We start from the raw sequence: 60,948 nt of genomic DNA on the forward strand, positions 1-60,948 counted from the left end.
TCTGGACCTGGGGATTTGTTTGCCTTCAGTCCCATCAGTCTACTCATCACTGTTTCCTTCCTAATGTTAATCAGTTTCATTTCCTCTGTTACCCTATGTCCTTGGCCCATCCATACATCTGGGAGATTGCTTGTGTCTTCCATAGTGAAGACAGATCTAAAGTACTTATTAAATTCTTCTGCCATTTCTCTGTTTCCCATAACAATTTCACCCAATTCATTCAAGAGTCCAACATTGTTCTTAACTATCTTCTTTCTCTTCACATACCTAAAAAAGCTTTTGCTATCCTCCTTTATATTCCTGGCTAGCTTGTGTTCGTACCTCATTTTTTTCTCCCCGTATTGCCTTTTTAGTTAAGTTCTGTTGTTCCTTAAAAACTTCCCAATCATCTGTCCTCCCACTCACCTTAGCTCTATCATACTTTTTTTTAATGCTATGCAATCTCTGACTTCCTTTGTCAACCACTGTGGCCCCTTTCTCCCCTTTGAATCCTTCCTTATCCAGGGGATGAACTGATTTTGCACCTTGTGCATTATTCCCAAGAATACCTGCCATTGCTGTTCCACTGTCTTTTCTGCTAGGCTCTCTGTCCAGTCAACTTCGGCCAGCTCCTCCCTCATGGCTCTGCAGATTCCCCTGTTCAACTGCAACACTGACACCTCCGAGCTGCCCTTATCCTTCTCAAATTGCAGATAAACACTTATCATATTATGATCACTACCTCCTAATGGCTCCTTTACTTCAAGATCGCTTATCAAATCCTGTTCATTACATAACACTAAATCCAGAATAGCCTTGTCCCTGGTCAGCTCTCGTACAAGCTGTTCCAAGAATGCATCCCATAGGCACTCTACAAACTCCCTATCCTGGGGTCCAGCACCAACTTGATTCTCCCAGTTCACCTGCATGTTGAAATCCCCCATAACTACTGCGACATTAACTTTGCCACATGCCAATGTTAACTCCCTATTCAACTTGCACCCAATATCCATGCTACTGTTTGGTGGCCTGTAGTCAACACCCATTAGGGTCCTTTTGCCCGTACTGTTCCTCAGTTCTATCCACACAGACTCTCATGATCCTATGTCTCTCCTTGCAAAGGACTGAATCTCATTCCTCACCAACAGGGCCACCCCACCCCCTCTGCCCACATTTTTGTCCCTACGATAGCACGTATACCCTTGTACATTCATTTCCCAGGTCTGATCTCCCTGCAGCCATGTCTCCGTTATCCCAACAACATCATAGTTACCCATTCGCACCTGAGCTTCAAGCTCATCCGCCTTATTTCTGACACTTTGTGCATTCAGATATAGAATTTTTAGCCCATTTCTCCTCTCTGTTTGAATCGCTGCCTATTGTGCTTAACCCAGCTCCCCAAACTCCCATCGGGCTATACGCCCCTAGAATTTTGTTGTCCTTCCTAAATTTACTTATTCTTTCTGCACATTTAACTCCATGTTCCGTCAGACCATCCCTCTGTACATGTGTCCTCCTTATCACTTGTTCCGCCTCACCTTTCTCTACTACACACTTAATATTCCGGAACCGTGTAGTCCCCACCTGTCCTTTATTCTTCCTCTTACTATCCCCTCTCACATTCTGGATCCCCGCCCCCTGCAAATTTAGTTTAAACCCCCCCCCAAGCAGCACTAGCAAACTTCCCTGCAAGAATGTTAGTACCGCTCCAGTTCAGGTGTAAACCGTCCCTTCGGAACAGATCCCACCTTCCCTGGAACAAAGCCCAATTATCTAAAAACCTGAAGCCCTCCCTCCTGCACCATCCTCTCAGCCACGTATTAATCTGTATAATCTTTCTGTTCCTTGCCTCACTCGCACGTGGCACAGGTAGCAATCCTGAGATTGTTACCCTCGAGGTCCTGCTCTTCAGCTTCGCACCTAACTCCCTGAACTCCCTACGCAGGACCCCCTCACTCATTCTACTCATGTCATTGGTCCCTACATGGACCACAACATCTGAATTCTTGCCCTCCCTCTTGAGAATAACCTGCACCCGATCTGAGATGTCTCGGACCCCGGCACCAGGGAAGCAACATACCATCTGAGACTCCCAATCTTCGCCACAAAATCTCCTATCCGTATGGCGCATCATGAAGAGGAGAATCAGACAACGGAGACCATGGACTGTTGAGCAGCTGAAGTCTTATATCAAGCAAGAATGGACAAAATTTCCAATTGCAAATCTACTATAATTAGTATCCTCAGTTCCAAATCGATTAAAAAGTGTTATTAAAAGGAAAGGTGATGTAACACAATGGTAAACAAGCCTCTGTCCCAACTTTTGTTGCATGTGTTGCAGCCATCAAAATCTAAATTTGTGTATATTTACAAAATACAATTAAGTTGGTCAGTAAAACTATTGAATATCTTTTCTTTGTACTTTTGTCAGTTAAATAACGGTTCATGTGAATTAACATATCACAGATTTTTGTTTTTATTGCATTTTGGAAAACAGCCCAACTTTTCTGGAAATGGGGTTTGTATTATATTCACTAAGGAGCTGTGACAGAGTTTAAAATAGAACTGATTTATTTGTCACAGATTCAGAATATTAAGCACCATACCCATTACAGTTGAACATCAGCAGAAGAAACTCCTGCAGTGCCCAGTGATCGAGCTGCAGAACTGGGTGTGATAACCAGCAGCAATAATTGCTGAGTTCAACATCAAGTCACTTTTCAACTTGCCACTGGATTCAGCAACCGTCATGGTTAAATATCCAGCAGGCAAGTTACTTCATATTTTTCCCAGTGTGAACTCGGTAGTGCGTCACAAGGTTGGATGACTGACTGAATTCCTTCCCACATTCAGAGCAGATGAACGGTCGCTCCCCAGTGTGAACTCGCTGGTGTTGCTTCAGTTGAGTTGAGTGAGGGAATCCCTTCCCACAATCTGAGCAGGTAAATGGTTTCTCCCCAGTGTGAACTCGCTGGTGTTGCTTCAGTTGAGTTGAGTGAGGGAATCCCTTCCCACAATCTGAACAGGTAAATGGTTTCTCCCCAGTGTGAACTGACTGGTGTCTATGTAGGCTGGATGAGCTAGTGAATGCCTTCCCACATTCAGAGCAAGTGAATGGCCTCTCCCCAGTGTGAATTCGCCGGTGTAGTTTCAGCTCAGAGGAAACAGGGAATCCCTTACCACAGTCTGAGCAGGTGAATGGTTTCTCCCCAGTATGAATTGACTGGTGTCTTTGTTGGCCGTATAAGCTAGTGAATGCCTTCCCACATTCAGAGCAGGTGAATGGCTTCTCCCCAGTGTGAACTCGCTGGTGTCGCTTCAGTGGAGATGCTTCAGCGAATCCCTTCCCACAAAGTGAGCAGGTGAATGGTTTCTCCCCAGTGTGAACTCGCTGGTGTGTGTGCAGGTGGGAAGGCCGATTGAACCCCTTCCCACATTCAGAGCAAGTAAATAGCATCTCTCCAGTGTGGATTCGCAGATGATCCTTCAGTTGGCATGACTGAATGAATCCCTTCCCACAGTCTGAGCAGATGAATGGCCTCTCCCCCGTGTGAACTAACCGGTGTCTTTGTAGGTTGCATAACTGTGTGTATCCCTTCCCACAGTCGGAGCAGGTGTATAACCTGTCCCCAGTGTGAACTTGCTGGTGTTCCAATAGGGAAGATGACCGAGTGAATCCCTTCCCACAGTCTGAGCAGGTGAACGGCCTCTCCCCAGTGTGAACTCGCTGGTGTAAATGTAGGTAGGATGGCCGAGTGAATCCCTTCCCACATTCAGAGCAGGTGAAAGGCCTCACTCCTGTGTGAACGGACTGGTGGAGCTTCAGATGAAATGACCGAGTGAATCGCTTCCCACAGTCTGAACAGGTGAATGGTTTCTCTCCAGTGTGAACTAACTGGTGTTTCAGTAGATAAGATGACTGAGTGAATCCCTTCCCACAGTCTGAGCAGGTGAACGACATCTCCCCAGTGTGCACTGTTTGGTGTATCTGGAGGTTGGATGAGTGAGTGAATCCCTTCCCACAGTCTGGGCAGACGTATGTCCTCTGCCCAGTGTAAACCCACTCGTTTGTCAGTGGATCAGATGACTGAGTGAATCTCTTCCCACACACAGGAAATTTGAATGGTCCGTCTTCCTTGTGAATTCACTAGTGCGTCTGTGGGTGGGCTGAGTGAGTGAATGTCTTCCAAGACACTGAACTGATGAAAGGCCTCTCACCCGTGAGAATTTCCTGATGGAGCTTCAGCTTGGATGACAGAATGAATTGCTTCCTGGAGTCAGAACAGGTGAACCTCTCGGTATGGAGTCAACTACTGATGTATCTTCAGGCTGGATGACTGAACAGATCCCTCCCACACATGGCGAATGGCTTCTCCCCAGTGTAAATTCACCGGTAGACCTGCGGTTTGGCTGAGTGCGTGAATCCTGTTCCAGACACAGAGCAGATGAATCAGCTCTCCACAATGAGAACTAAGTGGTGTGTCTGCGGTTCGCTGAGTTGGTAAATCCCTTCTCTCACACAAAGCAGGTGTTAGGGCCTCCCTCCGCACTGAGGTGTCTGCAGATCTCACCAAGTGAATGAATCCCTTGTTGTTTTGTTTGAGATTCCAGGAGACCAATTCTTTGCTGTCTCCAACCTGTAAAAAGATTCACAAAATACATCAATTATTTCCAATTAGATCATTTTAGTCTCAATGGTGAGCTCTGATATCACATGGTTATACCAAGTGATCAACCCAAGCTGGAGAGACCACTCCTCGCCTTCTAACTGGGCACGGCCGAGGCCTCTGGACTGACCATCAAATTCTCTATTTTTCAGTCAGGATTAGAATGGGCCTCTTCTGCCTGTCTTCAGTCTGTGTCTTGGCTCAGTTTGAGGATACTCGTTAACGAAAGGACAGGCAGAAAGGCAAAGAGGGTAGTGTGGCTCTTTTAGTGGAAAGATAAAATCACATCATTAGAAAGACCATGATGCCCATTGAGTCTGCTCCGCCATGTCATCACGGCTGACTCATTTTTTTCTCTCAGCCCCAATCTCCTGCCTCCCCCACCCCATATTCCTTCATGCCCTGACCAATCCAGAATCACCTCTGCCTTATATACAGTCAGCCCTCCTTAACCGCAGGTTCCGCGTGCGCGGATTCAACCAACTGCGGATCAGGAAAACCCGGAATTTCTCTCCCCAGCACTTGTTGTTTGAGCATGTAGACTTTTTTCCTTGTCATATTACCTAAGCAATACAGTATAACAACTATTTACATAGCATTAGGTATTAATAAGTAATCTAGAGATGATTTAAAGGATGTGCATAGGTTACTGCGGATCGGGTATCGATAAAATATAATGGAGGTTCTCTAAGTCGGAACAGGTACATCCGGTATTATTTAGCGTCAGTTAGTCAAATATTTGTCTTAGTATATCGTATATATTTTACCCTTCTGTGCGTATAAAACACAAAGAAATGTACGTATCTCAATAATTAAACCACTGTGTTGCTCAGTGATAATTGTAGCTTTCATCAGGACAGGACCTTCACATGCTCCATTATTCTCACTTTACCCTTTAAAACTGTTCCGATTGTTGTCCGACTAGTCTAACGCTTTTCCAATGACCGATGGCGTATCACCTCTTTCCAATCGCTTTATTATTTCCACTTTATTTTCAATCGTGATCGTTTTCTGGAACAGAAACACTGCAGGCGGCTGGTCTCGAGCTCCACCGGGTCCTAAAGTCAACTACACTGAGACAGGTTAAATAAGCTCCAGAGCTCTGCCGGGTCCTAAAGTCGAGCATCCGCATCTTTTGGTATCTGCGGGGAGTCCTGGAACCAATCCCCCGCAGATAAGGAGAGCTGACTGTGTAAGGACTTGGCCTCCACAGCTGCCTGTGGTAACAAATTCCATAGATTCTCCACTCTCCTGGTAAAGACGTTCTTCCTGTTCTCTGTTTTAAAAAAGGAAGCTCCTCCATTCTGAAGCTGCGTCCTCTAGCCTTCGACTCTCCCACCATAGGAAAGATCCTCTCCACACTCTCTCAAGCCTTTTCACCATTCGATCGCTTTCAATGAGGTTATCCCTCATTCTTCTGAATTCTAGTAATTACAGGACCAGAGCCATCAAATGCTCTTTATATGATAAGCCATTCAATCCTGTAATCATTTTCGTGAAACTCCTTTGAACCCTGTCCAGTTCAGCACATCCTTTCTAAGGTAAGCTAGCGCCAGCCAGGAATATAAAGGAGGATAGCAAAAGCTTTTTTAGGTATGTGAAGAGAAAGAAGTTAAGAACAATGTTGGCCCCTTGAAGAATGAATTGGATGAAATTGTTATGGGAAACAGAGAAATGGCAGAAGAATTTAATAAGTACTTTAGATCTGTCTTCACTATGGAAGACACAAGCAATCTCCCAGATGTATGGATGGGCCAAGGACATAGGGTAACAGAGGAAATGAAACAGATTGACATTAGGAAGGAAACAGTGATGAGTAGACTGATGGGACTGAAGGCTAACAAATCCCCAGGTCCAGATAGTCTGCATCCTAGGGTACTAAAGGAGGTGGCTCTGGAAATTGCGATGCATTGATAATCATTTTCCAATGTTCCTTAGATTCAGGATCAGTTTCTGAGGATTGGAGAATGGCTAATGTTATCCCACTTTTTAAGAAAGGAGGCAGGGAGAAAACAGAGAACTATCATCCTGTCAGCCTAACATCAGTAGTGGGTAAGATGCTCGAGTCCATTATTAAAGATGAAATTGTGGCATATCTAGATAGCAGTGATAGGATTGGGCCGAGTCAGCATGGATTTACCAAGGGCAAATCATGCTTGACTAATCTATTGAAGTTTTTCAAGGATGTAACCAGGAAGTTAGACAAGGGAGATCCAGTGGATGTAGTGTACCTCGATTTTTAGAAGGCATTTGATAAGGTCCCACATAGGAGGTTGGTGGGTAAAATCAGAGCTCATGGCATTGGGGGGCAAGATATTGACATGGATAGAAAACTGGTTGGCAGATAGAAAGCGAAGGGTAACAGTGAATGGGTGTTTCTCGGAATGGCAGGTGGTGACTAGTGGGGTGCCACAGGGCTCGGTATTGGGACCACAGCTGTTTACGATTTACATCAACAATTTAGATGAAGGCATTGAGAATAACATCAGCAAGTTTGCTGATGATACTAAGCTGGGTGGCAGTGTGACATGTGATGAGGATGTTAGGAGAATTCAGGGTGACTTGGATAGGCTGGGTGAGTGGGCAGATACTTGGCAGATGATGTTTAATGTGAATAAGTGTGAGGTTATCCACTTTAGGAGTAAGAACAGGAAGGCAGATTATTATCTGAACGGTGTAGAAGTTAGGTAAGGGAGAAATACAAAGAGATCTAGGAGTCCTTGTTCATCAGTCACTGAAGGTGAATGAGCAAGTGCAGCAGGCAGTGAAGAAGGCTAATGGAATGTTGGCCTTTGTTACAAAGGAAATTGAATACAAGAGCAAGGAAATCCCCTTGCATTTGTACAGAGTCCTGGTGAGACCACATCTGGAGTATTGTGTACAGTTTTAGTCTCCAGGGTTAAGGAAGGACATCCTGGCTGTAGAGGAAGTGCAGCGTAGATTCACGAGGTTAATTCCTGGGATGTCTGGACTGTCTTATGCAGAGAGGTTAGAGAGACTGGGCTTGTACACGCTGGAATTAAGGAGATTGAGAGGGGATCTGATTGCAACATATAAGATTATTAAGGGATTGGACAAGATAGAGGCAGGAAATATGTTCCAGATGCTGGGAGTCCAGTACCAGTGGGCATGGTTTGAGAATAAGGGGTAGGTCATTTAGGACAGAGTTAAGGAAAAACTTCTTCTCCCAGAGAGTTGTGGGGGTCTGGAATGCAATGCCTCGGAAGGCAGTGGAGGCCAATTCTCTGGATGCTTTCAAGAAGGAGCTAGATAGGTATCTTATGGATAGGGGAATCAAGGGATATGGGGACAAGGCATTGATAGTAGATGGATCAGCCATGATCTCAGAATGGCGGTGCAGGATCGAAGGGCCGAATGGTCTACTTCTGCACTTATTGTCTATTGAAAGGAGCCCAATACTGCTCACAATACTCCAAGTGAGGCCTCATCAATGCTTTATAAAGTCTTAATCTTACATCCTTGCTGTTAATTTCTGATCCTCTTGACATGAATGCTAACCATTTGCCTTCCTCACCACAGACTAAACCTGCAAAATAACCTTCAGGAATACCTGCACAAGGAGTTTTTTTTTGTATTTTCTCTCCATTTAGAAAATAGGCAACCCTTTCATTCCTTCTACCAAAATGCATGACCATACACTTCCCAACACTGTATTCCATCTGTACTTCTTTGCCCATTCTCCTAATTGGTCTAAGTCCTTCTTCCTCAAAACTACCTGCCCTCCACCTTTGTATTGTCTGCAACAAAGCTTCAATTCTGTCATACAACATATATTGTAAAAAGATTTCTTGTATTCCCACTCTTTGCCCCTGGCAATGAGCCACTGCTTTATCCACGCTAGAATCTTTTGTGTAATACCATGAGCTCGTAACTTGTTAAGCACACTTGCATGTGGAACTTTGTGAAAATCCAAGTACACAGCATCAACCAATTCCCTTTTGTCTATTCTGCTTCTTATTTCTTCAAGGAAGTAGATTGGTGAGGCAAGACGTCCCCTTGAATTATTTTGGAATTTCCCATGTGGACTACAGCCTATTTATCATGTGCCTCCAAGTTCCCCAAAACCTCATCCTTAGCAATAGACTCTAACAGCTTCCCAACCATTTTGGTCAGATTGTCTTCTGCATCTCTCCATTCCTGAAGAGCGGAATGACATGTGAAAATTTTTCAGTCTTCTGGAACCATTCCGGAACCCAGTGATTCTTGAAAGATCATTACTAATGCCTCCACAATCTCTTCTTCAGCAACCACTTTCAGAACCCTGGGGTGTAGACCACCTGGTCCAGATGACTTAACTATCTTCAGACCTTTCAGTTTCCAAAGGAACTTATTCCTAGTAATGGTAACTTCACACAATCCATGACCCCTGACAAATGGAACTTCCCCAATACTGCTGGTGTCTTCCACAAAGACTGATACAAAATACTTATTCAGTTTGTCCGCCATTTCCTCGTTCCCCCATTACTACCTCTCCAGCATTGTTATGCAGCAGTCCAATATCCACTCTCACCTCTCTTTTATAGTTTATGTATTTGAGAAATCATTTGGTATCCTCTTCCCAATCCTCTAACTTCCCACTAATTTTTGCTCTATTAAATGCCCTCTGTTTGGTTTTTAAGTTGGCTTTGACTTCTCAACTTTCCTTTGGAAAGCTATACGTCCTCTTTGGGATGTATATATCCTATGCCTTCTGAATTGCTTCCAGAAATTGCAGCCATTGCTGCTCTGCCAGTGTTCATTTCCAATCAATTCTAGCCATGTCCTCTATCATGCCTCTGCAATGCCCTTTACTCCACTGCAATACTGATACATCTGACTTTAGTTTCCCGTTCTCAAATTTCAGGGTGAATTTAATTATGCTATGATCATTGGTCCCTTCAGATTCTTTTACCTTAAGCTAGCTAATCCATTCTGGTTCATTGTACAACACCCAATCCAGAATAGCTGATCCTCTCGTGGGCTCAACCATGAGCTGCTCTAAAAGCCATTGTATAGGCATTCTATAAATTCCCCCTCTTGGAATCCAGGAGCAACTTGATTTTCCCAATCTATAAGCATATTAAAATCCCCCGTGCCTATTGTAACATTGCCCAGTTGACGTGCCTTTTCTACTTGTAGACCCCATCCCTACTAATGTTTATGTGTCTGTGTACAACTGCCATCAGGGTCTTTTTACCCTTGCAGGTCCTTAGCTCTATCCACAGTGACAGCACCTATGTCACCAGGGGCAGCACCCAGATTGTATGTTGTCTCCCTGGTGCCACGATCAGGAATGTCTTGGAATGGGTCCGTGGCATTCTCAAGGGTGAGGGTGAGCAGACAGTAGTGTTGGTACTTAATGGAATCAGTGACACGGGGAGACAAGGTGAGGAGGTTTTGAAGAGATATCTTAGGGAGTTAGGTAGAAAGCTGAAAATCGGGTAGTAATCCATGAATTGATGTCTGTGCCATGTGCCATTGAGGTCAAGAATAGGATGGCAGGTGAATACAAGGCTGAGGAACTGGGGTAAGGGGCAGGGGTTCGGATTTACAGATCTTTGGAATCTCTTCTGGGGAAGATATGAGCTGTACAAGAAGGATGGGGTACACCTGGACATGAAGGGGTTAAATATCCTTGCGGGCAGGTTGGCTGGAGTTGTTTGGAAGGGTTTAAACTAATTTGGCGTTTGGAAGGGTTTAAACTAATTTGGCCATGGGGATGGGAGCTGGAGTGATAGTACTGAAGATGGTTTGCGAACAAAGGCAATGTGTAATGAAGCTCCTGGCAAGAGGAGGATAATGATAGGGCAAAATTGCAGTCAACAGAATGAGTTGCAGTGTAAAAGGTAGACAAAATTGATAAGGGTGAATACAGAGCTGAAGGTGCTATATTTGAATACGCGCAGTATGTGGAATAGGGTAGATGGACTTGTAGCACAGTTACAGATTGGCATGTATGATGCTGTAGGCATCACTGAATCATGGCTGAATGAAGATTATAGCTTAAAGTCCAGGGATAGACATTGTATCGAAAGGACTGGCAGGAAGGCAGACGGGGTGGCCTCTCTGTTGCTAGAAGATGAAATCAAATCATTAGATAGATGTGACATAGGATCAGAAGGTGTTGAATCATCAGCTAAGGAACTGCAAGGGCAAAAAGACCCTGATGGGAGTTATATACAAACCCCCCCCCCCCACCCCCGCCAAATTGTAGTAAAGATGTGGTCTAATTTCAATGGGATATAGAAAATACATGTCAGAGGGGCAATGTTACAAAGTCATGGAGGACTTCAACATGCGGGTAGATTGGGAAAATCCGGTTAGTGCTGGATCCCAATATCGGGAATTTCTCAAAAGCCTGTGAAATGGCTTTTTAGAGCAGCTCATGGTTCAGGCCACTGGGGAATCAGCTATTCTGGATTGGGTGTGTTATGTATAAAACAGATTTGATTAGGGAGGTTAATGTAGAGGAACCCTTAGGGGCCAGTGATAATAATATGATCAAATTCACCCTGTAATTTGAGAGGGAGAAGCTAAACTCAGATGTATCTGTTCATGGAGTAGAGGGAATACCAGAGGCATGAGATGAGCTGGCCAAAATTGATAGGAAAAGAACACTAGAAGTGATGGTACTGTGTATGTTAATCAAAACGGCTTCTTTGTTTGTTAACAGTAAAGATACTTCTTTGTTATGCTAAGTGGTGAGAGAGTGCTTTTCTTGCAGAGCACTTTCGAAGCTTGTTTGTGTTAAAGTTACCGATAACAGGGATGGTATTCATTTGTTAACCAATTGGGTTAGATGTTATTTTCTCTTGTGGGTCTGTGAGCTGTGACTGCGCGGACTTTTGGGAGTCGGGAAGGAGACTGCGAGGAAGGCAGACGGCTGGTCGGTCACCCAGGGTGGTCCCAGGTGCGCAGGTCGGAGAAGATCGGAGAGTGGTCGGAAGAATCGATGGTTCAGCTCCAACGATGTGCACTAATTGACTGAACTCTGATAAGTTCTGGTGCCTTTTCTGTATTTTCTTTCCTTTCATTTTTATTTTATCGTTATTAATCACTTAGTTTTAGTAAGATTTATAAAGTGTCTTCTGTAAATGTACCTGGTGTGCGAGTTTGTATTAGTGTGTATTTCACAGCATCCACGTATACTGGAGGCGCGGTTTGGCGGGTGGACGAATCTTCCCTTAGACATACACCAGCTGGTCGCGTAAGCGTTACGTGATTATGACAGAGCAGCAATGGCTGTAATTTCTGGAAGCAATTCAGAAGGCACAGGTTATATACATCCCAAAGAGGGAAACATATTCTAAAGGCAGGATGACACAACCGTGGCTAACATGCGAAGTCATAGCCATATACATGCCAGAGAGAGTTCATATAATAGTAAAAAGTGGGAAGTTGGAGAATTGAGAAGCTTTTAAAAACCTATGGAAGGCAACTAAAAAGTTCTAAAAAAAAAGGAAAATATGGAATACAAAGGTAAGATAGCCAATAACATTAATGATACAAAAATTATCTTCGGATATATAAAGAATAAAATGGAGGAGAGCGTAGATATTGGATCACTATAAAATTATGCAGGTGAGGTAGATAGGGTTGGTTGGAGGGTGTGAGATGGGATAAAGGAAATGGCAGGCAAACGGAAAAAGCATTTTGCATCAGTCGTCACCGTGGAAGACACCAACAGAGGGCCGGAAGTTCCAGAGTGTCTGGGGGCAGAAGTATACAAAGTTGCCACTACTAGGGAGAAGGTTCCTGGGGTTCCTGGTAGATAACTTCCCTGGATCAGATGGTGTACACCCCAGTTGAAAGAGGTGGCTGAAAAGATTGTGAGGCATTAGTAATGATCTTCCAACAATCGATTGATTCTGGTGTTATTCTGGAGGAATGGTAAATAGCAAATATCACTCCGCTCTTCATGAAGGGAAAGAGGCAGACCAGTGGCTGGGAAGGTGTTAGAGTCGATTGCAAAGGAGGTAACTGGAGGCACATAGGCCATATTCAGCAAATTTTCCTTTAGCGAAAATCTTGCCTAACAAATCTGTCGTAATTCTTTGATGAAATATACAAGGTAGTCAAAGGAGAATTAGTGGGTGTTGTGTACTTGGATTTTCAGAAGGCCTTTGACACGATGCCACACAAGTGGCTGCTTGACGTGTTAAGAGCCCATGGCATCACAGGAAAGATATTAGCATGCATATAGCTTTGGCTGATTGGCAGGATGCAAAGATTGAGAATAGAGGGAGCATTTTCTGGTTGTCTGCTGCTGACCATGGTATTGCAGAGGTCTGTGCTGTGACTACTGTTTACATTATATGCCAATGATTTGGATGAAGATTTGTTGGCTTTGTGGTCAAGTTTGCAGACAATATGAAGATAGGGTGAGGGGCAGGTAGTTTTGAGGAAGTAGAGAGGCTACAGAAGGATTTAAGGCAGATTAGGAGAATGGCAAAGTGGCAGATGGAATGCAGTGTTAGGAAGTGTCCAGTCATTCAGTTTGGTAAAAGAACTAAAAGTGTGCGCTATTTTTTTTGCAAATGGAGAGAAAATTCAAAACTCTGAGGTGCAAAGAGACTTGGGAGTCACCGTACAGGATTCCCTGAAGGTTAATTTGCAGGTTGAGTCAGTGGTGAGGTAAGCAAATGCAATGTTAGCATTCATTTCGAGAGGAGTAGAATATTAAAGCGAGGATGTAATCTTGAGACTTTGTAAAGCACTGGTGATGCCTCATTCTGAAAACTGTGAGCAGCTTTCAGCCTCTTAACTAAGAAAGGATGTGCTGACATTGCAGGGGGTTTAAAGGTGGTTTATGAAAGTGAATCCGGGACTGAAAGGAGGGTCATATAAGGAGGGTCCGGTGGGTCCGAGCCTCTAATCATTAGAATTCTGAAGAAGAGGGGCGCAGGAGATCAGGACTGAGAAGGAAAATGGTTCAGCCATGATGAAATGGCGGAATGAGAGTCAAGGGGCCGGATGGCCTAATTTTGCCCCATCTGTGGGCTCATGGCCACGGTCACAACCATGCGCATGCGCCGCAGAAAGGCGCCAGCAGCCGAAAGCTCCCCGGGATCCGAGTTCGGATCGTGGGGCTGACGGGGGGGAACTAGGACCGTTCAGGGATGCTTAGCCATGCCGTGTTCGGTTCTCACAGAAATCGTCCCCTCAGTCAGGGAATGCACACTTGTGGTAATAATTCCCGCCCAGAACCCCCCACGTACCTGCCGTCGATGCGCCACGGTCTTTTGTCCACCGAGCGCATGCGCGACATGCGGTGCCGGCTGCGCTGCCTGCGCCTGCGCATTTGATCGTTGCCTCTCCTGAGGCGAATTCTGATGCGCGGTGAACTCTGGGATTCTCGGTGCCATTAAAAGTGTCTGCAAGCGGCGGCTGAAAGCCACGTCCTTCAAAAACTGCGAATTTTTGTACATCGAAAATGCAGCAGCTACTTTAACGTAGCAAGTTCCCAGAAGCAACACTCTCAATATGAACAGTGTTTCAAACGGCAAACTCCAACCCAGTTACAAATGCAGAGATAAAACCCAAAAGATTTTTCAGTTGCTGGAAATGCCTATCGAACAACGCACACAAAGTGCAGGAGGAACTCAGCACAGTCTAGACATGGTGAAGTGTCAATGCCCGAAACGTCCACTGTCCCCCTCTACACGTAAAAATACAACTGCAGATGCTGTGGATCAAAGGGATAAAGTGCCCGGTGGGAGTAGCCTCCAGCCTGGCGGTATGAACGTTGAATTCTCCAATTTCCGGTAATTCCTCCCCTCCCCTCCCCCCCTCCCCTCCCCCCTCCCCTCCCCCCTCCCCTCCCCCCTCCCCCTCCCCTCCCCTCCCCCTCCCCCCTCCCCCCTCCCCTCCCCCTCCCCCCTCCCCTCCCCCTCCCCCCTCCCCCCTCCCCTCCCCCTCCCCCCTCCCCCCTCCCCCTCCCCTCCCCCTCCCCCCTCCCCCTCCCCCTCCCCCTCCCCCTCCCCTCCCCCTCCCCCTCCTCCTCCCCTCCCCTCCCCCTCCCCTCCCCTCCCCCCCTCCCCTCCCCCCCTCCCCCTCCCCTCCCCCCCTCCCCCTCCCCCCCTCCCCCTCCCCTCCTCCCCCTCCCCTCCTCCCCCTCCCCCTCCCCTCCCCCTCCCCCTCCCCTCCCCTCCTCCCCCTCCCCTCCCCTCCCCCTCCCCCCTCCCCCCTCCCCCTCCCCTCCCCCTCCCCCCTCCCCCTCCCCCCTCCCCTCCCCCTCCCCCTCCCCCTCCCCTCCCCCTCCCCCTCCTCCTCCCCTCCCCTCCCCCTCCCCTCCCCTCCCCTCCCCCTCCCCCTCCCCTCCCCCCCTCCCCCTCCCCTCCCCCCCTCCCCTCCCCCCCTCCCCCTCCCCTCCCCCCCTCCCCTCCCCCCCTCCCCCTCCTCCCCCTCCCCCTCCCCCTCCCCTCCCCCTCCCCTCCCCTCCTCCCCCTCCCCTCCCCTCCTCCCCCTCCCCTCCCCTCCTCCCCCTCCCCTCCCCTCCTCCCCTCCCCCTCCCCTCCCCCCTCCCCTCCTCCCCTCCCCCCTCCCCCCTCCCCTCCTCCCCTCCCCTCCCCCCCTCCCCTCCCCCCTCCCCTCCCCCCTCCCCTCCCCCCCTCCCCTCCCCCCTCCCCTCCTCCCCTTCCCCCTCCCCTCCTCCCCTTCCCCCTCCCCTCCTCCCCTTCCCCTCCCCCTCTGCCTCTCTCCCCTTTCAACTTTCTACTTCTTTATCTCTGCAGTTCTTTAATGCTTATCCCTTCCCCCTTTAGCTTTCCTCTGATTGGTTTTCCACCTGGCGCCTCTATCTCTATGACTGGGCTTCGGCCCTCTCTTCCCCCCCCCCCCCCATTCCTGATGAAGGGTCTCGGCCCGAAACGTTGGCTACTCTTTTCTCACGGATGCTGCCTGACCTACTGAGTTCTTCCAGCGTTGTGTACGTATTCCTCTACACAGATGCTCAGCGTTTTTCAGAAATAAACTTCATTATTTTTTCAGTAAACCACGGTTCCAAATTTTGCTGATCTTTCATTTGTAACCACATCCTTCTGGGCTGATGCCCTCCTCCTCTGAAGCTCGATAGCTCCGTCTTGTGGTGGTCCCTCTTTGGTTTCGACCATTCACCTGTACGCACTGCAGGGTGGTGTACTCCAGCAACCGTTTGAAATCAGTGAAAATGACCCAAAACCTTGAAAAGAAAAGGGAAACAGGAGTTTATGATATTGTGCCTTGGCACAAAGGAATGAGAAATATTTGGGACAAAGTGTAATTGTAATCAATTTTAATCGGGAAAGTGAAAGATGAACGGTAGAGGTGGATTTAAAAGGACTGTTGCGTAACGGAAACATTGGCAGGGACCAGCTGGGCTGAGTTCCCTCCCTATTGTACACTTTGCGTTGTAGATTCATCAAGCACCTGGGACAGAGTTTAAAATAGAACTGATGTATTTCTCACGAAGTATTAAACCCCAGTTCCATTGAAGGTGAACATCTCTCCGCCAGTGCTCAGTAATCACATTTGAGTTCGGGTTCACTTTTAAGAAGCTGGTCTGGCGTGATGACGCGGTGCGTAAAGCAGTTGAACCGCGTTTTGTGTCAGTGTTTGGAGTTCAAGAAATGAATTGTTACAGGTTCTTCATAAACATAAAGCGCCTCTGCAATTTTTATTTGCGAAAATCACTTGCTCCAAACTCAAGATGCAGTAGCCATGGCACCCGCATGGTCCCCAGCTATGCCTGCGTTTGTGCTGGCTCCGTGGAGCAGTCAATGCTCTCAGCTTTGACTGGAAACGCTCCCCAACTCTTTCCGCATTGGTGTTGCTTCGTGCGCCATGCTCAACCCATCAATTTCATCAACTTTGCCTCCAACTTCCATCCTGCCCTTAATTTCACTTGGTCCATTTCTGACCCCTCTCCCTGTTCTCGCTCTCATCGTGGACAAACTGTCCGCCGAAATCTTTTAAAAACCTAGCAATTCCCACAGTTATCTGGACTCTTCCCAACCCGTTTCATGTTCTACTGCATTCGCTGTAATCCACTGCATCTGTTCCCACGATAAGGCTTTCTTTACCGGGACATCCAAATATCTTCCTTCCCTTCCCCTTCACCATTGAGGCCGTCCTCACCGACATCCCCGCCGACCTTATCCCGCCGCCTTGACAGGGCTGGAGTCCCACTTGTCCTCACCTTCCGCATCATTCTGGGCAACTTCCGTCATTTTCAACGGGACGCTACCCCCACGCATATCTTTACCTCCCTCCAGCCCAAATCTCCGCTTTCTGCGGGGATATCCCCCTCCGTGATTTCCTCGTCCATTCAGCCTACCAAATCCCTGCAAGTGGCCGAAGTCCTACCTGCCCATTCACCACCTCCCTCACGTCCATTCAGGCCTCCAAACAGAGGCAACGCTTTGCCTGCGAAACTGTTAGGGTCGTCTGGCCTCCTCAACGTTGGTGAGACCCGAAGTCAATCGGGGGACCTCTTTGCTGGCGTCTTTGCTCCATTCGCAAAAAAAGCGGAACTTCCCGGAGGCCAACCATTTTGGAATTCCCATTCCGGTTGTGTGACATGTCGGCCCACGGACTCCTCTTCTGCCTGAATAAGGAGCGTTATCTCTTGGTCTGCATCACGCTGCATGTTAGGACCCAAGCGCAGAATCACACACAGACTCAGAAGGATTAAACAAGCTGGAACTTTATTAACAAAAGAGTCGAAACAAAACAATAGAAACGACAAGTTATTGGATATTTGGCAGCAACCCTGCCGGAACTTCGCCAGGCCAGGATCAGGACGACCGAGAGCCTGAAGATATTAGCTCTTCCCCATTCGATACACTCCGGGCGTGAAGAATTAAGTGCACAACTGCACACTCTTGACAAGCTTTCATGTGAACATTCTGGTGAGGGACAAAAGTCCAAGGATAGGTAACTGGACACCTGCGAGGTCTCGAGGAGAATTAGTTGGAAATGTCCAAGGCCAATTGCAACTGAAGACCATAAGTCATAGGAGCAGAACCAGGCCATTCGGCCCATCAAGTCCGCTCCATCATTCCATCATGGCTGATTCCGGATCCCACTCAACCCCATACGCCTGTCTTCTCGACATATCCTTTGATGTTCTGACTGATCATGAAACGACCAACTTTTGCCTTAAATATACCCATGGACTTGGCCTCCACCGCAGCCTGTGGCAGAGCATTCCACAGATTCACTACTCCCTGGCTAAAAAAACCTCCTCTTTATTTCTGTTCTAAAAGGTCGCCCCTCAATTTTGAACCTCTAGTTCTGGATACCCCCACCATAGGAAACATCCTCTCCACATCTACCCTATCTAGTCCTTTCAGCATTCGGTAGGTTTCAATGAGAATCCCCCACTTTCTTCTAATTTACAGTGAGGACAGGCCCAAAAGCTCCCAAACGCTCTTCACGTGTTAACCCCTTCATTCCCAGGATCATCCTCGTGAACCTCCTTTGGGCTCTCTCCAATGACAACACATCCTTTCTGAAATATGGGGCCCAAAGATGTTAACAATATGAAAATGTGGCCTGACTGGTGTCTTGAAGGCCTCAGCATTAACTCCTTGCTTTTAAAGTCTACTCTCCTTAAAATAAGCGCCAACATTGCATTTACCTTCTTTACCACAGAGTCAAACTGTAAAGTAACGTTCTTGCAGTCCCCAGTCCCTCTGATGTTTGAACCTTCTCCCCATCTAGATCGTCGTCCACACTATTGTTCCTTTTAGCAAAATGCATTACCATCCATTTCCCAACACTGTATTCCATCTGCGACTTTTTTGGCCATTCTTCCAATTTGCCCAAGTCCTGCTGCAATCGCATTGCTTCCCCAGCACTACCAACCCCTCCGCCTACCTTCGTATCATCTGCAGACTTTGCCACAAAGCCATCAATTCCATTATCCAAATCGCTGACAAACAATGTGAGAAGTAGCGGTACCAATACTGACCCCTGAGGAAGACCACTAGTCGCCGGCATCCAATCAGAAAAGGCCTCCTTTATTCCCACTCGCTGTCTCCTGCCTGTCAGCCATTCCTCTATCCATGACGTATCTTTTCCATAATGCCATAGGCTTTTATCTTGTTAAGCATCTTCATGTTCCGCACCTTATCAAACGCCTTCAGAAGATCCAAGTAAATGACACCTACTGCCCTGCTTGTTACTTCCTTGAAGAATTCTAACAGATTTGTCAGGCAAGATTTCCCCTTACAGAAACCATGCTGACTTTGACTTCTTTTATCATTAGTCTCCAAGTACCCCGAAGTCTGATCCTTAATAATGGACTCTAACACTTGCCCAACCTCTGACATTAGGCTAGCTGGCCGATGCTTTCCTTTCTTTTGTCTTCCTCCCTTCTTGAAGAGCGAAGTGACATTTGCCATTTTCTAGTGCCCCGGGACCACGCCAGAATCAAGTGATTCTTGAAAGATCATGGCCAATGCATCCATTCTCTCTTCAGCAATCTGTTGAGACTCTGGATGTGGCCCATCTGGTCCAGGTGACTTATCCACCTTTGAGTTTGCCTGGCATGTTTTCCTTTGTGATAGCAATGGCACTCACAGACCTCTGACACTGCTAATGTGAAGACTGATGCAAAGTGCTCATTAAGTTCATCTGCCATTTCTTTGTCCCCCCATTACTACCTCACCAGCATCATTTCCCAGTAGTCCAATATCAACTCTCACTTCCCTTTTATCCTTCAAATAACTGAACAAAAATTCTGCTTTATATTATTGGCTAGTTTGCCCCATATTTATTTTTTTTTCCTGTCTGAGATTCATAATGCCTGATTTAACATTTAAAAACAGGTGAGAATAAAGGATGATATTTCGGTGCATACAGGTGAAATGACAGCTGTACTATTCGCTTTGCCGTGGGTGACTGATAAGAGTTGTAATATTCTCTTATTGAAGCACAGAAATCACTAAAAGACTTACATTCAGCGGCTAGAGCACTTGTTAGTGTGAGGCTTACTGCATCCCCCACTGCTGGAGTTTAGGGGAGACAAACGAATGCCCTCCAATAGGGGGCAGTGTTCGAGGTTTCCTTCATCATGTCAGCAGCTTCCTCTCAGTGCTCACTACTGCCAGTTTTGCAAGTCCCCGGCGGAGACGCGGGAATACTGTCGCACTCAGATGTAGAAGGATTCTTCATTTCTTGTTTTGGTAACAATCTTGGTTTTAGTACTCAGTGAGCTGAACCCCTGAACCCAGAGGGCCAGCCTATCCTGTACCCTTCGACCCGTCTGACTTGGGTGACCCTACCAAGAGTCAAAGGACAAAGCCCTGACTCCAGCCAACTTGGCTCTCTGGGTCATTGAGGCATGCAAGTCTCCAAACCAGAACAAGGTTGTGGTCCTTTCAGAGGATGCGTGAGATGATACAAACCTTATTTAGACGGGAAATGTTGGGGTTCCACCTGTGTTTTATGTGGATTCCAGGGAATGAAGTAGTGAAGGAGAAAACCAGACTAGCGAATAGGACAATCATATAAATTACAGGAAAGAAGAAATGAAAAACATTATTCACGTGAAATCAGTAAAAGTGAAGAAAACAATGGGATGAAGAGACAACAGGAGGACATCTTTATAATATCCAGAAAGAAGTGGGATGGTAAAGGAATGCAGGAAAGAAGAGGAGGGAGGAGGTGATAATATTGAGATTGAGCTTTGGGCACAGGGTTAAATTGTACATTTGTTTTAAATGAAAAAAAAAACACAATTATGGGAGCTAAAGTTTTGAGTAAACTTGCAAAAGTTTACAAACCATAAAAACCTTTGAGGTTGTTTAACAGAAGTAGCTGGAGGCAAGTTTCACACTGCATGTTTTTTTTTCAGGGTCCATTGGAAGATTTCCTTGGGAGATGACAAATCCTCAAGAAGAAACCATGGGGATGTGGAGCTCACTCACTCTTCTCTTCTTTCACTAACAGGTGATTCTTTAACAGACCCTGAAGAACCTGCCTTACATGTTCCTCATAGGAGTTCAGAAGACCAAAATATCTTTGGGGTACACAAACATGAACTTGTTAAGCATTTCCCTCAGAACGTAATTAATAAATGTCTGAATGACAGCTGGAGAGGTGATCACTAAGTATTCATAATAACCTGACGAAGGGTCTCAGCCCGAAACGTCGACAGTGCTTCTCTCTATAGATGCTGCCTGGCCTGCTGTGTTCCACCAGCACTTTGTGTGTGTTGCTTGAATTTCCAGCATTTGCAGATTTCATCGTGTTTGCGTTCATAATAACCTGTTGGATGTCTTCCCACTTGCTTCCTTCATGAATACGAGATAAACTCAAAGCGTTCCTCAGGTACAGTTTTGTGAAAATAGTTGCCTCACGCAACAATTCAAATGCTGTTAACTAGAGACAAGGAGTTGCGATTGTTAACCGTTATTTTGTTTAAGCCCCTGTAATCTAGGTAAAGTCTCAGGTCCCGTGTTTTTGGTTTCAAAAATTAACCCTGCTCTTGCTGGAGAAATGGAGGGTCCCAAAAACCCCCCCAAAAAGTGAATTCCTCTTGAATATATTGCTCCATGGACAGTCTTTCAAGTCCTGATGGGGAAAAGAGTCTCCCTTGTAGTGGACATGTCCCTGGCAATATCTCTATGGCACATCATGGACCCAATGGGTTGGTAGTATGCTTGTCATCTGTTTACTAAAAACCCCAGGAGGTTGGAAAACTTGGGAGGTGGTGGGAAGGGGAAGGGAGGGGATTTCTGAGATCATTATAGCTCACAAACTTGGGAATATCAGTGTCGAATCTTCCCTGATTTACTTCTAATTACTTGATCGTACTGCGGACAGCCGTTATTCACGGTTCATTGACTCTTGGCTTGCATCACCAGGTCGGCCATTTTATATTGGAATACTGGTGGGGGGGAGGGGGGGTACTTTTCTGAGATGATCATGGGTCGCACACTTGGGTATGTCGGAAGTCGACTAGGAAACACGGGTGACAGACTCCCGGGAACTCGGGAAGGTTCTGGGAGTCATCTTATTACAGCTGGAAGCCCAGCCCTGGATACCGCCATAAGACCAGTCTATCACAGGGCTATGCGGCGACAACCACGGATACCCTAGGGGGGGGGGGGTTCCAGGGGAATAGATGAGGTGAAATCAGAGCACTTCAGAATTCTCCCCTATCCCGAAACACAGGGGCTCAGAAACCTGATCCGACTTCCGTGGCTCAGGTGGCCAGAGCTGGCTGAAAATCGAATCCTGCTGCATCGCAGTCACTTCGCATCTTCAGACCCACGCGCAGGATCACAGGAAGGCTTGGAAGGGTTAAACAAAACTTCCTATTTTATTAACAAAGGATACAAAACAAAACAGTAGAACTTACGAGGATGGATACTTGGACGGCACTTCACCAGGCAAGGGTCAGGGCGACCGAGACCTAAAGGTCAAAACAAATGGTGAAAGCTCAGCTAATAACACCCCAGACTCTTGACAAACTCACAAATAAACATTCTGACAAGAGACAGAAGTCCAAAGAAACTTAGTTGTACACCTCCAAAGCCCCGAGGAGAATTAATCTTAAATATATCCGTTCTTCACTAAATATATTTAAGAAACAGTTATGTAGGTTTTTACGTAGTAAGGGAGTTAAGGGTTGTGGGGAAAAGGCAGGTAGATGGAGCTGAGTTTAGGGACAGATCAGCCATGTTCTTACTGAATGGCAGGGCAAGCTCGATGGCCTAATCCTGCTCCTATTTCTTATGTAAGTATCCAAGGACAATTGCAACTTACATGTAAATTAGACAAAACCAAACTATAACACTGAAAATCATGAATTGTATCAATACATAAAAAAACCCCCAAAAGGCTTAGAGCCCTCAGAATATTTTACTGATGAGCCAAGGTTGTCATGTTCCATCTTGGTTGCCTCCAACCTGATGGCATCAACATCGATTTCTCTAACTTCTGGTTTACCCTCTCCCTTCCCTCTTCTTCAATGCCCCACTCTTCCCCTCACCTATCACCTGGTGACCCTCCTCCTTCCCTTTCTCCCATAATCCACCCTCCTCTCTTACCACATTCCTTCTCTTCCAGCCCTTTGCCTTTTCCACCCGTCACCTCCCAGCTTCTTACATTATCCCTCCCTCCCCCCCATCCTTGTCTTCACCTGTGTCCTCCTTCCCCTCCAGCCATCATCTTCATCATCCGTTCCACTTCTGATGAAGTGACACAGCCACTGTTTATTAATTACCAAAGGTGCCAACTGCCCTGCTGAGTTCCTCCAACATTTTGTTTGCATTGCTCTGGATTTCCTGCATCTGCAGAATCTCCTATAGTGACATATATGTACTTGGATAATATAATAAATTTAGACCATGAGATATAGGAAAACAACTGAGTCAACTTCGCCTTTTCATCATGGCTGATCCACTTCATTCTCAGCCCCAATTTCATTTCTCCTCATACCCGTTCAAACTCCAGCTTATGTGGGGATAAATGCCAGGTGGGAGATCAGTGAGGAGGATCGAATAGACAGGGAAATGGCGCAGAGTGAGATCCCTGCAGAAAGCGGAGAGTGGGGTGGAGAGGGAAGGTGCGTTTTGTGGTAGGATCCCTTTGAAGAGGGCAGAATGGTGTGTTGGATTCAGCTAATCGTGAAATGGAACAATGGAAACTATTGCTGTTACAGCAGCAGGAAGATGGAACGAAGTCGATGTTTGGGGAATGGAGGAGATGCATCTGAGGGCAGCATCAATGGCAGAGAATAGGAAACTCCATTCTTTGAAGACATTTTAGATGTTCTGGAAAGCCTCCTCCTGAGAACAGGTCAGGTGGAGACAGGTACTGAGAAATGGGAATGGCATTTTTACAAGTGACAGGGTGGGCAGAGGTATGGGAAAGACAGCTGAGAGATTCCGTAGGCTTATAAAAGATATCACTACTAGGCAGTCCGCCTCCCAAATGGAAACAGAGAGATTTAGAAAGGGGAGAGAGGAGTCAGAGATGGACCAAGTGAATATAAGGGCAGGGTGGAACATGGATGCAAAGTTGACAAAATTGATGAGCTCAGCACGAGTGCATGAAGCAGCACCAAACCAGACATCAGTGTTGCACAGAGAGAGCTGGGAGGCGTTACCAGTGAAGGCCTGAAAGAAGGACTGATCCATGTAGCCAACAAGAAGGCAGGCGTAGCTGGGAACCCTTTTCATCTTCAGCCCTTTCCCACGCGTGACCTTAGAGCTTCTCACACCCTCATCCACCTTCCCAATCACCTGGCTTCACCCATCACTGGACTGGCCAGCTTGTCTCCTTCCCAATCCCCCCACCATCCGAATGTGGCTTCTCCGTTCTGTTCCAGTCCGGGTGAAGAGTCAAAATGTCAACTGAATTTTCCCTCTCCATTGATGTTGGCTGATCTGCTAGATTCCTCCAACATTTTGTAGTGTGTGTTGTTCCTGGAATTCCAGCATCTGCAGAATTTCTTGTGTTTATGTATAGTTTTGTTCACCCTGTTGTAATAAAATAGAAAGATTACAGAAGAGGCTTGCCAGGATTTTGGCTGGATTTATGGTATTGGCAACACTTTAAAACCAGCCAAGCACATGGAGAGGAGAGCTTTAGAGGATTACGGATCAAATGCAGACAATTGGAACTAGCCCACTGGGCAACACAATAGCGTGGATAGTAGGCCAAAAGTCTTGTTTCCACAAGACCATAAGTTATAACTGAAACATAACTTCCCACTATAATCAGTGTTGAGACTGATAAAGGCTGGCATGCCAAATGCCTTCTTCCCTTCTCTACACATAGTGTCACTTACAGCAAAATCTGCACTTGGATTCCTAGGTTCCACAACTCCCCAGGGCCCCAACATTCACTGTACAACCCCCAACCTCCCATTAACCGGGACCTGCCAAGTATGGGTGGGGAAACGGTACCTGCAGGTAAATCTACATTTGGGAGGCAGTAGGTGTTTAAGGGCGAAGTAGCGAGAGTTCAGGGTCACTGTTTCTCTGTAAGGGGAAGGACAAGGGATGTCAGAGACATTGACTGAAAGACTAGGGAAAGTGTCAGAAACACTGAAGAATGGGGAGCATAGTAAGGGTGGATGTGGGCGAGTTGGGAAAGTATTAAAGTAATTAGAAGGGTAAAGTGGTGTCCCAATATACAGTGGTAGCATTGAAGATTAGTGAAAACCTCAAGAAATATTATATTAATAGTTGCCCAGGGTCTGATGAGATGACTCCCAGAGTGCCATGGGAAACAACAGAGGAGAGTGTTGGAGCCCTGATGAAGATGATAAATATTGACTGGCTACAACTGAGGTGCCAGGTGACTAGAAGACATCAAACGTGTGATCTGAGTTCTCCAGCTCCTTAACTTGGCCTGTTAGAAGCTGCAGGTGAATACCTCAGGGCCACCGGATGTCTCCCAGCCTTCAGTCACCTCGCAAGAGGAGCATTCCGCCATCTCATCTGGCATCCTCACTGTGGCCTCTCCTCACTGAAGCCTCAATTCCCTGTCCAATACCAGCCCACTCACTTAATTGCTGCTCCGCTTACACCCGAGTTCTTGTTTTTGGACCTTGCCAGATGCTTAATTATGCGCAATCCAAATGTCTCCTGGGGGGCTGTGGTGTGCAAAGTGCCAGCTACCCCACTCGCTGCTTTTAAACTCTCTCCCTCCACACAATCCAATATCTCCTTGGAAAATACGACACCCTAAAAGTGCTGACTGCCCCTGCTCATTTCATTTAAACTCTCTCCCCATCTACTCAATCCAACGCCTCGTCAGCCACAATGGCGTGCCAATGATACGTTGGCGTTACAATGGAAATGATCTCTTCACTCCTTTAGTAACATGAAGGCAATTGACAGAGTCTATCTCCAAATTGTTGCTTTCAAATGGCACCCCTACACTGAACACATGTCCAGATTATCACTCCTATGACTGGTGTGGTACCAGACTAGCTATAATCTCCAATGCCACGTTCAAAGATCAATGGTATTCAAGTGCTGGTGAGTTGACATTCACAGCAGCAGTGACGAGTGGCAGTGTTTGGGATTATCATACACAATTCTTGTGCCGTTTCTATCCTGCAAAAAGTTTACAAAAGGCATCAATGGGTGAAGGACAACATTTCAGATGAGACAGCTTTAGTGTCTGCTAGTTAACGGGGTGACCCGTTGGAGCACCCTTTGAGAGAAAGGTAGTGCAGTCTGATGGGCTGTGCTTTGGAAATTAAAGAAGAAAAACTCAGTTTATTAAAGAAGAGATGCATAGCACCTCCTTGTTTAACGAAGGACACTTTTGATGTCAACATTTCTGGTTGACCTGCTACCCTTAAAGAATACTGCATGCCCTCTCCTCTTGTGTCTCTTCTCTCATCTTTTTTTGTCCTGACTGTTTGATCCTGGAGTCATGCGGCCCTGGCCTCATCCAATTCTTGTTCTCTCCCTCTCTTGCCGTTTTCTGACGACGTTTGGCACCATCTCTTCACCATAATGCCCCCCTTCTCTTTCCACGTGGCATAATTAGGCTGTCCATATTTTTTTTAATCGTAATGCTGGATGGAAGATACGAAGCAGAAACAGCAAAGCTGTTTGCATGCTTCGTGGTCTCGTGTCGCGGGTTTCCATGAAAGCTGGAGCTGGCTCAGGTTGTGGAAAGCGGGGCCTGTTGATCGACAAGCGAGCAATTTTATACTAATATATAACCCTGAACTTTGCATGTACTCTGTAAGCTGGCGCATTTTAGGTCAACTTAGTCAAAAAAAAAAGTGCTGCTGTAATGCAATGTTTGGGCTAATTGGAGGTCACAGACAAACAGAGCATGAGAGTTTTAATAGTATATAGACCATGATCGCTGTCGTCACACTGTTACAGTGAGGCTCAACCCAAGCTAAGAGAGTAAATCCTCATCTTCTATCTGTTCACGGTTCAGGCATCTGGACCCAGCTTCAAATTGCCCGCCTGTCTACCTGTCAGTATCATTATTGGACAATACTGCCTGTCGTCAATCTATGATGTGACTCACTGTGTCTTTGTCCATTGCTATAGCTTAAAAACTCTGACCACGTCTCACAGTTGTCCGAGGAGCACGAGGTATTTTACAGGGCTGCTCCTGAAGACTTTCTGGTCACTGTGACCCTGAGCTGATTGAGGGTGGTGAACTCGGCAATGGCACTGAAGGTCAGTGGGAGATGTTTTTGACTTTCTCATTGGAGACGGTTAAAATTTGTGGAGTCAATGCTACGGGTCACTTGTTACCCAAGACAGAGGAGTTCATTATCATTGCACACCCAGACTGAGTAAAATAAAAAGTGTTCTCATTTAGCAGAGGACCCAAAAATCAGATGATGTTCAACGAAAGTGGTTTGCTAAAGAACCAAAATTGACGCAAGGATTTTGTTTATCCGGCGCAGCTCTAATTGGCATCTTAATTCACTGGAAATTGGATCCATTTAACGCCTCGATCTCAACCATTCCCGTTAGTGACCGAGGTATGGACATCAGTTAGTCCTGGACATTGGACTTGCGTCTCAATGTCCACCCAATGGGTAGAAAATCACATTACTTACTTATCTTAAAGATACATTATAAATTCTTAATTTGTGATAAAGGCAGAACTATTTTTTTTCCTGAGTCCCAAATCCTTAGATTTAGACATTAAGATCTCAGCTGTGCCTTGGATGTTCATCTCACCCATTTCTGGAGCCTGCCCACTGAACACATACTCACCTTTTGGCACAACTCTGGACCCTCAGCACCTGCACGCTTGATCCACTGTGACAGTAGATTCTGAAGCTCAGAGATCTTGGGGTAAGAACAGTGCCATTGACAGTGTGCACAAGCCTCTCTGTCAAATAGTCATAGTCCCCTCAGCTCAAATAGTCCATGCCAAGACCATCTGAGGGACCACAGCCCTCAATATCCCTACTATCCATGTACCTACCCAAACATCCCTTAACGTTGAAATCAAGCTCACATACACCACTTGTCTTGGTAGCTCGTTCCACATTCACACCACTCTGAGTAAAGAAGTTTCATCTCATGTTCCCCTTAAACTTCTCACCAGCCAATTTAACACAGCAAGCTCCCAGGAGTAATGGGCATTGTGCGTGTCAGCAGTCAAAGTCAATTTATTTTTTCTGTCCGAAGGTGGCTACTCCGTCATTCATATGCATGGCCCCCAGATTCCCTGCACATCATGTACTCTTATGGTTTAAAGGTTCACTTTATTGTCAAAGTATGCATGTACAATACCACTCTGACATTTGTCTTCTCCAGATAGCCACAAAAAATACAAAGACCAGACATCAACTCAGTTCAAAACCAGAAAATCCCCCACACCCCTTCCCTACAGAAAAAGATAGCAGCAACAACAACCCTCTCTCACAGAGAAGTAGAGAAACTCTCACAGAGTTAAGAGCACCAAATTTCTTGGTGTTCACCTGGCGGAGAATCTCACCTGGTCCCTCAACACCAGCTCCATAGCAAAGAAATCCCAGCAGCGTCTCTACCTTCTGCGAAGGCTGAGGAAGGTCCATCTCCCACCCCCCATCCTCATCACATTCTACAGGGGTTGTATTGAGAGCATCCTGAGCAGCTGCATCACTGCCTGGTTCGGAAATTGTACCATCTCGGATCGCAAGACCCTGCAGCGGATAGTGAGGTCAGCTGAGAAGATCATCGGGGTCTCTCTTCCAACCATCACAGATATTTACACTACACGCTGCATCCACAAAGCAAACAGAATTATGAAGGACCCCACACACCCCTCATATAAACTCTCCTGCCGTCTGGGAAAAGGCACTGACTCTCACGACCAGACTGTGTAACAGTTTCTTCCCCCCCAAGCTATCAGACTCCTCAATACCCGAAGCCTGGACTGACACCTTACTGCCCTATTGTCCTGTTTATTATTTATTGTAATGCCTGCACTGTTTTTGTGCACTTTATGCAGACCTGGGTGGGTCTGTAGTCTAGTGTAGTTGTTTTATCTTTCCTCTGTGTTGTTTTTTATGTAGTTCAGTCTAGTTTTTGTACTGTCATGTAACACCATGGTCCTGAAAAACATTGTCTCATTTTTACTGTGTACTGTACCAGCAGTTATAGTCGAAATGACAATAAAAGTGACTTGACTTGAAACCAGTGACGATAGCAACAAATCCCCAACCCCTCCCCACAGAAAAAGCAGTGACTAGAACAATCCCTGGTTTGCAAAAACAGCAACAGAAGCATCAAAACCCTCAGCCTCCCTCCCTCTCACACACAAAGACCACCCATCCACCAATGAGCCACAAGAAAGAAAATGCCAAAAACTCAAAGAAAACCAATTTTAATGACAGTCCAATCACTCAAATCTCAGAACCAATCACTGTCAAGAGCCCTGAACTCTGCCCTGTGCTGACCCGTCTCTGCTCTATCGAACACCCAACTCATGGTTCCATTATGACTTCAGAGTGCGAATGTGAAGAGGGTAAGGGGTACGTGTAGAGGGGGTGAGCGAGAGGTAAGTGTAGCAAAATATGTAGACAGGACCAGGGAGAGGTACGTCATTGGGGGAGTAATGAGAGGTAGCTAAAATAAGGTGCCAGCCAGACGTGGAGACCACAAGGAAAAGGGAACCTGCGGCCACAAGACAATATGCTTGGATATTTTGAGGATACCTATTTCAAGTGTTTTGAAGTGCGTCAGTATTAATTCTAGGTATTACGCTTTAACCTTTGCTGATTCTGAGTATTTCACATGCTTAGCTATGCCAATCAATTGATGAATTCGAATCGGTGACCATATTTGCGAATGTAGTACCCCGTTTTTGGGTATAAGTATGACTTTCGTAAACCGACAAATTGGGAGTTGGCTACCTTACGCCTGAAGTGCGTGGGGCTGCGAACTCCTCTCTGAATAAAAACCGTTTCAGAGGTAATTTTGTGTCTCTGGTGTTATTCCTCAACTGAGCAGGTAACAGTTACAGGTTGACAATTTGGCAAGCCAGCCAGGAGCCAAACGGTTGGTAGTTCGGGGATCCGGTGTAAGAGATCGGCGGGCAGGTACGAGCGGGTTGAGACGGAAGGGCCCTCTGAGAGATTTTTCTCGGTCTCTCTCTCTCTCTCTGACTCCTCGTTCCGACCCCTTCGGCTCCGGCTGACCATCCTACAGCCTCCATGGACCAAACGGAGAACCTCAGTTGGGAGACACGGATAACAGGTGAGAACTACATAATAGTTTGGGGTTCGAGTCCCCTGGTTAAAATAGTTTGGGGTTCGAGTCCCCTGGTTAAATAGTTTGGGGTTCGAGTCCCCTGGTTAAAATAGTTTGGGGTTTGAGTCCCCTGGTTAAATAGTTTGGGGTTCGAGTCCCCTGGTTAAAATAGTTTGGGGTTCGAGTCCCCTGGTTAAAATAGTTTGGGGTTCGAGTCCCCTGGTTAAAATAGTTTGGGGTTCGAGTCCCCTGGTATAGGAAGCGGGGTTAGAGTCCCTGCGTGGGGTTTGGGGTTGGAAGCTCCAGAGCAATACATATTTAATTTGATTAAGGTCTGGTCCCAACATCAAACGGAAACCGCATCCTGCCTTAGACTGGTGGTTAAGAGCAGAAATCTGCCACGCGAAGTTCAGGACACTGAAGTGGATGCGAGAGTAAGTTACCAAAATGGGCCAGACTCTGGATAAATCAGGAACAAATACACCGTTATGGAAAATGTGTAAAGAATTCCCTGAAAATGAGACAGATTTACGGAGACTGAGCGTGCGGATGAATAAGAAGTTGGGGAATGAATTTTGGCCATTAGGGGGAACCTGGGATCTTGAGAACTGTAAATGAGCAGAGGGACAGGTGTGGCGACAGAATATCTCACAGAAATGGAAAGATCTAATTACGCGTGGTATACCGTGACCAGCAGACTTAATGAGCGCTCCCACCAGACCTCCTGGGAGGTGAATGCAAGAAATAGAAAGATACCCATCAATGATAGTAATGGAAAACCCAGGGGCTGGCCGGTACTGAAGGCCTTATGTGAAATCTATGATGAGCAGCGTAGGATTGATGATCATAATGTACAATTTGGTGACAAAAGGCCAGCACCGGATATGACTGGGCTGCAGACCCTAATTGACCCTAATGAGGACACTGAGGAGGAGGAGGAGGAGCAGCAGGTCCCCGCCTGGGGGGGCTGCGAATCCTGCCCCGCCTGTACCTTCGGAGCCTTCCGCCCTTGACCCATGATTGCCCCCCACCATGCCTTTTCGGGATTGTCAGCTCCGGTGCGGGAGTTCCAGATGACCGAAGAACTCCTCACTCGCTATAACCAGTATGGGTCCCTTATTAGATTGCGGTGACCCCCAATTTGGGCATCAACCTGGCAGGAAGGGACATTCTCTGTCGTTTCCATCTCACCGTCACCTGCACCACTGATGGTCTCACCCTGACCGAACCTCCTACCCATTGGGCGTTCTGGCTTCACATTCCCCCGCAATGGTGGGCGTTGGACCTCGCCCACCTCCCCTCCTGCTCACCAGTCACCCTCGAGTCCCCATACACTCCCCATGTGACCCTTGCGTACGACCCTTCGGGACGCTCAGAAGTCTTGGCAGCCTTATTCGCCCCACACCTGGGAACTGAATTCCCGATTTCAGTCTTTGCCATTGTGACTGTGGAGGCAGGCATAGCCTTAGCCGCCTATATCCCCGACTTTCTGTGGCAGCAGTCCTCTGAGTAAGCCCTCATATAACCCTCCGCGTAAATGAGGGTCATGCAGCTAAGGAATTAGGCCCTGCCATCTTTAGGGTGCTGCAGCAGGCCGACCCTTCCCTAACGGGAAACCCGCAGGAAGTGAAAAGTGGTGGCATTCTTTTCTTCAATAAGCGATGTGACACCTCAGGAACCCTACCGCACCATCAGCCTCCGACTGACCCCTGCTGTGAACCCCCCCCCCCCAGATATGGGCAACCTCCAAGACCGACGTAGGCCTTACCCCGGTAGCCCCCGTCCAGATACAGGTAAAGCCCAACTCACGATTGCCCCGGATCCCGCGGTTCCCTCTCAAAGCGGAAGCCGTTCAGGGTGTCCACCCACTTATTACCCCCTTCTTGGTCCCCTGTATTTCACCCTGTAATACCCTGATTTTAGCGGTGCCAAAGCCCGGATGCCCTGAGTGGCGCCTTGTGCAAGATTTAAGGGCAATTGATGACATAATCCCTCCCCAAGCTCACAACCATTCTGGGCCAGATACCAGCCGCTGCACGCTGGTTCACCATTACAGATTTACAACACGCCTTCTTCTCCATACCCTCACCTGAGGATTCACGCTACTTATTCGCCTTTACCTTCCAGGATCGCCAATACACCTGGCCCCGACTTCCCCAGGGCTTTAGGGACTCCCCCACTATTTTCCCACAGACCCTTTATGGCCAACTGAAGGACCTCACCTTCCCTAAAAACTCAGCGCTCAGCCAGTACGTTGATGACCTGCTTTTGGCTAGCGACACTCAGCACGCCTGTGAGGAGGACACAAATTATCTCCCACTCATCCGATGACTCTCCCGTTAGTAAAGGCAATGCCAGAGCAGACCTGGCAGCCAAGCAAGCCTCCTCCTCTAAAGCAATAACTGTGGATTCGACCCCATGCCTTCTGCCTGTCAGGCAGCCGGTTGATAGCCCAGGCATATCCAACATCGCGCGATTAGAGGGGGGCGCCCCTGCAGCAGAAATTGATGTTGGAAAAAAACATGGTTGTATTGTTAATAACGCAACGGGCCTCTGGCAGACCCCAGTAGGTCAGATTTGTATTCCTGATATTCTCCTGCCTGTCCTGGTCGACCACCTCCACTCTGACACTCACCTTGGACAGGAGGGAATGCGTATGTTGTTGTTAAAAGCATGGTGGTCTCTCAGTTTGAATGAGGCAGCGGAGAGACCGGCAAAGGGTTGCTTAATTTGCCAAAAAGTAAACCCGGGTAAATCTATTAGATGTGATAAAGGGTGCACCCCAACCCCAGCAGGACCATTTGACACATTACAAATGGACTTTATCGAGTTACCTAAGGTAAATTGTTATAAGTACTGTTTGGTTATAATCGACGTCTTTAGTAAATGGATTGAAGCCTTCCCCACAACGAACAAGGCTTCCACGGTAGTGCGAATACTGCTGAAAGAAGTTATTCCTCGTTTCAGTATCCCACAAAGACTCTCATCTGATAACGGTCCGCACTTCATTGGGAAAGTAAACAAAGAACTCTGCGAAATACTAAAGATTGAACAACAATTCCACTGTGCCTGTCACCCCCGAGCCGCAGGAATCCTGGAACGTGCAAACGGCACCCTGAAGTACAAACTAACTAAACTGACCCTTGAAACAGGACTAAATTGGCTTAAAGTCCTTCCCCTGGCACTGTATCATATGCGCATTACTCCTCAAACCGGTACCGGGCTAACTGCTGCTGAAATAGTTTATGGGTGCCCAAACAGAACCCCATGGAGCAGTGACCACAACCCCCCGCCAATACAAGTAGATCTACAAATGATGGGCGAGGAACTGCAGTGTTACCTCAAGCATTTAACTCTGTCTCTTAAGTCCCTACACACTCGGGTGAAAGAAGCCTCAAGACCCGTTCCTGACAGAGAAGGCGAGTGGCAGGGAGCAGAACCAGGAGGTTGGGTGTTAATAAGGAACTGGGATCGACACAAGCTGGGAGCCCGGTGGAAAGGACCGTACCAGGTCCTCCTGCAGACCCCCTCTGCTGTCAAGGTGAAGGGACAAGAATGTTGGATTCATCTGAGCGACCCGCTAGAAACTACAGATAAATGAAGGGACTGATAAACGGACTTGATCGAACTGTTGTGTGTTTAAATTCCTTTTTCCTTGAGGTGTCACGTCTTTGAAATTGTGCTCTGGCAATGGGAGGTAGGATGCTCCTGGTTATCTATATTGTTTTAGGGACAGTGGGGTATAGGACAGAGGTTGAGGGACAAGTGGACGAGGAACCAAAAACCCTAAAAGGATCGAAGGGGGACATTTCAAGGCAGAAAAGGGATTGGGGCTTCCCCAAAGGCCCCACCCTTGAAAGACCCTCCTCGGAGTTTATAAGTGGCAACTATTTCCAAAACGTGCACAAACGACTGTATGGCACTACAACCATCGTTTGCTGTCCCCACCCCGCCAGTGTCTCCTCGCTCTTTACCGTTTTCCCGCACTGGGACCGTGTTGATCAGCCCTTCCAATGTGCCCCTGCCAGCAAAACATTGCCTGAGGCAAAGAGGGTGGAACTCACCTATGACTCTTCCACGGCCCCTGTTTAATCCCCCCGTCCAACAGGCGGATGAGAAAAGATCTCTGGTGGGAGGGGAATCCCAAGCCCCCGAAGGGTGACCGAGTATATGAGAACTGCTTCTTTGGAACAGGGTGGGGATGTTCAGACGTGTACGTCTCGAAAAACGTCGCCTGCCTCTCCAAGCCCTGTGGGAAAAGGGAGTGTCACCCCACCAAGCACCCCTTAGGGATCTCCTGCTCTTGCCATGAGACAGTCCCTGGCCAAGGGGGGTGCAACTTCTTCGAGGGGAGGGGAACCGCACCCACCTCCGAGTTAACGATCAGGTATTCCTACGACCTAAGTATCGCAGGGGCGCCAAACGAGTGTACGCCCCTGCAGGTGCAGCAGAATGGAGTGATACCGTACACCTAAAGGGTGAGGGTTGCGCTGAGACCATGTATACCCTCCTGGGGTATTTTTTCTTCTACAACAGCATTTCCACCAACTTCCTGAAGAACTCTTAGCCTTCCTCGATGGCCTATGGCACCCTCCTCCCTACAGCGGTCCCTTGCCCTAGAACTTGGGGTCCCTCACGCCACCCGCCTGGGAGGTACAAGAGAGAGGTCTCCCAGGAATTCTGTGCAGATTACTGAATCCTGACCACCCTAACTGCAGGTCAGGTGGCCGGATACGGGGCAGCTGGCCTTTTCCCTTTGGGGGCATCAGGAGCCGCTACGGAGGCCCACAATCGGAACTATCTGGCCTGTGGTCTCATGAGCCTCGGGAACGCCACCAGGGGGGCATTAAGATTCATCACTGACAGCCTTAACCAACTGCGGCTCTTCTCCATGCAAACCGCCACGCACTTGATTACCTCCTCGCCAGGGAGGGAGGGCTCTGTGCTATCGTAAAGGACAAATGCATAATGGGGCTAGACGATGCTACCGCCAACATAACACAGTACATGAACAAAATAGATGAACAGTTAGGATCCATCAAGGAAGGAACAGGTTGGGCAGGATGGGGGGGACAGGGGACTAAGTCCGTGGAAGGACTGGTTGATCAATGGGGCTATTTACGCGCTGATGGGTATTTTCGGGATTTTTGTCTCTATCGCCATTGTTAAATGTGTCCTAAACCGCATGATGGCCTCGTTAGGGGACCTGCTGCCGGCTAAGCCACTGATAGTAGTACGGGCAACCGGCGAGGCCACCAAACTCCTCGAACCTGCACCAGAGGATTTTCACGATCTTGACAAGTGATCATTTCATGATCACAGGAGGGAATGAGAATGTGAAGAGGGTAAGGGGTACGTGTAGAGGAGGTGGGCGAGGGGTAAGTGTAGCAAAATACGTAGACAGGACAAGAGAGAGATACGTCATTGGGGAAGTCAGGAGAGGTAGCTAAAATAAGGTGCCAGGCCAGACGTGGAGACCACAAGGAAAAGGGAACCTGCGACCACAAGACAATATGCTTGGATATTTTGAGGATACCTATTTCAAGTGTTTTGAAGTGCGTCAGTATTAATTCTAGGTATTACGCTTTAACCTTTGCTGATTCTGAGTATTTCGCATGCTTAGCTATGCCAATCAATTGATGAATTCCAATTGGTAACCTTATTTGCAAATGTAGTACCCTGCTTTTGGGTATAAGTATGACCTTCGTAAACCGACAAATTGGGAGTTGGCTACCTTATGCCCGAAGTGTGTGGGGCTGCGAACTCCTCTCTGAATAAAAACCGTTTCAGAGGTAATTTTGCGTCTCTGGTGTTATTCCTCAACTGAGCAGGTAACAGTTACAGGTTGACAAGAGGACCGTGATGTATTCTGGCAACCCATCTGTGTGAGACACAGATTTTTGGAAGAAGGGAGAATGACCCATAACTTTGAAATGAGCAGGGAATAAGGAGGTTCAGACATTCGTGGAACAAAAACATGTCAGAAATAACTGCAGTCAGCTCGTCGTCTTCTTCAGTCAGCAGGAAAACCAAGGGAAACATCTTCACCCACGGGGAGAGTGAGAGGAGAACAGCAGGGATAGACTGAAAAGGATTGTTGTTGAACAGACAAGCTGGCTACTACTGTACACTGGATGTGTTACAGATTCACTAAGTACCCCAGACAGAGTTTAAAATAGAACTGATTTATTTGTCACAGATCCAGAATAATAAACTGCAGACACATTAAAGTTGAACATCAGCAGATGTAAGAACCTGGTCTGTAATGTTCAACAGGAGATAGAAAATGGACATCAAAAGGGCAGTGAGGGGTTTCAGTACGCAGGCAGATTGAGAAAATCAGGGTTGGTGCTGGATCCCAAGAGGGGGAGTTTCTAGAGTGGCTATGAGATTGTTTTTAGGGGAGCTCACGGTAGAGCCCACTAGGGGATCCGCTATCCTGGATGGACTGTGGTGCATGAAAGTGGCACATGGTAAAATAGGCCATAGTCAGCATGGTTTCCTAGGGGAAAAACTTGCCCAACAAATTTAATCAAATTCGTTAAAGAATCATCAAGAAGGATAGGTAGGGAGAATCAGTGGATGCTGTGTACTTGGATTTTCAGAAGGACTTTGACAAGGTGCTTAACAAGTTAAGAGCCCATGGTATTACAGGAAAGATTGTAGCATGGGTACAGCATTGGCTGATTGGCAGGAGGCAGAGAGTGGGAAAAAATGGAGCCTTTACTGAATTGGTTGCCAATGACTAGTAGTGTTCCACAGGGCTCTGTGTTGGAATTAGCCCATTTTGCATCATATGTCAATGATTTGGATGCCGAAGTTTGTGGATGATATGAAGACAGGTGCAGGGACAGGTGGCTTGAGGAAGTACAGGCTACAGAAGGATTTCAACAGATTAGCAGAATGGACAAAGTGGCAGATGGAATACAATGTTGGGAAGTGTCTGATCAGGCACTTTGGTAAAAGAAATAAAAGCGTAGAGACTACGTTTTTGCAAATGGAGAGAAAATTCAAAATTCTGATTTGCAAAGTCTTCATCAGGATTCCCTAAAGGTTAATTTGCAAGTTGAGCCAGTGGTGAGGAAGGCAAATGTGATGTTACCATTTATTTCATGAGGACTAGAAAATAAAAGCAAGGATGTAATGTTGAGGCTTTATAAAGCACTGGTGATGCCTCACGATGTATTGTGAGCAGTTTAGAGCCTTTTATCTAAGAAAAGATGTGCTGACATTGCAGGGGGTTCAAAGAAGGTTTACAAAAATAACTCCAGGATTGAGAGGCTTCTCATGTGAGGAGCATTTGATGTCTGAGCTTCTAACCACTGGAATTCAGAAGAATGAGGGGAGATCACGCTGAAACCTGTCGAATGTTGAAAGGCAGCAGGTGGAGTTCGATGGTGAGGGAGTCTAAAACCAGTGGACACAGTCAGAGAACGGAGATCAGGAGGAATTTCTTCAGCCAGAGGTGATGAATCTTTGTGACCAAGTTCTTCGGGAATTCTTTGGAGACCAAATCACTGGAAGGCAGAGGTTGAAAGATTCTTGATTTGTCAGGGTATGAACTGATAAGGGGAGAAGGTAGGAGATCGGAGCTGAGAGGGAAAGTAACGGAGCAGACTCGATGTGCCAAATGGCCTAATTCTGCCCCATCTCCGATGGTCCTACCGACCCCGGTTCCAGCGATGCGCATGCACCTTGGCTCAACAGCCGAAAGCTCCCCGGGGCCCGAGGGCAGAACGTGAGACGGAGGGAACTCGGACCGGGTCCGGGCACCTGTGATGATAAACCTCCGACCAGGACCCTGTTCCTACCTGCCGCCGATTTTCCAGAGCCTTTTGTCCACTGAGCGCATGCGCGATTCCTCAGGCCGCACTGCGGCATCTGCGCCTGCGCATTTGATCGCGGCCTCACCCGGGGGCGCATTCTGAAGCGCGGAGAACTCTGGGATGTTAGGTGCCATTAAAAGTATCTGGAAGCGGCGGCTCAAAGCGCAGCAGCTAAGTTCAGGCATGCAATATACTCAGTACCAACAGTGTGTTAAATGACAATCTCCAACCCATTTACAAATCCAGAGGTAAAACCCAAGTTGCTGGAAATGCTTATGGAACAAAGCACCCAAAATGCAGGAGATACTCAGCAAGTCAGGCAGCATCTAAAGAGGAATAAACAGTCTAGACGTGGTGGAGTGTCTAGGCCTGAAACGGCGACTCTCTGCATAGATGCTGCCTCAACGTTTTGCAAAATTAAACTTTGCAGAAATCAGTGAAAATGACCTAAAACGTTGAAAAGTGCTGGAAAGAAGGAGTTTATGATATTCTGCTCTGGCACAGAGCCCCGAGGAATGAGAAATATTTGGGACAAAACCCAAGTGAACTCGACTTCAGGAGTCAACAGAAATTCATAGAGGAAATCCACAGTAAACCACATCACCCACAGTGTGGTGACCAATTGTAAGCTACCACAGGTAGAGTGCGAGGTGAATGGCAGGGATGGATTTTAAAAGACTGTTGTGGAACTGAACATAGGCAGGGACCAGCTGGGCTGAGTTCACTCCCTACTGTACATGGCATGTGTTGTAGATTCCCTAAGTACCTGGGACCTAGAACGGATTTATTTGTCACAGACCCAGAATATTAAACTCCAGACCCATTAAAGGTGAACGTCTCTCCTCCAATGCCCAGTGATCACGTTGAGTTCAGGTTCACTTTAAGAGGCTGGGCTGCCAGCTCGTATCTTTCTCCTCTACCCACTATCTGATTTTTCCTATCCTTAGATGCTGCCTGATCTGCTAAATTCCTCCAACATTTAGTGTGTGTGCGTTGCTTTGGATTTCCAACATCTGCAGAATCTCTTATGTTTATGAACACTGTGTACAGTTTCGTTCACCCTGTTATAGGAAAGATGTTAATAAACTAGAAAGATTGCAGAAGATAGTTACCAGGAACTTGGCTGGACTTACAGTATTGGCAACATTTAAAAGCTATTCAGATATATACATGGAGAGGAGAGCTTTAGAGAATTATGGACCAAATGCAGACAGTTGGAATTAGCCTGCTGGGGAACACCAGCAACGTGGATATCAGGCCAAAGGTCTTTCCGTAACAGCATAAGATATAACTGCAACATAACTTTCCAACTATATTCAGTCCCGAAACTGATGAAGGCCAGCGTGCCACATGCCTTCTTCCTATTCTCTCTACACATAGTGTCACTTGCTGCGAAATCTGCACTTGGATTCCTAGGTTCCACAACTCCCCAGGGCCCCACCATTCACTGTACAACCCCCAACCTCCCATTAACCGGGACCTGCCAAGTGTGGGTGGGGAAACGGTACCTGCAGGTAAATCTGCATTTGGGAGGCAGTAGGTGTTTAAGGGCGAAGTAGCGAGCATGCAGGTCACTGTTTCCCTGTAAGGGGGAAGGACAAGGGATGTCAGAGACATTGACTGAAAGACTAGGGAAAGTGTCGGAAACACTGAAGAATGGGGAGCAATGGTGGATGTGGGTGAGTTAGGAATGTATTAAAATAATTAAAAGGGTAAAGTGGTGTTCCAATATACAGTAGTACTGTAGTAGCACTGAAGGTTAATGAAAATATTATACTATAAGCGTTGTTTTGAGTATCTTAAGAAAAAGAGGGTAACCAGGGAGGATTGAAAACCTGGGTGTAAGGCCAGAGGATGTGGTGGTCTTGAAATGAACATTTCTCATCTGCATTCAGCAAGGAGATTGGAGATTTAGGCAGTAGAATGCTGAGCTTGTTATGATTTATAAGGAGGAAGTATTTGATGATGGGATAAAGGTACACTAATGACCAGGGTCTGATCAGATGTCTCCCAGGGTGCCATGGGAGACAATAGAGGAGAGTGCTGGAGCCCTGATGAAGATGATAAATATTGACTGGCTACAACTGAGCTGCCAGGTCTCCCAGTCTTCGCACATCTCATGAGAGGAGCATTCCACTATCTCACCTGGCATCTTCACTGCTCTAAATGTGCAATAACAAAGAAAGATGAAATATCAACAAAAAATCTACCTACGCCCGCGCCTCTCCTCGATGAAGCCTCATTTCCCTGCTCCGGAATTGGCCCACTCACATAATTGCTGCTCCACTTACACAGCTACTTTATTTGGACTTTGCTAAATGCCTAATTACATGCAATCCAGATGGAGTTCAGCTCAGATAAGTGTGAGGTGGTTCATTTTGGTAGGTCAAATGTGATGGCAGAATATAGTAGTAATCGTAAGACTCTTGGCAGTGTGGAGGATCAGAGGGATCTTGGGGTCCGAGTCCATAGCACATTCAAAGCTGCTGTGCCAGTTGACTCTGTGGTAACAGGGGAATCTATAGATGGGGGTCAGGCAGGTGTTTCTGTGGACGCAGGAAAGAAACTTGGATGGTTGTTTGCCTCCCAGGTGCCAGGGTCTGAGATGTTTCAGATCACGTCCAAGATATCCTGCAGTGGGAGGGAGAACAGCCAGAGGTCGTGGTACACATTGGTACCAATGGCATAGGTAGGAGAAGGGAAGAGGTCCTGAAAAAAGACTACAGGGGGTTAGGAAGGAAGTTGAGAAGCAGGACCGCAAAGGTAGTAATCTTGGCATTACTGCCTGTGCCACACGACAGTGAAAATAGGAATAGAATGAAGTGGCAGATAAATGCATGGCTGAGGGATTGGAGCAGGGGGGCAGGGATTCAGACCTCTTTTGGTGCGGGTGTGCCCTGTACAAAAACGACGGGTTGCACTTGAATCCCAGGGTGACCAATATCCTGGTGGGGAGGTTTGCTAAGGCTACTGGGGAGAGTTTATGCTAGAATTGTTGGGGGGTGGGAACTGAACAGAAGAGACTGGGGAACAGGAGGTTGGCTCACAAATAGAGAAAGCTTGTAGACAATGCGCGAGGAAAGATAAGCAGGTGACAGAGAAGGGACGCGCCCAGACGGAAGGTTTGAGATGTGTCTATTTTAACACAAGAAGTATTATGAACAAAGCAGATGAGCTTAGAGTGTGGATTGGTATTTGGAGATATGATGTGGTGGCCATTACAGAGACTTGGATGGCTCAGGGGCAGGAATGGTTACTTCAAATACCAGCTTTTAGATGTTTCAGAAAGGACAGGGAGGAAGGCAAAAGAGGTGGGGGCGTGGCACTGTTGATCAGAGATAGTGTCATGGCTGCAGGAAAGGTGGACGCCATGGAGGGATTGTCTACGGAGTCCTTGTGGGTGGAGGTTAGGAACAGGAAGGGGTCAATGACTTTACTGGGTGGATTTTATAGGCCACCCAATAGGAACAGGGATATCAAGGAGCAGATAGGGAAACAGATCCTGGAAAGGCGTAATAATAAGAGTTGTCGTGATGGGAGATTTTAATTCCTGAAATATCGATTGGCATTTCTCTAGAGCAAGGGGATTAGATGGGGTGGAGTTTGTTAGGTGTGTTCAGGAAGGTTTCTTGACACAATATGTGGATAAGCCTACAAGAGGACAGGCCGTACTTGATTTGATATTAGGAAATGAACTTGGTCAGGTGTCAGGTCTCTCAGTGGGAGAGCATTTTGGAGATAGTGATCACAATTCTATCATCTTTACAATAGCATTGGAGAGAGATAGGAACAGACAAGATAGAAAAGTGTTTAATTGGAGTAAGGGGAATTATGAGGCTATCAGGCAGGAACTTGGAAGTTTAAATTGGAAACAGATGTTCTCAGGGAAAAGTACTGAAGAAATGTGGCAAATGTTCAAGGGATATTTGTGTGGAGTTCTACATAGGTACATTCCAATGAGCCAGGGAAGTTGTGGTAGTGTACAGGAACCGTGGTGTATAAAGGCTGTAATAAATCTAGTCAAGAAGAAAAGAAAAGCTTACAAAACGTTCAGAGAGCTAGGTAATGTTAGAGATCTGGAAGATTACAAGGCTAATAGGAAGGAGCTTAAGAAGGAAATTAGGAGAGCCAGATGGGGTCAGGAGAAGGCCTTGGCAGGCAAGGTTAAGGACAACCCCAAGGCATTCTACAAATATCTGAAAAGCAAGAGGATAAGATGTGAAAGAATAGGACCTATCAAGTGTGACAGTGGGAAAGTGTGTATGGAACCAGAGGAAATTACAGAGGTACTTAATGAATACTTTCCTTCAGTATTCACTATGGAAAAGGATCTTGGTGATTGTAGTGATGATTTGCAACAGACTGAAAAGCTTGTGCATGTAGATATTAAGAAAGATGATGTGCTGGAGCTTTTGATAAAGTATCAAGTCACTGGGACCAGATGAGATGTACCCTAGGCTAGTGTGGGAGGCAAGGAGGAGATTGCTGAGCCTCTGGTGATGATCTTTTCATCATCAATGGGGACGGGAGAGGTTCCGGAGGATTGGAGGGTTGCAGATGTTGTTCCTTTATTCAAGAAAGGGAGAAGCGATAGCCCAGGGAATTATAGATCAGTAAGTCTTACTTTAGTGGTTGGTAAGTTGATGGAGAAGATCCTGAGAAGAAGGATTTATGAACATTTGGAGAGGTATAATATGATTAGGAATAGTCAGCATGGTTTTGTCTTACGAGCCTGATAGAATTTTTTGAGGATGTGGATGAAGGAAGAGCAATGGATGTTGTGTATATTGATTTCAGTAAGGCATTTGATAAGGTACCCCATATGGAAGGCTTATTGAGAAATTAAGAAGGCATGGGATCCAAAGGGGACATTGCTTTGTGGATCCAGAACTGGCTTGCCCACAGAAGGCAAAGAGTGGTTGTAGACGGGTCATATTCTGCATGGAGTTCGGTCACCAGTGGAGTGCCTCAGGGATCTATTCTGGGACCCTTACTCTTCATGACCTGGATGGGGAAGTGGAGAGATGGGTCAGTAAGTATTCTTATGACACAAAGGTTGGAGGTGTTGTGGATAGTGTGGAGGACTGTCAGAGGTTACAGAGGGACACTGATAAGATGCAAAAATGGGCTGAGAAGTGGCAGATAAGTGTGAGGTGGTTCAATTTGGTAGGTCAAATATGATAGCAGAATATAGTATTAATGGTAAGACTCTTGGCAGTGTGGAGTCCAAGTGCATAGGATGCTCAAATCAACTGCATAGGTTAACTCTGTGGTTAAGAAGGCGTACACTGTATTGGCCTTCATCAATTGTGGAATTGAATTTAGGAGCCGAGAGGTAATGCAGCTATATAAGACCCTGGTCAGACCCCACCTGGAGTACTGTGCTCAGTTTTGGTCGCCTCACTACAGGAAGGATGTGGAAGCCATAGAAAGGGTGCAGAGGAGATTTACAAGGATGTTGCCTGGATTGGGGAGCGTGCCTTACGAGAACAGGTTCAGCCTTTTTTCCCTGGAGTGACAGAGGATGAGAGGTGACCTGACAGAGGTGTATAAGATGATGAGAGGCATTGATCATGTGGATAGTCAGAGGCTTTTTCCCAGGGCTGAAATGGTTGCCACAAGAGGACACAGGTTTAAGGTGCTGGGGAGCAGGTACAGAGATGTTGGGGTAGGTTTTTCACTCAGGAGTGATGAGTGCATGGAATGGGCTGCCGGCAACGGTGGTAGAGGCAGATTCAATAGGGTCTTTTAAGAGACTTTTGGATAGGTACATGGAACTTAGAAAAATAGAGGGCTATAGGTAAACCTAGTAATTTCTGAGGTAGGGACCTGCTCAGCACAACTTTGTGGGCTCAAGGGCCTGTATTGTGCTGTAGGTTTTCTATTTTTTTCTATGTTTTAAGAAGGCATAATGTGCATTGGCCTTCGTCAATCATGGGATTGAGTTTAGGAGCCGAGAGGTAACGTTACTGTTATGTGGGACCCTGGTCAGATCCCACTTGGAGTGCTGTGCTCAGTTCTGGTCACCTCATTACAGGAAGGATGTGGAAACTATAGAAAGGGTGCAGAGAAGATTTATAAGTATGTTGCCTGGATTGGGGAGCATGCCGTATGAGATTAGGTTGAGTGAACTCAGCCTTTTTTGCTTGGAGTGGTGGAGGATAAGAGGTGACCTGATAGAGGTGTATAAGATGATGAGAGGCATTGATTGTGTGGATAGTCAGAGGCTTTTTCCCAGGGCTGAAATGTCTAACACAAGAGGGCACAGTTTTAAGATGCTTGGAAGTAGGAACAGAGATGTCAGTTTTTTTACACAGAGAGTGGTGAGTGCGTGGAATGGGCTTCTAGCAACAGTGGTGGAGGCAGATACGATAGGGTCTTTTACGAGGCTCCTGGATAGGTACATGGAGCTTAGAAAAATAGAGGGCTATGGATAAGCCTAGGTAATTTCTAAAGTAAGTACGTGTTTGCCACAGCTTTGTGGGCAAAAGGGCCTGTATTGTGTTGTAGGTTTTCCATGTTTCAATGTCTCCTTGGGTACTGTGGTGTACAATGTGTGCCAACTGCACCCACTCACTGCTTTTAAACTCTCTATCTGTGATTTGACTCAGTGTGTCCCTGTCCATTGCTATAGCTTAAAAGTTCAGAACACTTTCCACTGCCATCCGAGGAGCACAAGGTATTTACACGGCTGCTCCTGAAGACTTTCTGATCACCGTGCCCCTGAGTGATTGAGGGTGGTGAACTCGGCAATGACACTGAAAGTCAGTGGTAGTTCTTTTCGACTTTCTCGTTGGAGATCGTTAATGTGTGGAACGTTTGTAGTGTAAGGTCACTTGTTCCCCAAGACTGAGGTGTTCATTATCATTGACAGAATAGAATAAACAGTGACCTCACTTATCAGAAGGATCCAGAATCAGATGACAAGAGATTTGCTGAAGAACCAAACGTGACACATTTTAATTCACTGGATGTCCGACTCAGTTTTTTTCTTTTAGGCCTCATCTCAACTATTCCCATTAGCTACAGAGGTATGGACATCAGTTATTCTGAACGTCGGACCTGAATCTCAATGTTCCACTTCAATTGGTGGAAAATCACATTATTTACTTATCTGAAAGTTACATTATAAATACTTCATGCGAGATAAACGCAGAACTATTTCTTTTTGTCCATGTCCCAAATGCTTAGATTTATATATCAAGATGTTAACTGTGCCTTGGAGGCACAACTTTGGACTCTCGGCACCTGCACTCTTGATTTACGTGTGCAGCTCAGAGATTTCTGGTTAAGAACAGCGCCATTGAAAATGTTCAAAAGCATTGCCTTCTCTCTGCAATCCTATCTTCTCTCTGTACCATCCTATCAATCTTTTAAGAGTCACAGAGAAGTACAGCACAGAAATAAGTCCTTCAACTCAACCAGTCTGTGCTGAAACAATTTAATGGGATGTCTCCTCCCATCGAACTGCCCCGGGGACCATAGCCCTCCATGTCACTACTATCCATGTACCTATCCAAACCTCTCTTAAACATTGAAATCGAGCTCACGTGCACCAGTTGTACCAGCAGTTCATTCCAGTCTCACAACTCTCGAGTGAAAAGTTGCCCCTCATGTTTCCCTTTTAAACTTCTCACCTTTCACCCTTCGTCCATGACCTCTGGTTATAGTCCCACCCAACTTCAGCCAAGAAAGTCTGCTTGCATTTTCCCTATTACTACTTCTCATAATTTTGTACACTTCCACCAAATCTCCGAACTTCTAAAGAATTATAGACCTAAGCTATTCAATCTTTCCTATGACTCAGGTCGTCCAGACCTGGCAGCACCCTCCTAAATTTTCTCAGCACTCTTTCAACCTTGTTCACATCTTTCCTGTAGGTAGGTGACCAAAAGTGCATACAATTCTCCAAATTAGGTCTCACCAATGTCTTTAGCAATTTCAACATAACATCCCATCTTCTTTAGTCAATGGCATTGATTTATGAAGGCTAATGTGCCAAAAGCGACTTTTTACAACCCTAACTGTATTGCCACTTTCAACGAATTATGGATATGTATTCCTAGATCCCTGTGTTCTACCACACTCCTCAGTGCTCTACTGTTCACTGTGTAAGGCCTAACCTATTTGGTCCTGCTGAAGTGCAACACCTCACACTTGTCTGCACTAAATTCCATCTGCCATTTTTCAGCCCCTTGTTCCCACTGATACAGATCCCTCTGCAAGCCATGATAGCCTTCCTCACTGTCCACTACACTCCCAATCTTGGTGTCATGAACAAATTTGCTGATCCAGATAACCACATTACCATCCTGATCATTGATATACTTGACAAACATCAAAGACCCAGCACCAATCCCGGCAGCACACCACTAGTAACAGACCTGCAGTTAGAGAGGCAACTCTCTACCACCATTCTCTGACTTCTCCCACTAAGTCCAGTTTACTACCTCACCCTGAATGCAGAGCAACTGAAGCTTCTTGACCAGCCTCCCATGCAGGGCGAAGTCAAATGCTTTCCATTTAGACAACATCCACTGCCTTACCATCATCCATTTTCCTGGCACCTTCCTTGAAAAACTCTATAAAACTAGTTAGACATGACCTACCAAGCACAAAGCCATGCTGACTATCCTTAACCAGCCGACACCTGTCTAAGTACTTACATATCGGGTCCCTTAGAATACTTTCCAATAACTCGGCCACAACAGATGTCAGACTCCAGGTTTCTGTTTAGAGCCTTTTTTAAACGGTGGAACAACACTGGCTATCCTCCAACCCTCTGCTACCTCTCCTGTCGCTAAGGATGCTTTAAAAATCTCTGCTCGGACCCCAGCAACTTCTGAACTTCTATAGAGTTTGAGGGGACAACTTGTCAGGCCCTGGGGATTAATCCACCCAGATTTGCCCCAGGGTAGCAATCTCCTCCTCCTCCTCTGTAATCTGTACAGGGTCCGTGAGGTTGATGCCGCTTTGCCTCACTTCTATAGTCTCTGTGTCCATCTCCAGAGTAATCACAGATGCAAAGATTTCATTTAAGATCTCTCCCATTTGTTTCGGCTCCACACATGGAATACCATTCTGGTCCTCCGGAGGACCCACTTTGACCCTTGCAGCCCCATTGCTCTCAACATATCTGTAGAATCCCTTGAGATTTTCCTTTACCTTGTCTGCTAGAGTAACTTCATCCCTGCTTTTAGCCTTCCTGAATTTTTTATTGTGTTCTCTTTCATTTCCTTCATTCCGTAAACACTTCATTTGTTCCTACTTGCCTGTACCTGCTATGCACCTTTCTTCTCTTAAGCAGGGCCTCAGTATCTCTTGAAAACCAAGGTTCCCTACACTTGTCATCTTTACCTTTTGTTCTGAAAGGCACATACAAGCTTTGTACTCTCAAAATTTCCTTTTTCAAGGCTTCCCACTTTCCAAGTCCACCTTTGCCACAAAACAGCCAGTCCCAATCCACACTGAGCGGATAATTTCTGATACCATCAAAATTTAGAATCTCAACCTGCATACAGAACCTATCTTTTTTACTTTGAGATTAATGCCATTGTTGTCACTGGATACAGTGTTCCCCTATACAAAGTTCTGTCACCTGTTGTCAGGAACGGGGCCGGATGGACCCAAACGCAGGACGCAGACACTGAAGTACTAGGGGGAGGACAGGATGGGCATGCCATGGCATTTAAGGGTAGAGCTGGGGTTCAGGTAGATAGAGTGTCAGGAAGGCAGAGCGGAGCGGGCTCCCGGAGATCAGGCAGACAGGTCCCTCGGGTTCAGGCAGGCAGACAGGTCCCCGGGGTTCAGGCAGACGGACAGACAGGTCGCCGGGGTTTAGGCAGACAGGTCCCCGGGGTTCAGGCAGGCTGGCAGTTCCCCGGGGTTCAGGCTAACAGACAGGTCCCCGGGGTTCAGGCTGGCAGACAGGTCCCCGGGGTTCAGACAGGCAGACAGGTCCCCGGGGTTCAGACAGGCAGACAGACAGGTCCCCGGGGTTCAGACAGGCAGACAGTTCCCCGGGGTTCAGGCAGACAGACAGGTCCCCGGGGTTCAGGCAGACAGACAGGTCCCCGGAGTTCAGGCAGACAGACAGGTCCCCGGTGTTCAGGCAGGCAGACAGGTCCCCGGAGTTCAGGCAGACAGACAGGACCCCGGGGTTCAGGCAGGCAGACAGACAGGTCCCCGGGGTTCAGACAGGCAGGCAGACAGGTCCCCGGGGTTCAGACAGGCAGACGGACAGGTCCCCGGGGTTCAGACAGACAGGTCCCTGGGGTTCCGGCAGGCAGACAGGTCCCCGGGGTTCAGGCAGGTAGACAGACAGGTCCCCAGGGCTCCGGCAGGCAGACAGGTCCCCGGGGTTCAGACAGGCAGACAGACAGGTCCCCGGGGTTCAGACAGGCAGACAGTTCCCCGGGGTTCAGGCAGACAGACAGTTCCCCGGGGTTCAGGCAGACAGACAGGTCCCCGGGGTTCAGACAGGCAGACAGGTCCCCGGGGTTCAGACAGGTAGACAGGTCCCCGGGGTTCAGGCAGTCAGACAGGTCCCTGGGGTTAAGGCAGACAGACAGGTCCCCGGGGTTCAGGGAGGCAGGCAGACAGGTCCCCGGGGTTCAGACAGGTCCCCAGGGTTCAGACAGGCAGACAGACAGGTCCCCGGGGTTCAGGTAGACAGACAGCTCCCCGGGGTTCAGGCAGACAGACAGGTCCCCGGGGTTCAGACAGGCAGACAGACAGGTCCCCGGGGTTCAGACAGGCAGACAGGTCCCCGGGGTTCAGACAGGTAGAGAGGTCCCCGGGGTTCAGGCAGTCAGACAATTCCCCGGGGTTCAGGCAGGCAGACAGGTCCCTGGGGTTAAGGCAGACAGACAGGTCCCCGGGGTTCAGGGAGGCAGACAGACAGGTCCCCGGGGTTCAGGCAGGCAGACAGACAGGTCCCAGGGGTTCAGGCAGGCAGACTGACAGGTCCCTGGGGTTCAGGCAGGTAGACAGACAGGTCCCCGGGGTTCAGGCAGGCAGACAGACAGGTCCCCGGGGTTCAGGCAGGCAGACAGACAGGTCCCCGGGGTTCAGGGAGGCAGACAGACAGGTCCCCGGGGTTCAGGCAGGCAAACAGACAGGTCCCCGCGGTTCAGGCAGGCAGACAGACAGGTCCCCGGGGTTCAGGCAGGCAGTCAGTTCCCCGGGATTCAGGCAGGCAGACAGGTCCACGGGGTTCAGGCAGGCAGACAGACAGGTCCCCGGGGTTCAGGCAGGCAGACAGACAGGTCCCCGCGGTTCAGGGAGGCAGACAGACAGGACCCCGGGATTCAGGCAGGCAGACAGACAGGTCCCCGGGGCTCAGGCAGGCAGACAGTTCCACGGGGTTCAGGCAGACAGACAGGTCCCCGGGGTTCGGGCAGGCAGACAGGCAGGTCCCCGGGGTCCAGGCAGGCAGGCAGACAGGTCCCCGGGGTTCAGACAGGCAGGCAGACAGGTCCCCGGGGTTCAGACAGCCAGGTCCCCGGGGTTCAGGCAGACAGACAGTTCCCTGGGGTTCAGGCAGACAGACAGGTCCCCGGAGTTCAGGCAGACAGACAGTTCACCGGGATTCAGGCAGGCAGACAGGTCCCCGGGGTTCAGGCAGACAGGCAGGTCCCCGGGGTTCAGGCTGGCAGACAGACAGGTCCCTAGGGTTCAGGCAGGCAGACAGACAGGTCCCCGGGGTTCCGGCAGGCAGACAGACGGGTCCCCGGGGTTCAGGCAGGCAGACAGACAGGTCCCCAGGGTTCAGACAGACAGGTCCCCGGGGTTCCAGCAGGCAGACAGACAGGTCCCCGGGGTTCCGGCAGGCAGACAGACAGGTCCCCGGGGTTCAGGCAGGCAGACAGTTCCCCGGGGTTCAGGCAGGTAGACAGACAGGTCCCCAGGGCTCCGGCAGGCAGACAGGTCCCCGGGGTTCAGACAGGCAGACAGACAGGTCCCCGGGGTTCAGACAGGCAGACAGTTCCCCGGGGTTCAGGCAGACAGACAGGTCCCCAGGGTTCAGGCAGGCAGGCAGACAGGTCCCCGGGGTTCAGACAGGTCCCCAGGGTTCAGACAGGCAGTCAGACAGGTCCCCGGGGTTCAGGTAGACAGACAGCTCCCCGGGGTTCAGGCAGACAGACAGGTCCCCGGGGTTCAGACAGGCAGACAGACAGGTCCCCGGGGTTCAGACAGGCAGACAGGTCCCCGGGGTTCAGACAGGTAGAGAGGTCCCCGGGGTTCAGGCAGTCAGACAGGTCCCTGGGGTTAAGGCAGACAGACAGGTCCCCGGGGTTCAGGGAGGCAGGCAGACAGGTCCCCGGGGTTCAGACAGGTCCCCAGGGTTCAGACAGGCAGACAGACAGATCCCCGGGGTTCAGGTAGACAGACAGCTCCCTGGGGTTCAGGCAGACAGACAGGTCCCCGGGGGTTCAGGCAGGCAGTCAGACAGGTCCCCGGGGTTCAGACAGGCAGACAGGTCCCCGGGGTTCAGACAGGTAGACAGGTCCCCGGGGTTCAGGCAGTCAGACAATTCCCCAGGGTTCAGGCAGGCAGACAGGTCCCTGGGGTTAAGGCAGACAGACAGGTCCCCGGGGTTCAGGGAGGCAGACAGACAGGTCCCCGGGGTTCAGGCAGGCAGACAGACAGGTCCCAGGGGTTCAGGCAGGCAGACAGACAGGTCCCTGGGGTTCAGGCAGGTAGACAGACAGGTCCCCGGGGTTCAGGCAGGCAGACAGACAGGTCCCCGGGGTTCAGGGAGGCAGACAGACAGGTCCCCGGGGTTCAGGCAGGCAAACAGACAGGTCCCCGCGGTTCAGGCAGGCAGACAGACAGGTCCCCGCGGTTCAGGCAGGCAGTCAGTTCCCCGGGATTCAGGCAGGCAGACAGGTCCCCGGGGTTCAGGCAGGCAGACAGACAGGTCCCCGGGGTTCAGGCAGGCAGACAGACAGGTCCCCGCGGTTCAGGGAGGCAGACAGACAGGACCCCGGGATTCAGGCAGTCAGACAATTCCCCGGGGTTCAGGCAGGCAGACAGGTCCCTGGGGTTAAGGCAGACAGACAGGTCCCCGGGGTTCAGGGAGGCAGACAGACAGGTCCCCGGGGTTCAGGCAGGCAGACAGACAGGTCCCAGGGGTTCAGGCAGGCAGACAGACAGGTCCCTGGGGTTCAGGCAGGTAGACAGACAGGTCCCCGGGGTTCAGGCAGTCAGACAGACAGGTCCCCGGGGTTCAGGCAGGCAGACAGACAGGTCCCCGGGGTTCAGGGAGGCAGACAGACAGGTCCCCGGGGTTCAGGCAGGCAAACAGACAGGTCCCCGCGGTTCAGGCAGGCAGACAGACAGGTCCCCGCGGTTCAGGCAGGCAGTCAGTTCCCCGGGATTCAGGCAGGCAGACAGGTCCCCGGGGTTCAGGCAGGCAGACAGACAGGTCCCCGGGGTTCAGGCAGGCAGACAGACAGGTCCCCGCGGTTCAGGGAGGCAGACAGACAGGACCCCGGGATTCAGGCAGGCAGACAGACAGGTCCCCGGGGCTCAGGCAGGCAGACAGTTCCACGGGGTTCAGGCAGACAGACAGGTCCCTGGGGTTCGGGCAGACAGACTGGTCCCCGGGGTTCGGGCAGGCAGACAGGTCCCCGGGGTTCAGGCAGGCTGACAGCTCCCCGGGGTTCAGGCAGGCACACAGGTCCCCGGGGTTCAGGCAGACAGACAGACAGGTCCCCGGGGTTCAGGCAGGCAGACAGGCAGGTCCCCGCGGTCCAGGCAGGCAGGCAGACAGGTCCCCGGGGTTCAGACAGGCAGGCAGACAGGTCCCCGGGGTTCAGGCAGACAGACAGACAGTTCCCTGGGGTTCAGGCAGACAGACAGGTCCCCGGAGTTCAGGCAGACAGACAGTTCACCGGGATTCAGGCAGGCAGACAGGTCCCCGGGGTTCAGGCAGACAGACAGGTCCCCGGGGTTCAGGCTGGCAGACAGACAGGTCCCTGGGGTTCAGGCAGGCAGACAGACAGGTCCCCGGGGTTCCGGCAGGCAGACAGATGGGTCCCCGGGGTTCAGGCAGGCAGACAGACAGGTCCACAGGGTTCAGACAGACAGGTCCCCGGGGTTCCAGCAGGCAGACAGACAGGTCCCCGGGGTTCCGGCAGGCAGACAGACAGGTCCCCGGGGTTCAGGCAGGTAGACAGTTCCCCGGGATTCAGGCAGGCAGACAGGTCCCCGGAGTTCAGGCAGACAGACAGGTCCCCGGGGTTCAGACAGGCAGACAGACAGGTCCCCGGGGTTCAGACAGGCAGACAGTTCCCCGGGGTTCAGGCAGACAGACAGGTCCCCGGGGTTCAGGCAGACAGACAGGTCCCCGGAGTTCAGGCAGACAGACAGGTCCCCGGGGTTCAGGCAGGCAGACAGGTCCCCGGAGTTCAGGCAGACAGACAGGACCCCGGGGTTCAGGCAGGCAGACAGACGGGTCCCCGGGGTTCAGACAGGCAGGCAGACAGGTCCCCGGGGTTCAGACAGGCAGACGGACAGGTCCCCGGGGTTCAGACAGACAGGTCCCCCGGGGTTCAGACAGGCAGACAGACAGGTCCCTGGGGTTCCGGCAGGCAGACAGGTCCCCGGGGTTCAGGCAGGTAGACAGACAGGTCCCCAGGGCTCCGGCAGGCAGACAGGTCCCCGGGGTTCAGACAGGCAGACAGACAGGTCCCCGGGGTTCAGACAGGCAGACAGTTCCCCGGGGTTCAGGCAGACAGACAGTTCCCCGGGGTTCAGGCAGACAGACAGGTCCCCGGGGTTCAGACAGGCAGACAGGTCCCCGGGGTTCAGACAGGTAGACAGGTCCCCGGGGTTCAGGCAGTCAGACAGGTCCCTGGGGTTAAGGCAGACAGACAGGTCCCCGGGGTTCAGGGAGGCAGGCAGACAGGTCCCCGGGGTTCAGACAGGTCCCCAGGGTTCAGACAGGCAGACAGACAGGTCCCCGGGGTTCAGGTAGACAGACAGCTCCCCGGGGTTCAGGCAGACAGACAGGTCCCCGGGGTTCAGACAGGCAGACAGACAGGTCCCCGGGGTTCAGACAGGCAGACAGGTCCCCGGGGTTCAGACAGGTAGAGAGGTCCCCGGGGTTCAGGCAGTCAGACAATTCCCCGGGGTTCAGGCAGGCAGACAGGTCCCTGGGGTTAAGGCAGACAGACAGGTCCCCGGGGTTCAGGGAGGCAGACAGACAGGTCCCCGGGGTTCAGGCAGGCAGACAGACAGGTCCCAGGGGTTCAGGCAGGCAGACAGACAGGTCCCTGGGGTTCAGGCAGGTAGACAGACAGGTCCCCGGGGTTCAGGCAGGCAGACAGACAGGTCCCCGGGGTTCAGGCAGGCAGACAGACAGGTCCCCGGGGTTCAGGGAGGCAGACAGACTGGTCCCCGGGGTTCAGGCAGGCAAACAGACAGGTCCCCGCGGTTCAGGCAGGCAGACAGACAGGTCCCCGGGGTTTAGGCAGGCAGTCAGTTCCCCGGGATTCAGGCAGGCAGACAGGTCCACGGGGTTCAGGCAGGCAGACAGACAGGTCCCCGGGGTTCAGGCAGGCAGACAGACAGGTCCCCGCGGTTCAGGGAGGCAGACAGACAGGACCCCGGGATTCAGGCAGGCAGACAGACAGGTCCCCGGGGCTCAGGCAGGCAGACAGTTCCACGGGGTTCAGGCAGACAGACAGGTCCCCGGGGTTCGGGCAGGCAGACAGGCAGGTCCCCGGGGTCCAGGCAGGCAGGCAGACAGGTCCCCGGGGTTCAGACAGGCAGGCAGACAGGTACCCGGGGTTCAGACAGCCAGGTCCCCGGGGTTCAGGCAGACAGACTGTTCCCTGGGGTTCAGGCAGACAGACAGGTCCCCGGAGTTCAGGCAGACAGACAGTTCACCGGGATTCAGGCAGGCAGACAGGTCCCCGGGGTTCAGGCAGACAGACAGGTCCCCGGGGTTCAGGCTGGCAGACAGACAGGTCCCTGGGGTTCAGGCAGGCAGACAGACAGGTCCCCGGGGTTCCAGCAGGCAGACAGACAGGTCCCCGGGGTTCCGGCAGGCAGACAGACAGGTCCCCGGGGTTCAGGCAGGCAGACAGTTCCCCGGGGTTCAGGCAGGTAGACAGACAGGTCCCCAGGGCTCCGGCAGGCAGACAGGTCCCCGGGGTTCAGACAGGCAGACAGACAGGTCCCCGGGGTTCAGACAGGCAGACAGTTCCCCGGGGTTCAGGCAGACAGACAGTTCCCCGGGATTCAGGCAGGTAGACAGACAGATGCCCGGGGTTCAGGCAGGCAGACAGACAGGTCCCCGGGGTTCAGGCAGACAGACAGGTCCCCGGGGTTCAGGCAGGCAGACAGGTCCCCAGGGTTCAGGCAGGCAGGCAGACAGGTCCCCGGGGTTCAGACAGGTCCCCAGGGTTCAGACAGGCAGTCAGACAGGTCCCCGGGGTTCAGGTAGACAGACAGCTCCCCGGGGTTCAGGCAGACAGACAGGTCCCCGGGGTTCAGACAGGCAGACAGACAGGTCCCCGGGGTTCAGACAGGCAGACAGGTCCCCGGGGTTCAGACAGGTAGAGAGGTCCCCGGGGTTCAGGCAGTCAGACAATTCCCCGGGGTTCAGGCAGGCAGACAGGTCCCTGGGGTTAAGGCAGACAGACAGGTCCCCGGGGTTCAGGGAGGCAGGCAGACAGGTCCCCGGGGTTCAGACAGGTCCCCAGGGTTCAGACAGGCAGACAGACAGATCCCCGGGGTTCAGGTAGACAGACAGCTCCCTGGGGTTCAGGCAGACAGACAGGTCCCCGGGGTTCAGGCAGGCAGTCAGACAGGTCCCCGGGGTTCAGACAGGCAGACAGGTCCCCGGGGTTCAGACAGGTAGACAGGTCCCCGGGGTTCAGGCAGTCAGACAATTCCCCAGGGTTCAGGCAGGCAGACAGGTCCCTGGGGTTAAGGCAGACAGACAGGTCCCCGGGGTTCAGGGAGGCAGACAGACAGGTCCCCGGGGTTCAGGCAGGCAGACAGACAGGTCCCAGGGGTTCAGGCAGGCAGACAGACAGGTCCCTGGGGTTCAGGCAGGTAGACAGACAGGTCCCCGGGGTTCAGGCAGTCAGACAGACAGGTCCCCGGGGTTCAGGCAGGCAGACAGACAGGTCCCCGGGGTTCAGGGAGGCAGACAGACAGGTCCCCGGGGTTCAGGCAGGCAAACAGACAGGTCCCCGCGGTTCAGGCAGGCAGACAGACAGGTCCCCGCGGTTCAGGCAGGCAGTCAGTTCCCCGGGATTCAGGCAGGCAGACAGGTCCCCGGGGTTCAGGCAGGCAGACAGACAGGTCCCCGGGGTTCAGGCAGGCAGACAGACAGGTCCCCGCGGTTCAGGGAGGCAGACAGACAGGACCCCGGGATTCAGGCAGGCAGACAGACAGGTCCCCGGGGCTCAGGCAGGCAGACAGTTCCACGGGGTTCAGGCAGACAGACAGGTCCCTGGGGTTCGGGCAGACAGACTGGTCCCCGGGGTTCGGGCAGGCAGACAGGTCCCCGGGGTTCAGGCAGGCTGACAGCTCCCCGGGGTTCAGGCAGGCACACAGGTCCCCGGGGTTCAGGCAGACAGACAGACAGGTCCCCGGGGTTCAGGCAGGCAGACAGGCAGGTCCCCGCGGTCCAGGCAGGCAGGCAGACAGGTCCCCGGGGTTCAGACAGGCAGGCAGACAGGTCCCCGGGGTTCAGACAGCCAGGTCCCCGGGGTTCAGGCAGACAGACAGACAGTTCCCTGGGGTTCAGGCAGACAGACAGGTCCCCGGAGTTCAGGCAGACAGACAGTTCACCGGGATTCAGGCAGGCAGACAGGTCCCCGGGGTTCAGGCAGACAGACAGGTCCCCGGGGTTCAGGCTGGCAGACAGACAGGTCCCTGGGGTTCAGGCAGGCAGACAGACAGGTCCCCGGGGTTCCGGCAGGCAGACAGATGGGTCCCCGGGGTTCAGGCAGGCAGACAGACAGGTCCACAGGGTTCAGACAGACAGGTCCCCGGGGTTCCAGCAGGCAGACAGACAGGTCCCCGGGGTTCCGGCAGGCAGACAGACAGGTCCCCGGGGTTCAGGCAGGTAGACAGTTCCCCGGGATTCAGGCAGGCAGACAGGTCCCCGGAGTTCAGGCAGACAGACAGGTCCCCGGGGTTCAGACAGGCAGACAGACAGGTCCCCGGGGTTCAGACAGGCAGACAGTTCCCCGGGGTTCAGGCAGACAGACAGGTCCCCGGGGTTCAGGCAGACAGACAGGTCCCCGGAGTTCAGGCAGACAGACAGGTCCCCGGGGTTCAGGCAGGCAGACAGGTCCCCGGAGTTCAGGCAGACAGACAGGACCCCGGGGTTCAGGCAGGCAGACAGACGGGTCCCCGGGGTTCAGACAGGCAGGCAGACAGGTCCCCGGGGTTCAGACAGGCAGACGGACAGGTCCCCGGGGTTCAGACAGACAGGTCCCCGGGGTTCAGACAGGCAGACAGACAGGTCCCCGGTGTTCCGACAGGCAGACAGTTCCCCGGGGTTCAGGCAGACAGACAGTTCCCCGGGGTTCAGGCAGACAGACAGTTCCCCGGGGTTCAGGCAGACAGACAGGTCCCCGGAGTTCAGGCAGGTAGACAGACAGATGCCCGGGGTTCAGGCAGGCAGACAGACAGGTCCCCGGGGTTCAGGCAGACGGACAGGTCCCCGGGGTTCAGACAGACAGGTCCCCGGGGTTCAGACAGGCAGACAGACAGGTCCCCGGTGTTCCGACAGGCAGACAGTTCCCCGGGGTTCAGGCAGACAGACAGTTCCCCGGGGTTCAGGCAGACAGACAGTTCCCCGGGGTTCAGGCAGACAGACAGGTCCCCGGAGTTCAGGCAGGTAGACAGACAGATGCCCGGGGTTCAGGCAGGCAGACAGACAGGTCCCCGGGGTTCAGGCAGACAGGCAGACAGGTCCCCGGGGTTCAGACAGGTCCCCGGAGTTCAGGCAGACAGACAGTTCACCGGGATTCAGGCAGGCAGACAGGTCCCCGGGGTTCAGGCAGACAGACAGGTCCCCGGGGTTCAGGCTGGCAGACAGACAGGTCCCTGGGGTTCAGGCAGGCAGACAGACAGGTCCCCGGGGCTCCGGCAGGCAGACAGACGGGTCCCCGGGGTTCAGGCAGGCAGACAGACAGGTCCCCAGGGTTCAGACAGACAGGTCCCCGGGGTTCCAGCAGGCAGACAGACAGGTCCCCGGGGTTCCGGTAGGCAGACAGACAGGGCCCCGGGGTTCAGGCAGGCAGACAGTTCCCCGGGATTCAGGCAGGCAGACAGGTCCCCGGAGTTCAGGCAGACAGACAGACAGGACCCCGGGGTTCAGGCAGGCAGACAGACAGGTCCCCGGGGTTCAGGCAGGCAGGCAGGCAGACAGGTCCCCGGGGTTCAGACAGACAGGTCCCTGGGGTTCCGGCAGACAGGCAGACAGGTCCCCGGGGTTCAGGCAGGCAGTCAGACAGTTCCCCGGGGTTCAGGCAGGCAGACAGGTCCCCAGGGTTCAGGGAGGCAGACAGACAGGTCCCCGGGGTTCAGGCAGGCACACAGGTCCCAGGGGTTCAGGCAGACAGACAGACAGGTCCCCGGGGTTCAGGCAGGCAGACAGGCAGGTCCCCGGGGTCCAGGCAGGCAGGCAGACAGGTCCCCGGGGTTCAGGCAGGCAGGCAGACAGGTCCCCGGGGTTCAGACAGCCAGGTCCCCGGGGTTCAGGCAGACAGTCAGACAGTTCCCTGGGGTTCAGGCAGGCAGACAGGTCCCCGGGGTTCAGACAGGCAGAAGGACAGGTCCCCGGGGTTCAGACAGACAGGTCCCTGGGGTTCCGGCAGGCAGACCGGTCCCCGGGGTTCAGGCAGGTAGACAGACAGGTCCCCAGGGCTCCGGCAGGCAGACAGGTCCCCGGGGTTCAGACAGGCAGACAGACAGGTCCCGGGGGTTCAGACAGGCAGACAGTTCCCCGGGGTTCAGGCAGACAGACAGGTCCCCGGGGTTCAGGCAGACAGTCAGGTCCCCGGAGTTCAGGCAGACAGACAGGTCCCCGGGGTTCAGGCAGGCAGACAGGTCCCCGGAGTTCAGGCAGACAGACAGGACCCCGGGGTTCAGGCAGGCAGACAGACAGGTCCCCGGGGTTCAGACAGGCAGCCAGACAGGTCCCCGGGGTTCAGACAGGCAGACGGACAGGTCCCCGGGGTTCAGACAGGCAGGTCCCTGGGGTTCCGGCAGGCAGACAGGTCACCGGGGTTCAGACAGGCAGACAGACAGGTCCCCGGGGTTCAGACAGGCAGACAGTTCCCCGGGGTTCAGGCAGACAGACAGTTCCCCGGGATTCAGGCAGGTAGACAGACAGATGCCCGGGGTTCAGGCAGGCAGACAGACAGGTCCCCGGGGTTCAGGCAGACAGACAGGTCCCCGGGGTTCAGGCAGGCAGACAGGTCCCCAGGGTTCAGGCAGGCAGACAGTCAGGTCCCCGGGGTTCAGGCAGGCAGACAGACAGGTCCCCGGGGTTCAGACAGGCCGGCAGACAGGTCCCCGGGGTTCAGACAGGTCCCCAGGGTTCAGACAGGCAGACAGACAGGTCCCCGGGGTTCAGGTAGACAGACAGCTCCCCGGGGTTCAGGCAGACAGACAGGTCCCCGGGGTTCAGAAAGGCAGACAGACAGGTCCCCGGGGTTCAGACAGGCAGACAGGTCCCCGGGGTTCAGACAGGTAGACAGGTCCCCGGGGTTCAGGCAGGCAGACAGGCAGGTCCCCGGGGTCCAGGCAGGCAGGCAGACAGGTCCCCGGGGTTCAGGCAGGCAGGCAGACAGGTCCCCGGAGTTCAGACAGCCAGGTCCCCGGGGTTCAGGCAGACAGACAGACAGTTCCCTGGGGTTCAGGCAGACGGACAGACAGGTCGCCGGGGTTTAGGCAGACAGGTCCCCGGGGTTCAGGCAGGCTGGCAGTTCCCCGGGGTTCAGGCTAACAGACAGGTCCCCGGGGTTCAGGCTGGCAGACAGGTCCCCGGGGTTCAGACAGGCAGACAGGACCCCGGGGTTCAGACAGGCAGACAGGTCCCCGGGGTTCAGGCAGGCTGGCAGCTCCCTGGGGTTCAGGCAGGCAGACAGTTCCCCGGGGTTCAGGCAGACAGACAGGTCCCCGGGGTTCAGGCAGGCAGACAGACAGGACCCCGGGGTTCAGGCAGGCAGACAGACAGGTCCCCGGGGTTCAGACAGGCAGGCAGACAGGTCCCCGGGGTTCAGACAGGCAGAAGGACAGGTCCCCGGGGTTCAGACAGACAGGTCCCTGGGGTTCCGGCAGGCAGACAGGTCCCCGGGGTTCAGGCAGGTAGACAGACAGGTCCCCAGGGCTCCGGCAGGCAGACAGGTCCCCGGGGTTCAGACAGGCAGACAGACAGGTCCCCGGGGTTCAGACAGGCAGACAGTTCCCCGGGGTTCAGGCAGACAGACAGGTGCCCGGGGTTCAGGCAGACAGACAGGTCCCCGGAGTTCAGGCAGACAGACAGGTCCCCGGGGTTCAGGCAGGCAGACAGGTCCCCGGAGTTCAGGCAGACAGACAGGACCCCGGGGTTCAGGCAGGCAGACAGACAGGTCCCCGGGGTTCAGACAGGCAGCCAGACAGGTCCCCGGGGTTCAGACAGGCAGACGGACAGGTCCCCGGGGTTCAGACAGACAGACAGTTCCCCGGGATTCAGGCAGGTAGACAGACAGATGCCCGGGGTTCAGGCAGGCAGACAGACAGGTCCCCGGGGTTCAGGCAGACAGACAGGTCCCCGGGTTTCAGGCAGGCAGACAGGTCCCCAGGGTTCAGGCAGGCAGGCAGACAGGTCTCCGGGGTTCAGACAGGTCCCCAGGGTTCAGACAGGCAGACAGACAGGTCCCCGGGGTTCAGGTAGACAGACAGCTCCCCGGGGTTCAGGCAGACAGACAGGTCCCCGGGGTTCAGACAGGCAGACAGACAGGTCCCCGGGGTTCAGACAGGCAGACAGGTCCCCGGGGTTCAGACAGGTAGACAGGTCCCCGAGGTTCAGGCAGTCAGACAATTCCCCGGGGTTCAGGCAGGCAGACAGGTCCCTGGGGTTAAGGCAGACAGACAGGTCCCCGGGGTTCAGGGAGGCAGGCAGACAGGTCCCCGGGGTTCAGACAGGTCCCCAGGGTTCAGACAGGCAGACAGACAGGTCCCCGGGGTTCAGGTAGACAGACAGCTCCCTGGGGTTCAGGCAGACAGACAGGTCCCCGGGGTTCAGGCAGGCAGGCAGACAGGTCCCCGGGGTTCAGACAGGCAGACAGACAGGTCCCCGGTGTTCAGACAGGCAGACAGTTCCCCGGGGTTCAGGCAGACAGACAGGTCCCCGGGGTTCAGGCAGACAGACAGGTCCCCGGAGTTCAGGCAGACAGACAGGTCCCCGGGGTTCAGGCAGGCAGACAGGTCCCCGGAGTTCAGGCAGACAGACAGGACCCCGGGGTTCAGGCAGGCAGACAGACAGGTCCCCGGGGTTCAGACAGACAGCCAGACAGGTCCCCGGGGTTCAGACAGGCAGACGGACAGGTCCCCGGGGTTCAGACAGACAGACAGTTCCCCGGGATTCAGGCAGGTAGACAGACAGATGCCCGGGGTTCAGGCAGGCAGACAGACAGGTCCCCGGGGTTCAGGCAGACAGACAGGTCCCCGGGGTTCAGGCAGGCAGACAGGTCCCCAGGGTTCAGGCAGGCAGGCAGACAGGTCTCCGGGGTTCAGACAGGTCCCCAGGGTTCAGACAGGCAGACAAACAGGTCCCCGGGGTTCAGGTAGGCAGACAGGTCCCCGGGGTTCAGACAGGTAGACAGGTCCCCGGGGTTCAGGCAGTCAGACAATTCCCCGGGGTTCAGGCAGGCAGACAGGTCCCTGGGGTTAAGGCAGACAGACAGGTCCCCGGGGTTCAGGGAGGCAGGCAGACAGGTCCCCGGGGTTCAGACAGGTCCCCAGGGTTCAGACAGGCAGACAGACAGGTCCCCGGGGTTCAGGTAGACAGACAGCTCCCTGGGGTTCAGGCAGACAGTCAGACAGGTCCCCGGGGTTCAGACAGGCAGACAGGTCCCCGGGGTTCAGGCAGACAGACAGGTCCCCGGGGTTCAGGCTGGCAGACAGACAGGTCCCTGGGGTTCAGGCAGGCAGACAGACAGGTCCCCGGGGTTCCGGCAGGCAGACAGATGGGTTCCCGGGGTTCAGGCAGGCAGACAGACAGGTCCACAGGGTTCAGACAGACAGGTCCCCGGGGTTCCAGCAGGCAGACAGACAGGTCCCCGG

General features: G+C 51.0%; 1 protein-coding gene and 1 long non-coding RNA gene across 4 annotated transcripts; both read right to left on the bottom strand.

Moving 5' to 3' along the window:
• Positions 1 to 1,681: 1,681 nt before the first annotated feature.
• Positions 1,682 to 14,039, bottom strand: LOC132380780 (zinc finger protein 229-like). 3 transcript variants are annotated; one of them, XM_059949768.1, is made up of 3 exons: positions 13,865 to 14,039; positions 11,747 to 11,897; positions 1,682 to 4,616 (listed from the first exon to the last, which is right to left on the bottom strand). In XM_059949768.1, exon 3 carries the CDS (start codon positions 3,938 to 3,940, stop codon positions 2,753 to 2,755), a length of 1,188 nt encoding a protein of 395 aa, XP_059805751.1. In that variant the 5' UTR covers positions 3,941 to 4,616; positions 11,747 to 11,897; positions 13,865 to 14,039; the 3' UTR covers positions 1,682 to 2,752. The 3 variants fall into 3 exon arrangements, with proteins under 3 accessions (XP_059805751.1, XP_059805752.1, XP_059805754.1); XM_059949769.1 differs by lacking the exon at positions 13,865 to 14,039 and adding an exon at positions 12,316 to 12,337; XM_059949771.1 differs by lacking the exon at positions 11,747 to 11,897.
• A 1,512-nt stretch (positions 14,040 to 15,551) lies between these two features.
• On the bottom strand, positions 15,552 to 37,644 carry LOC132380603 (uncharacterized). The gene is made up of 3 exons (XR_009507819.1): positions 37,627 to 37,644; positions 21,994 to 22,047; positions 15,552 to 15,825 (listed from the first exon to the last, which is right to left on the bottom strand). It is a non-coding gene; the product is annotated as an uncharacterized LOC132380603 (long non-coding RNA).
• Between the last annotated feature and the right edge of the window lie 23,304 nt (positions 37,645 to 60,948).

The sequence above is a fragment of the Hypanus sabinus genome, chromosome 24 (genome assembly GCF_030144855.1).
Source record: "Hypanus sabinus isolate sHypSab1 chromosome 24, sHypSab1.hap1, whole genome shotgun sequence".
NCBI lineage: Eukaryota > Metazoa > Chordata > Chondrichthyes > Myliobatiformes > Dasyatidae > Hypanus > Hypanus sabinus.

Excerpts from the sequence above, each read along its gene's own strand:
- LOC132380780 (XM_059949771.1), bottom strand. The coding sequence starts at position 3,940 with ATGTCGTTCACCTGCTCAGACTGTGGGAAGGGATTCACTCAGTCATCT.